Genomic DNA, 72,089 nt, shown 5'->3' with positions numbered 1-72,089 from the left:
GCTCGCAACACCAGTGTTAGAATAACGCACATCCACATTAACGATCATTTCTCCAGTCAATGAGCCTCGTGTCGTCACGAACAACATGAATTACTACTATAGTTAACTCATCTGTAATATCGTTCCTACAGACTCAATGATCATAAAAGCTAGAAACCAGAACAACAGGTTCCATTCAAAGGCGTGTGAATGTCATGGATAAATGTGAATGGGACATGATTTCAATTCCTGTGCTGTAAAAACATCGACAGCCAATCAGAATCAAGCTCGAGCATTTAAAGCGGCAGATGACAAAACTACAGCGCGCTTAGAATAAACAGGACGATACTGTTTGCCAATATAATTATTGTTCTTGGCGTAAAAGGGCTTTAAAGCTGTACATTAAACACCGTCACATGATGTAAACAGTGATCTTTAATCATCTACAGAAGCACACACACCTTTCAGCACTTGATGGGAGTATAAAGACTGAGTAAACTGACTTCATGAAAGAGTGTTTGTAACGCAGATATAACCTCAGTCTCGATGTTTTTAGGAAATGACTTCAGAAGGTGTCAACCGAGCCCTGCCACAGACGACACGTGTGGCTTCATCTGAAAACACAAGAGAAACTAAAACCGTTTCCATCCTCGTTCAAGCTTTCTAAATCACCATGCTGAAGACTTCTACCCGCTCAAAGCCAGAGGTGAGACCTTCTGTGACGCGCGTGTGTCGATTCACACTCATGGTTCAGCTGCTCTGTGATCCAAGGCTCCCGTAGAGCTCGCTGAACCCATCAGATCTACTTACTCTGCTGCACCATTCCGGTAATGTCTTACGTCACCCTAGGAAAGCTCGTCTGACCCGTGATCATGTGATTGAGAAATAATATCTCAATTATGTTTGACAATGCAGGTGGACATGCAAGTGTTTTAACTTGAACGGCTTAAAGGGTTAGTTCACCCAAAAATTAAATAATGTCATTAATTACTCTCCCTCATGTCGTTCCACACCTGTAAGACCTTCGTTCATCTTCAGAACACACATTGAGATATTTTTGATGAAATCTGAGAGGTTTGTGACTCATCCATAGACAGCGATATAATCAACACTTTCAAGGTCCAGAAACGTACTAAAGACATCGTTAAAACAGTCATGTGACTGCAGTGGATCAACCTTAATGTTATGAAGAGACGAGAATACTTTTTTTTGTTAACTATTTTATTTAACAATTTGAACTGTTGTCACACACTTCAGAGCTTCTGTGTTTACGTCAGAACTCCGGCTCAGTATTGGCCAAAGCGGATCATGTGATCAGCACGACGCATGCGTGTGATGCTGATATAGGAGCCGGCCAATAATGAGTCGGCTTTCGGACGTAAACACAGAAGCGCTGAACTGCATTCGCTGCGTGTGACAACAGTTCAAAAAGTTATTTTTGTTTTGTTTTTGCGCACAAAAAGTATTCTCGTCTCTTTGTAACATTAAGGTTGATCCACTGCAGTCACATGACTGTTTTAACGAGGTCTTTAATACGTTTCTGGACCTTGAAAGTGTTGATTATATTGCTGTCTATGGACGAGTCATATACCTCTTGGATTTCATCAAAAATATCTTAATTTGTGTTTTGAAGATGAAGGTCTTACGGGTGTGGAACGACATGAGGGAGAGTAATTTGATTTTTGGGTGAACTAACCCTTCAAACATAAAACAATGATTCTCCCGCATGTAAACACACTAACCTGCAGGATTGAAGCGCATCCAGAGCAAACGTTTGGAAATATACTGTTTAGTTCAGTCAAAATACTGCTTATTTATTTAACAACACATCTCACATAACAAGCGAACACACAAATGATAAGGTTTGGCGTTTGGTGAAGTCTTTTACACGCGGTTTACTTGCATTTCCAGGTTATGGGTTTGTGTGTAAACCAGGACAACGGGTTTGATCAATGAGCCGATCTGTGGGATTTATCAGCGTGTCGGTCTGTATGTAAACATGTCTAGTGATGACTATATATCAGGTTCATCATGTAGACCACAGCTGAACACTTGTTATCTGTGTAAATCTGACCCATCTGACCCTTGGCAATGCCACATGGATTCATTCTTTAGCTCACAGTAGAACGAATTCAAATAAAAGAGTCTGGAGTGTGAGGGATTGTCCTGAACTTCACAAACACATCCTAAGGTCACGGCCAGTCTTCAGACACACAATGAAAATAATAAACTGATGGACATGAGCTTTAAAATTCTGAAAGTCCAAGAAGTGGGAAAACTTACCAATGAAAGAAATGGCTTCTGGGAAAAACTGAGAGAGGTTTTGGCTCCAGTGATCAGAAATGGGAATTTGTTTGTACTTGAATTCCCCGTCGTGTTCAAACATGTTGGGCAGGTTGGGAGTCACGTTCAGGATGTACTTGATGTTGTACTTGCCCAGAACGTCCAGGTTGGTGGAGTCTTTGGCACAGCCCAGGTAAAGATACGGTAAAATCTGGACTGGGAATGCTGGTTGGTTACTGGGTAAGGGGCTGCCCTCGGACTCCGTGGCACTGCCCGGCTCCCTGTCCGACTCTCCGTCGGAACAGTCCGAACTGATCCGCAGTCCACCCAGACCCAGAACGGACGAGGGCGGAGAGCTGCTCGGACAGGAGCAGTCCAAGTTAGTCTCGCAGTGCTCTGGGTATTCAGTCTGAAACTTGTTAAATCCTCCTGGAAAACGCCAGATAACACACACTTCAGGATCATCAATCAACAGATCACGCTACTGTACATTAAAAGAGTGAACAACTGCATGCATTTAAACAAAAAAACTATAGAATATTTGCACATAAATAAACAATAGCCTGATGTAAATACGGTGTTCTAACATTCCTTGAACATTTTAGTATACTAAAATACTAATATATGCAATTAACTAAAATACTAATAAAGTCTCATAATCATTAGTAATCCAAATAATATCCACTAATATCTAACTTGGTACACACTGGTATTTATTTATTACACACTATTGTGTATTCCAATTGGTACTACAAAAGTCACTATGACAAAACACTAATAACTGGTGAGATAAGAAATGTTACCATTAAAACTGTAATGATGTCAGCAACCGCTGGAGTATTGAATAGTTAAAGGGTTAAAATGTTAATTCTATCATCATTTACTCTCTCTCATGCTGTTCGACTTCCTTCAGTGGAAAAACAAAAGATGATATTTTGAAAAATGTTGGTAATCAGTTCTGGTGACCACTGACTTCCACTTTATGGACACACACACACACACACACACACAATTATTAAACCATCTTTTGTTTTCCATTGAAGAATATGTCATTCAGGTTTGGAAAGACATAAAATGTGAATAAATAAACTATTTATAGGTGAACTATCTCTTTAATATCTAAACCACAGATCCTCATAAAACTCAAAATGGGAAAATTACCAATGGAAGAGTTACATAATGGATAAGAGCAAAGAAATAAATACTAATATCTAATTTTTAAGCACTAGTGAAACTGAAAAATATATTATTTCTAGTAAATGAATCCGGAATGAGTGTTAAACGCGTCTCAAGTTGAATCACGATCATGACTGACACTGAGCTGTATTTTGTGAATGGTGGCGAAACCGAGAATTACACAGACAAACTCCATTTTCACGACAAAACGCTCGACATGTGCTTCTATTTTCACGAAATATCGAATAGAACGTGTCGATTTATCGAAAAGAGTCCAACAGCGTCGTGATTCAGTCTTTTGGCCGTTCATTCATGAATTGCTCGTTCTCCCTCTGAAAGACAACATGGCGGAGCCATTTTAGGAAATTAATTGAAAACATCTTTGTTTCTCTTTTTAAAGGATCGCAGTCAAAACACACCACGAGAAAGACAAAAAAATGGCACAAATGAGCTATTTTAAGAGCGGTGTGTTCTTACAGAGGAGCCTGACAGGATCATAATATCGAGCGCGCGACCGAACAGTTCGTCATCTAACGAACTTTTCACGGTTTAAAAGTCAAAGAGCGGGAGCGATTTAATCCACACTCACACACACACACACACACTCACACACACCGATTCGAGCTCTTAAAAGTTTTGAATGGCAAATCAAAGTCCAAATAAATCGATCTTGCCTTCCAGGTAATACGCTTTACAGCCGTCATCGCGGAGCTTCTGCATGAGGAGCCCGAGCACGGATCCCGCGGCGCCGCTCTCCTGCCAGTCCGCCGTCGCCTCGTCGTACAGCAGCACCGTGTCCGTCTTACAGCGCTTGACGAACTTCTCCTTGTCCTCGTTATTGGGGATGATGGAGCGGATGGGCAGGTTGCCCTTCTTCAGCCTCCGCAGCATGAGCCCCGGGATGGCCAGGTTGATGGCGGACTCGATGTGCGAGGACTCGAAGAGCTCGTGCGAGCGGCAGTCGAGCAGCAGCAGCGAGCCTCCGCCGGACTGCAGCTCATCCTGCAGCCATTCCGCGCTTTTGCTCGACATCATCATCACGCCGCTCCAGAGAGTGTTTTTCATGGGGGAGAACGGGCGAGGCTGCTGTGTGCGACAGAACGGGGGGAAACGGCGTCCATAAGAGGCTGCGGCGGCAGGGTGATCCGTCAGACCCGGTGGAGAGCGCGGCTCATGATCGCGATCTGTCCGCTCGCCTGTTTGTCATCTTCTGATGGCTGTTTGACAGCCTGCAATAAGACGATCGCGTCATCACACGAGTGGGAGGAGCCGGTCCTGGAGGATTTAAAGGCGCAGCGCCTCTTATTTTCCCTCGCAAAATAATGAAGCTGTTAACTCTTTCCCCGCCAGCGTTTCATTTTTATTTTCTATATATCCTAATTATTGTTAATATGTAATTCATTTTTCCAGGAGCACATTGCTTCTACCTTCAATTAAATTGCTAACAATGATTGTAAATGAATTGCCTATATTATTAGTTAAATGCATTCTCTAAATTGTAAATTTGACATTCTCTGTAAAGCTGCTTTGAAACGATATACAAATAAATGTGAACTGATTTTTTTTTTTTTTTAAGTTGCCAGCCAGCATTTTTGACCACAAAAAGTTCCGATTTTGTTGTATGAATCTGTAAACAGTCAATATATTTTAAAAGAAAAAAAAAAAAAAAAAATTTATCTTAGCTTCATTCATTCTTTTTTTAATCAACACTTGAATGTGGGTAAGTTTAAAGCTGCTGTCCACAACTTTTTTGTGTTAAAAATTTACAAAAATTATACAATGAGAATGTACAACATGAATCCATTTTCCAATCTGTGTTTTTGTCTTGCCCTGAATCATTATGGTACTTATAATAAGTGTTTATATTCGGACTATTTCAGACCGGACTGGTAGGACCCGCCGCAGAGTATCACAGTAACTGCGTGACTCGCCATAGACATACATGGAGAAAAGTAGCTCCGGCTACAATGTTCTTCCGCAAGACGCGTGCAGTTCTGTTTATTAACTGCTAGAGGACCAAAAATCGCGGACTGCAGCTTTAGTAAAAAAAGCAAAATAAAAAAAAAGCTGAGAAAATGGCATTTTTGTCAAAGACTCCATCCTGATGGGATTCAAAATGATGATAAAAACACAGATGGAGATTAAGTCCATCAAAACTTCACAGTCGTTTCCTCTTCATGTGTTTGACATTTCATTCAGTAACGTTAGGCAGTTTTTATTTATACGCTGCTGAATGTTTGATGATCACATTAGCTTACTTGAGCGTAAACAACTTCTATCCACTCCTTCTGGTTTATGCTGATCTTTTTGGCTTGTTTTTGGATCTGGAATTGTTGTACTATTTCAGAAGATGCGTAACAGCGCCCTCTACCATATAACAGGGAGAACGCGGATTGATGAAAAAACTTGCCAATGGAAAAGAGTTAAGATTCACTATCGGTGCGTTCCAAACGGGATATATCGCCCTCCGAAGGGCACTTCGGAGTTAAATTAATCATGGCCGCCATATTGAAGGGTCGTTCCAAAACGAAGTGCTCAAAACTGATCACTTCAAAGGGCCCTTCAGAATGAAGGATTTCGAAGGGTACAACTGATGGACACTTTGGGCCCCCATGAAAATTTGGACCTTATAGGCTACTTCATCAAAAATACTTTACAGCTCCCTTTAACAGTCCATTCAAATGTTTCAAATACAGACACAATATACAATATTGTGCGATAAACCAAAAAGAAATAAATAAACTAACATTAAACAAAGGGCGCAACTTTGCACAATCTACTCTTCCTCGATTGTCTTGTTAAGATGACGCTGAAGTGCGTTCCAAAAAAAAGAGTTTTTTGACCCCTACACCCTTCATCCCTTCGAAGCTCTCACTCCGTAAACCCTTTAAAGGGATCAGGGCATAGGGATGAGCCCTTCCGAATGAAACACGGGGAAAAAGTCCCTCTGTTGTCAATAAAAATGCCTTCATGCCTAAATAGCGTGAATGTAACTCGACACCCTTGCTTGATTTAGTATACACAGATCTATGAATATGCTAATTAGCCCCGCCTCCACTCACTCGCATGAGCTCAGAGATCCACTCGGTCAACTTGAGGTAAACTATGCACAACAGTATCAACACATAACGATAATTAATATGATTGACTGCATTATCAAACAGCTGCTAATAATGTTCAAAACATTAAAAACATCACATGGACAAATAAACAACATTAAAACTTAAAAAAGTAAAGACTTTAAAAGTAATGGTGCCTCTTCAGGGAAAACAAACCGAAGCTGTGTTTTCAAGCACAGACACATACAGATTGTTGTCCAGTATGTACAAAATGTCAAAACAGCTTTAAGGGATAGATGTGCTGTATGCTCGGTATGTTGTTCGTTCTTAAAGGGACAGTTCACCCAAAAATGAACATTCTGACATCATTTATTCACCCTCAAGTCATTCCAAACCTGTATGAGTTTCTTTCGTCTGCTGAACACAAAGGAAGATATTTTAAAGAATGTTAGTAATCATGCAGTTGACTTCCTCTGTATGTTTTTCCTACTATGGGTGTGCCGTCAACCGTTTGGTTTTGGGGTGAACTATCACTTTAATGCAGATGAGGCACAGACAAGAAGATGGTTCTTCACTGAATCCAAGGTGTTCACCCTCAAAATCATTTTTCACACATCTGCAATAATGATCACTCATGCACAATAAGACCATGAATAAAGTAAATAGGGTCGTTTTCATGTGGAGCCCTAAATAGTGTTCTCTTCAGACCCCACGTGTGTGCGGCTGACGGTACACCGGCCCTTTAAGGTTCACGCTCTGAATCAAACAGTGTTTGTGTGTGTGGATTGTGAATGGATCAGCCTCAGTTTAAAAGTTAATCTCATTAACCATCAACTCCCTTCCATACATCCAGCCACGAAAGGTCTGATTCTTACTTTAACCACGGCTGTGTAACATCTGATGGTTTAAAGATGAGCTCAAAGGATTGAGCAATATGACATGGTGTTAATTCCTAACATATGAGAGGCCTGGAACAGTGCTGCTCTCCAGGAATGAGGCCAGCGTCTCCATCGTGTGAATGAAGCTCAGAATTCCCAACATTCACCATACCTGTAACTCAGTCTGGCACAGATGCATGATGGGAGCCCGGCCGGACACAATGGCCTTTTATGCGTCCAGAAGAGTCGCAGCTCCTCCAAACGGTCAGCTCCTCTCATCCTAAAGGCTCTCAGACAGAATGAAGAGAGAACAGAGCGTCTCTCAGAGAACGCCTGACACTGATTCAGCGCAATCTGATCAAACATGTTCACTAACAGAGATCAGCACAGTAAGAATTACACGCTTTCTCAAATGTTATGTTTAAATATGCAAACGAGGCATTATCTAATCAAGTTAGCACCAATTTGCATGCATTTCCATGAACATTGATTGAGTCAGGTTCATAATTCTTGTTTGACTTTGTTGACAAAGTTTTTTTATTTATCACTGTCAACAGACTGAAACCAATACATTTTCACCATGTTTTTAGGAGTAAAATGTTGTATAAATCAGTGAATGATCTATGAACAATCCTTCAGATTATAGATGTGTGTGAAGCTGCTGAAGTGATGCTCTTCTTCAGCGTTTCTGTCTTGTTTTCCAGCACAAATATCTAAACATTCTAAATGACTGACGATATTAAGTCTTGTTTAATGACAAAATTATCAAAATGAAGTGAGTTTGTGCTTAAAACAAGAACAAATATCTGACGATGGAGTCAGAAAAATAATCTTTGAATTAAGTTTATGTGTTCTTGTTTTAAGCACAAACTCACTTCATTTTGCATTATTTTTTTTACAAATTGTTTGCAGTGCAAGAGACAAAAAAGTTTATATATAATGCATTATAAAAATATTTTTAATGCATTATAATGTACATTATGATGCATAACTATTAATTGTTGCACCTTTAGGAGGCGTAACGCAAGTTATGAAAGCAAAATAGCCCAGAATCAACAACAGTTTTGCCTGTAGCGTCTCGCCCTACATTTTTAAATGACGTTTTCAGTATTAAATTCCTAAATGAAGATGAATTTCATGATGCTGATGTTCTCATGACCGAGTCACATGATCAGCGACACCAGAAGTGATGACAGTGTCCCGTGTGAACGAGTTCATCTCTCATTCTCAGGGTCAGTGATCTGTGATGAAAGTGAGGTTTCATGAAGAACGATCATGTTTTCAGGTTTACTGGAATCCGTCTGTCACTCGTCAGAGCAAAGGATGATGGGCAGGAAACACACTGAGCTTTAATTTCCTGCTGGATCCGAGTCTCTGCCAACGTTTCCGAAGAGTCAACATCCCTGCGCATCCCTACACCGTCACAGACACACGAGTGCTTCAGAGAGCTCTCGGGCCCGTGTTTCTCTGGTCATGTGATCTGTGAAGGTGAGCTGATGCTGGTTCTGTAATCCGGCTACAGTTTCCATGATAATCCACCCTCACAGCGGCGACTCCCACGCCTTGACTGGCATTTCCTTCCATTTCAGCCTGGAAAATCCATCAATGCGAGACTGACGGCAGCGTCACTGACACACTGCCTCTTCATATATACACATATATATCTCACACTGGACTAAAACTGACTGACTTTACTCACACAGGACATAGCAACTTCCCATTTTTTGTACTTTGTTCCACCTTGGAAAATTATATTTTATATTACATTATTAGTTTATTATACTATATTTGTATTAAACTTGTGGTGTTCCTGGTCAAAAATGACCGGCCTTTTAAATGGTCAAATATTTGATTTAATATTTCTGTCAACTTTCTGTCAAAGCTGAAAATTCAGCTTTGATCACAGGAATAAATTACACTTTACTATATATTCACATAGAAAACAGCTGATTTACATTGTAATAATATTTCACAATTTTACTGTATTTTTGATCAAATAAATGCATTGATGAGCAGAAGAGACTCTTTAATAATGAGCAGCAGTGATGTTTTACCTCCATCTGATCTTCAGATCTTCGCCTTAATAATGTCTTTCATTTATTTTCTCACACTGATCTGAGAGCTGACCTGTTGCTCTGTAGTTGTACTGTAGATGTGGGCTGGATCGATACCACAGTTTTGAGCCTCTGAACACAAACAAAATCAATACCGTAGTGAAATTCACTGTAAATACTGTAAAACTAACCTGTAACATCGATGTTGCAGATCAGTGACAGTCGTGAATAATCTGATAACTTGCGTTTGCTATTATCAGCGTCTGCACTCCGACAGCCAATCAGTGCAGGCGATTCAGCTCATCTGCATAACGCTGATCTTTAGTTTATTCACCAGCATTCACTGTCCCAAATCAGACCCACACGTGCGGCATTTTAACTCACATTAACATGATTTTTCTTTTAATATCACAATATTAAAAAATCAGAAGGATTCACCTAAAAATATAAATTCTGTCATGGTTCACTCTTCCTCGTCTTTCAAACCCATATGACTTTCTTTCTTCTGTGAAACAAAAAGAGGCTCTTTGAATCAGGAGTCGCTCGCTCTTTTCCATTCAGTTACAACGACTGAGACTCTCAGCCTTCAGAACGGAAACAAGGAAACATTTCTTATTCCTATCATTTAACTTCATGCACTAACACATCTAAAAATAAACCTGGAATAAAATGATTAAAAACTACACAGACATAAAAAAACCTAAAAAAAATACAAAAAACTTTTATAAATATCAAAATAAAATACAAAATATAAAACTAAAAAAACTATAATATCTCAGTGATACTGAAATAACACTGTTCTTAATTGTGTGAAGAAGTTAACGAATTGATCAATAATCGTGACATTCACTCAAAGCTCATGACAGAAGCAGCGACGCAGACAGAGAATAACAAACTCAAGAGTGTGAATGACAAACTAAACCAGACACAGGTGAGGAACATAATCAGTAACCATGGAAACAAGCGGGAACATACTTAGAAACCATGACAACCGAGGAAACTAAGAACACAGGAAGAACCGCATGGAATGAAGTGAAAATCAAAACAAGAGTCCTTGAAAATAAATAAATATAAGAATATGTGACACATTTGACTTCAGAAATACTGTACCTGACTTCACTGTAACTGTATTCAAAACGTCTCCTTTTGGCTTTCACAGAAAAAAGAACAACAAACTAATCTGCAGGTCTGATTATGACACGAGAGTAAAGAATATTTCCAGTAAAACTGTTGTATGAAGAGCTCAATAAAGAAAATAAATGAAGCAGTGTTTGTGCTGCACTATAAACACATCTGAGTGAGCAGTCAGTTTGTGAAGTGAAACTGCAGTGGGTTAATCCTTCACAAGCCCTTTCTAGTCTGCACAATCATTAGAAGGCTGTTTTTCTTTTTTCGTGGGCGCAGAAGCAGCGAGTGGAAACATCATTGCGTGGGCCGGATCACGGGGAAAGGCAAGGCCTGAATTCCCAGACAAACATAAACCCGATACTCGCCGAGGGAGAGGAAGCAGGAAATGAAGCGCAGCCGAGGCCGAGCAGCAGTAGTGGTCAGGAGGGACGTCGCTCAGTCCTGCTGCTCTCTGATGAACACCTACAGGCTTAAAACACTCACAGAACCTGCCAGAATCACCTCGAGACCTCCTGCTGACGTCAGCTCAGATCCTGTCAATCATTCATTCAGTCGAGCGCTGCTCTGTGAACCTCGTGGGAGGAGCCTGACATAATTAGATTCAGGGTGTGGCTGAACCATTAAGCCCCACCCATTACACCCAGAGATGGGGGGGCCCTAGATGTTAAGGCTCCACCCACAGGCTCTGCAGTGAGCAGCCTCTCCCTTTAGACCCCGCCCCTTTCTCACAATCCACTGCAAGCTCGCAGTAAGATCCGCCTCCATTCAATCAACACTGACGGACTGAACCGAGTTACGCCCTACTTTTGTTTTCTTTTCCGATAATCTGATATACGTCTCAATGAACCCTTTTCACATTTCTGGGCTTCAGAAGCAGAAGTCGTCATAGCTGTGTACACTATAGAGTGAACGATAACTACAACTAGATGAAAAAAGTTTGTCGAGACAAACTTTAAGTTGGCTTGAAAAAGCCGGTCCAGAAAGTTTGAAGCAGTTATAAAAGTTTTCACTTTGAAAGTTTTTAGTTTGAAAGTTTCAGTTTTAGTTTAGTTTTGTTAGTTAGATGAGTTTATGAGTTTGAATGAGTTTATTTAGCATGATTTAGCATGTTGCTAGCATTATTTAACACATTGCTAGCATGTTGTTAGCATTATTTAGCATTTTGCTAGCATTATTTAACACACTGCTAGCATGATTTAGCATTATTTGCTAACATGACTTAACATGTTGCTATCATGATTTATCATGTTGCTAGCATGATTTAGCATGTTGTTAGCATTATTTAGCATTTTGCTAGCATTAGATAACATGTTGCTACCATGCTTTAACATGTTGCTACCATGATTTAACATTTTGCTATCATGATTTAGCATTTTGCTATCATGATTTAGCATGTTGTTACCATGATACCATGATTTAGCATTTTTTGATAGCATTATTTAACATGTTGCTAACATGATTTAACATGTTGCTAGGATGATTTAGCATTTTGCTAGGATGATTTAACATTTAGTAACATGATTTACCATGTTGCTACCATGATTTAACATGTTGCTACCATGAGTTAGCATGTAGCTAACATGATATAGCATGTTGCTAGCATGATTTAGCATTTTGCTAGCATGATTTAACATGTTGCTACCATTATTTAACATGTTGCTACCATGATTTAGCATTGTTGCTAGCATGATTTAACATGTTGCTAGCATGATTTAGCATGTTGCTAGCATGATTTAACATGTTGCTAGCATGATTTAGCATTGTTGCTAGCATTATTTAACATATTGATAGCATGATTTAACATGTTGCTATCATGAATTAACATTTTGCTAACATGATTTAGCATGTTTGCTAGCATTATTTAACAAGTTCCTAGCATGTTGCTAGCATGACTTTAGATAGATAGATAGATATTAGTCTTTTCCAATAATCTGATATACGTCTCAATGAACCCTTTTCACGTTTCTGGGCTTCAGAAGCAGAAGTCGTCATAGCTGTGTACACTATAGAGTGAACGATAACTACAATAAATATAACGTTTGTGTTCATCAGCTTTTCTATTGATATTAATTTTGTTGTTCAGAAGAGAGAAAGTGTTATAACTCACACAGCAGCAGTAACTCGTTTAGATTAAAATGTTAAGAACTGTGGAAACACGTCATCACAGTCTGTGAAAAGAGTCTATTGAATTCAATCAATATTCCATATCCACATTTATTTATTTAGTAAGTGGCATACGTAGAATAACGTACCGTCATTAATGTGAAATAAACTATTTCAGGATGTATGTTTCGCACATTATGCTTTACATAATGTAACTCTGAATTCCACAATGCAGTTTATTAACACCGAAAGGCAATTTTTCTTTAAAGTAAATTTCCAACTTTCGGCTAAAAACTGTGGAAACTTGTTTCTGCAATGAAAAAAAAAGAAAAAAAAAAAAAAAAAAGGCAATTGCGACTTTTTCTCTCACAATAAAAGTAAAAAAGGCCCCGTTTCACAGAATGCCCCTCGTACTGTAACATCCATGTTCTCAAAGTCACCGTTTCAAACACACATGAGAAGCCAGGACAGCAGACAGAAGAACGCGTTTGAACTCTCGCGCTCGTCTGACGGCGGCGAACAGCAGATCAGGGGGAAAATGCCTCCAGATGTTATCGCCATAAAGACCCAAAGAGAGGGGGAGAAATGAGGCCGACTGATTCTTCCCCGCGGGCCACACATGTGCACGAGAGGCAGGCCAACACTCCGCTTTTCTTTCCTCGGTCACAGAACAAACACACGGACTGAACGAGGGGAGAGTAATTAAAAGCCTTCGTAAGCCTGATCACGTTATCTGGAAGTGTGACGCTCGGCCCCGTCCGGCACAGACTCCAGCCCCAGACAGGAAGGAAAACAGCAGGCTGTGTGTGTGTGTGTGAGTCCATGAGTGTTACACACACTCACAAGGGTTAGTGGGTTTGTTCGCAGCTCACCTGAACTACAGAGAGCTCATTATGAGCGGTTCTAATGAGTGAACAAAGCCACTGTACACACTAAAAAAAGATTTGTACAAAATATGTACAATATACATTAAAGAAAAGACTGCATTAAAACAGAATAGTTGCTTCACGGTCATCATGAGCTCCACAGACACCAGCGTCACCAAGAGGAACTGCAAACAGGTTTCCTGAACGCTCTCTATTTTCACTATATAACACATCCAGGGCTCGACATTAACTTTTGCTCATCAGCCACTGCGGCTCGTGGTTTTCCAAAGTTACTAGCCACATTCTGACATCAATACCATGGGGAAAAACTGCCATATAGATATTTTTAATATAATTTGGCAGCAGGTTTATTATGCTGCTGTCACTTTAAGAGCTGACGCACAGATCCATTATACTGATACACATGCGTTTTCTTTCTCACCCGTTTACGTTCACTTAAAACAACTGACTGTTTACCTGAATACTCGCATTTTGCCATTATTTTGTGTGTATTTGACTGTTTAAGAGCAATAAGCAGTGATAAAGAACTCAATGTAGTACTGAGAGGCGGCTTTATGTGGCGCACTTTGAGTTTAAGCACAAAATCTGAGGGAATGATGCATAAAATTATGCGCAATGACATGCAATCACTGAAATTTGAACCCTGTAACACCGACAATATTCATCTGAAGCAAATGAAACGAGGCGGGTTCGTGTGGACTCGCTGTCGGAGAGATGAGAGAGAGAGAGCAGCTGGAATCGTGCATCTATTCTGTGGTAAATGAGTATTAGACGTGTTTCAGATGTTTCAGTATCGATATGTATCAAAAAAAATCTGTATTTTTAACAACACTACCACTTATTACTACTGAAAAATGTATATATTATATATAAAACTCAACCTGCCAGAGTAGGAGTGACTGCGTTCCACTGCTGAATGGATGTTGATGTCGAGCCCTGAACACGACCTCTGAACCTCATCACTTTATCACAGCACAGATTGAATGCAGTATCGGTAATCAGCATTCATAACACAGTTTTAGAAATTACAGTAATATACAGAAAGAACAACACAGTAAGGACCACATCTTAAATAAACACATTTACTGGCATTTTTACAGACAAAAATAAAACGAGTTCAGTTACACAGGGAGATGAGAGAGCAAACGTGAAACAGAAAATGACAGTTTGAAAGTTCAGGACAAACATACCGTTTGTAAGTAGAGAAAGAGGGCTTCGTGTTTTGATTTCTCTTATCAGATTTCAGCCACGGATGAGTTTCAGTTTGTGGTTTTTAGGATGGATTACAGTGGAGCCGATGCAGCACGTCCTCACTCAGCACAAACCTCCATCCACACACTGCTGCTCAAGGCAAAAACCTGCACAAAACATCTGCCACCAAATAATGAGGCTGCTCTGATTTAATTCACTGTTATCACTGTGGATCTTTAACACAAACATGTCTGGACGGTGGTTTGTGAGCAGGTGACACTGAGGTAGGATCAGTTCTCAGACATGGCCTGACGCTGCTTCTCCATACACTCCTTCAGTTTGTCCTCCGTCAGCGTCAGACGCTGCTCCAAAATGGCCACCGTCTACAAAACAAGAACAGGACAGCCATGAGATCGATTCCAACCCCATCTCATGAGTAAAATTGAACTATTTCATTACATTTATAAGCATAAGAGATTGTACAAATTCAAATGAGCCAATATGTAATATAGTTACAAAGCCAAGAGAGTGTATTGGATCTTCACTCTTCCTTTTCACATGTACATCACTTTATCCCAATGATAAATTTGGTACATGCAAAAAGTGACGCCATGTTATCATTACCTCAGAGTCTCAAGTGTCTATTAAATAAGAAGCAGCATCATCAGGATGCCGTCAGGTGCTCATGAAATGCAGAGATCATTCCACCAGTGAGGAACAGTGAACGAGAACGTTCTGGAAGGTGATTTTGTGCCTCTCTGAGATGGTTTCAATGCAATAGTCCAGACTAGAAATGACAAGGGCCTGGATGATGTGCAGCATGCTCAGTTAGGAACGGCCTGATCTTCCTGATGATACGAAATACAAAGCTGCATGACTGTGTTCTCCGCTGGTCATCATAAACAGATGATGGCTGATCTGGTTGGGATTATTGTTGGTGATCCTAGCTGGATGGTGAAATTGTGCTGTACTGTCGGAGTGGCTGGGAAGACACTAGGTTGAGTTGCAGCTGATGGAGGAGAAACCATGTGTCTGTATAATGGGTTGACATAGTGTTTATGGAGAAGAGGAGGGGTCCCAGCACTGACCCCTGAGGAACCCCTGTGACCAGCTGATGTGTTCTGGATACCTCCTAGCGGCGTAACAATACATCGATATGGATCGATACATTGATCTAATGACTAATGATACTATGTATCAGTGCAACGCATACAAATCGATATATATTTTTATATTTTGGCACTCATGTCACTGAGCAATCTCTGCCGTCTGTTCTACACATTTCTGCATGTGTTCTCTTTTAAACTGTACATTGTGATGCAGCAAACTTGTTTGTGTTTCCATTCTGACATTGAAATAAGCTATTTAGGAGATGTTTATTTGTGTGTGTGGGTGTTTTTATATGAATGTATCTCTGAAGGGAAGTGTCTTCAGAAACAATTCAATGGCATTTTCTTTTCATGTTAACTCTGCATGCCTACTAAAGTAGCATTTATTAGCACTACTTTTAGCACTAGCAGTTCTGCTGTTGCACAAGTGCCACCTACTGTCAGAGAGTGAAGTTGCATTTTCATTCAGCCTGTCTGCCGTTTTTCTTCCAGAGCAATGCAAGAATCAGAGCATATTTTTGTGCGGCACACATGCAGTGTTGTAAGTTTTAAACTTTTGCATGTTGACTGTTGTTGTTGCTTTTTTTCTCTCCTCTATTTGTCTATATTATATTTTTTGTTGTGGATGTCCAAATTGAGATATGCAAATCTCATAATATTGTAATATCGATCAATATACCCTCAATATAATCTTACTCCTTACTCTGTTTTGAGGTATCGGCAAATAACTTATTGCCAGCTAAGAGACTTAATACCGGATCGTATCATTTACGCCCGTAATACCAGTGATGTGGAGTCCATGTGATGTCCAGTGATGAGAGGGTGGACAGAAGGATCTGATGGTTAAAGCCCAAAGTATACTCCACTTTTTACAGGTACACTAGGGTCCGTGTACAAATTTTGCCATCAGCGCCGTACACGCATACTGTACGAGCACAGATTTTTATAACCGCGTGTACACAGGTTTCACATGCACTTTGAATTTTTTTGCACTAATTAGTTTGTCCACAAAGTAGTGCCCCTGGGCCGTTGATTCACAGATATGTCAAGGCTATAAAGGCACTATAGGGAAGGAGCGGCGATGTGGACCAGGAGGGGTAGAGGGGTACGCATACATTTCAAATGGAGTATACTATGAAAAGCTACGCGTACAACTGTGTGCTAGTGTAAAAAAATTAAGTACACTTTGGGCTTAACGGTGTTGAAAGCTGCAGATAGATCTAGAAAATGTGATCATTTGGAACCAGCTTTTGCAATTCGCAGAGCTTCGGTGACGCTTTTAAATCCCGATTGGTCATTGCCCAGCTGGTTGTTTTGTGAAAGGACAAGACAATAACTCATTCAAGTGTTTGAGACAGGTCTGTAACTTTTTACAAGTGCAGGTTCCTTTGGCAGTGGGGTTACATGAGTTTGAATGCAGTACTGCGGTTTAAAGGGGCCACAACATATTTTTGTTTCATTTATTGTTATATTAAATGATTTGCATCAAAAACATTATTATGTAGTAATTTTCCACACAGAACATTGAAACTCTGGGCAGCATTTCTTTGCATAAACCATGACATTTCATAAACAATTCATACTGAAGTATGCAGAACAAGCATACTTCAGGCCCTTTGTTAAACTCCATCAATACAGTAAGAGCTTCAGTGTGTACGAACAGTAAGATCAATCCTGCTCTGGCCTGTACTGGGCGCCAGTATGGGAAAAAGTGGAAAGGACAAACATAAGCATTGATGCATTGCTGTGGAGGCGGTCCTGCGCTGACACATTCTGCAGTGTGACATCATACCATGGGGAAGCACAGAGCCAGTCGTTTTTGCAGCTGGTTTCAATAAATGAGGAGGAAGGTTTGAGTTCTGAAACGTATAGCATGTTTTCATAGTACAATAATCTCAAGCAAAAATCAAATGCATTAAAGGGATCAAATTTTCTCATGCCTTGATAATGCAAATCAGATAAAAGTGGCCCTAAAACATGAAAATTATCATCGTTCGAAAAGCTAATGTTTCTCATAGCAGCTTCTTAATACTAAGCTACTCAGATGGATTATGACAGAATGGAAATGAAGAAGCAAAATAAAGGACGGAGAAAGAGTGAGGGAGGAAAAGACATTCAGATTCAAGCGTGGGAGGGAGTCATAATCCGTCGTCACAAGAATGCATGAATGGCATCTATTTTGGCCGGCCCCAAACAGATGTGCTGTTCTCCTCGTAGACAAACCCGCTGATTATGCGAGGCGGAATACGAGCCCCCTCGTTCATGGCATGAGGCAGAAACCAAACACCACATCCTCTATGTGGGGCGGAAGCAGAGACAGACCCCTCAAGAAAGCGTCCTTCTCTGAGCGCGACTGGAGAGGAGAAGAGGAATGGAGGCAGGACGGCTTGTGCCAGGGTCAGCGTGGCGTAGTGGCTCATCGAGAGTGAAGAACACACTGACCTTAATGTAGTGTGGGGGGGGGTGGGCCAAAGTGCCACCGTTCACAACAGCACATGTCCTCAAAACAAGCTCCCCGGGAGAGATGAGCAACTATGGCTCATCTGTTGCTTTACTTAGTCAAAGATAGAAAGCTGGCAGCCCATATTACATTACAGGGAACAATTGTGACTCCTTGTTTTAAAAATATTAGGGGTGCCAATCAATTAAAATCTCTTAAACCTATAATCATTTCACAGTAAATGCATTCAGTTCCAAGAAAAATAAATATTAAGCCAATTGAAAAGATTTATTTAAACCGAGACCAATCAGGAATCTGTCTCAGGGACTGACCCCGAAAAGTTGCACCTCTAAGTTCATCCCCAGCTTCAATAAATCTCAAGAACAAAACACATCTAGAACGACGCTTACTCGAGTAACACATTCCAAATCATTGGGATTACTGTGCCATCTTCTGCTCTCTCCAGCCACAGTAATCGATCAGAATCACAGGGTCAGAGACAGAATGATGGTGTTTGATGGGGTTCAGCTCAGGACTCTGTTCGGCCAAGCGAAGTTCTTACACAGCCATTTCTGTATGAGTTTCCTGTCGTGCCTGGGACTACTGTCGTAATGAGACGGGAAAGGGCCCGTCAACACATTTTCAAAGCACAGAATTGTCTGGAATAGTGTGAAAAACAGTCTCACTCCATTATTATTCTCTGCCAAACATGCTTTTGGGCAGGTAGTGTTCTTCTTGGCACTCAGACTGGCAGATAGTGAAGTATGATTCACTCCAAAGCTTCAGAGAGCGACGGCAGAGAGCTTTACACTACTCGAGCAAACGCTCAACACCGTGCGTGTTGCTCTCAGGCCTGTGTCTGCACGACCATGGACACGATTTCATGAAGCCCCATATGAACTGTGTGTGTTGGAGCAGATTGGATCTTGATATTGAGCGTTGCGACCGAGGACAGCCGGTGTTTTGACCGACTGCTTCACGTCTGCGCAGCTGTTGCTGCGAGACATTTACATTTAGCAACAACCTCAATCTGTTGAGCTCTCTATCAGGACAGACATCTGATGTACTGACTTATTGAAGAAGCCAAATGCCGCTGAGATCTTCGGCCATTTTTGTCTGCAAAGACAGCTCTGAATGAAGACTGAAATGAGAATTACAATCAAAGTGGTGGAACAAAAGAAATCCAAGGGTTTGGGTGTCCCAGTGGGTTTAATCAAGTGGAAGTGGAAGCAACATCAAACCAACCAGACACTGCCTAAAAAAGATCAACCCTTGAAACTCTCTGCACAAACAAAAGAGCACTTGTTAGTGAAACTACAGAGAGGCCAATGATGACTTTGAAGGAGCTGCAGAGAATGAAGTAAAGGTGAATCAGTCAACCACATCAAGAGCTCTGGAGAACACAGAAGCCATTACTCAAACAGACCATCAGCACATCCCACACACTGCATTTGAGATGGTAATGGCAGTGCAACCTTTACGAAACGCTGAAATACAAAACTGCAAATAAAGAACTGCATGGGAATGTTGCAAAAAAGGAACCTCTATAGGAAATCTTACACATGAAGACAAATGTGTGTGTTCTTGGAGAAACCACCACCATAGTGATTCCACTGAGGAATAATATGAAGACACACCAGTGTACAGTACAGTCCAAAAGTTTGGAACCACTAAGATTTTTAATGTTTTTAAAAGAAGTTTCGTCTGCTCACCAAGGCTACATTTATTTAATTAAAAATACAGTAAAAAACAGTAATATTGTGAAATATTATTACAATTTAAAATAACTGTTTTCTATTTGAATATATTTCACAAAGTAATTTATTCCTGTGATGCAAAGCTGAATTTTCAGCATCATTACTCCAGTCTTCAGTGTCACATGATCCTTCAGAAATCATTCTGATATGCTGATCTGTACAATTGTACAAAATATTTGTGTACAATATTTTTTTTCAGGATTATTTGATGAATAGATAGTTCAAAAGAACAGTGTTTATCTGAAATCTAATCTTTTGTAACATTATAAATGTCTTTACTGCCACTTTTGATTGATTTAATGCATCCTTGCTGAATAAAAGTATTCATTTCTTTAATTTCTTTTCAAAAAAATAAAAATAAAAATTCTTACTGACCCCAAACTTTTGAACGGTAGTGTATAATGCTACAGAAGCTTTGTATTTCAGATAAATGCTGTTCTTTTGAACTTTCTATTCATCAAGGAATCCTGAAAAAAAAAGTACACAACTGTTTTCAACATTGAAAATAATCATAAATGTTTCTTGAGCAGCAAATCAGCATATCAGAATGATTTCTAAAGGATCATGTGACACTGAAGACTGGAGTAACGATGCTGAAAATTCAGCTTTGATCACAGGAATAAATTACTTTGTCAAATATATTTAAATAGTACACAGTTATTTTAAATTGTAATAATATTTCACAATATTACTGTTTTTTTACTGTATTTTTAATTAAATAAATGTAGCCTTGGTGAGCAGACGAAACTTCTTTTAAAAACATTAAAAATCTTAGTGTTTCCAAACTTTTGGACTGTACTGTAGGTCACACCAATTCACCCGTTCACACCACTATAAAGATACTATAACAATAACTATATTTGCGTCCAACAAACAATAACGGTCCGTTTATTCTAAGCTCACGCGCTGCGGTATCAAAGTGTTTTCTTGTTGCATTTACATATCTTTAACCAGCAGATGTCCTCGGCATGCTATGTTTTGAGTGAATAGCTAGTGTAATCGATCTAATCTAACATTGAATTTAGCTGATGAAGTCAATATAGTGGAATAAAAACATTGTCTACACTGCAAAAAATGCTGTTCTTACTTAGAATTTTTGTCTTGTTTCCAGTCCAAATATCTAAAAATTCTTAGATCAAGAAGCATTTTCTTGACAAGTAAAAATTATTTTCTTGTTTTTAGGAAAAATAAGTCAATTAAGTGATTTTTTCCTTAAAACAAGCAAAATAATCTGCCAATGGGGTAAGCAAATTTGACTAGAAACAAGACAAAAACTCTAAGTAAGAAAAGTGTAGTCTTTTTCACTGCAACTTCAAAGGAAGCAAGACAATGTTGTTGAAACCAGCGCTGGATACCTGAGGTTATTTTGTGTTACAGTGTTTGCTAGCCTGGCATAATGATCTCATCGTTAATAATTCTCACCGTTTATTCCGAGGTTGTGACCAATTGTTTTCCATATATCAATTTTCTTTAAAGTATCTTTGAAAAGTGGGTTTGGCTTGATTAACTTCTCCGCAATGTCCTCTGCCATTTTAAATGTGCGAGCTCTTAAATTAGAAAGAATTCTGATTGGCTGTCAGTGTTTTATCGCTCAACAGCTGGAAAGTGATCCCAACGATATCGTTTCTCTATATCATTATCGTTATAGCTGTGGTGTGGACTCTTCTATTCTTTCATATTTAGAACGATTTTTAGAACTATATCTTTATCCTTTACTTTATAAATTAATACAATTTATAATATTGTTGCTGTTGGACAGAAGCTTGTATCTCCATATTTCGTAATTTTGATCTTTTTTTCCATCATTACTAGTGGTCACCCTTTACGTCTGTCTGTGACACACACTGTTTGGAGTGTCTCTGCTTGTTTGCAATGCAAGGGTAAATAAAGAACTGGTTCTTTGAATAATTACAGCATTTTCTTTATTAAAAAAACACTGTATAAAGCAGAAGAGTGTCTTAATCTACCATTTGTCATCGAGTCATGGCCAATACTGTCTTACACAGACTGTGCGAAGCACTTTGTCTTTAATAACATGAAAATACACTCAGTGCCCACATATAGCTTTATAACATTTGGGGGGGCCAAAAACATCACAATATGAGGTAAATCCGGGCCTGGATATAACATGCAACTACATAACACACAACAGAAACACAAACCCCAAGAGCAGACGTTCTTGTTTGTTTTAAGCAAATTTGAAGGACAGAATTGTAATTTTGTCTCAGCAGCTGTAAATGCAGCTACACTTCTGAGAATCCGCCATCCAGTAAAAGATCTAACTGCAGATCGGAGCCTTTGGCCTGTTTTTATATAGTTTGAATCAGCACGAGACAAATCCCTGGAATGCCAATTATGGCTGGAGAGTTATTTCTGATCATTCTTCCACAGCCCTTCTGTTCAGAGTCTTCCCTCTATCCGTGTTTGAGCGAAGCACTCCTCCTACAAGGACGTGCTTGATGTGTGGCTCTGGGTTAGCGCAACCCAAGGATGACCCCCCCGAGTGCAGGCGGTTCAGAATGTGGGCGAGACGGGCTGATGCTCAGTAAACAGGCTTCCTGAGCCGCCCCATGAGGCCTGGGAGGCAGAGCTCGATAACATCTGCTGGTATTTCATGCTAGAGGGAATGGGTTTTGCATTTCCTTCCTCTGCAAGTGTGCTTTTCCGATCAATACGAGCAAGAGCCTATCGGCCCATCTGAAAACGCTGGATAGCAGTAAACTCACAGCGCTGAAGGTCACTGGAGTTACCGAAGGTACAGTCGTGATATTAATACACTACACAAGATGCATGTTGTTTACAGAAGCGGTGTTTGATATGCTGCTGCTATTGAGCTTTGAATGTACTCAACATGCTTTTTTTGGCTGGCAGTCTAGTTGAATTGGACAAGTATCTTATTGTGTTTGTCCTAACAGGGCTGACAAACCAATTCTGAAGGCATTCACGGCTGCTTCGGCACAGATCTAGAGATGTAAACGGGCATCTGCGGCTCCTTGTGTAAGCCAGGTTTTGGTTTCAGTCTGGTTCTAAACTGACCTTTTCATTTTTGTTATTTCCATTTTTTAAATGCATGTTTCCATAATTAATAAGGCACTTTGCATGAAGTCCAGAGTGATATAATGCAGATGGAAATAATTTACAAATGAGGTTATCTACAACAGTTTGCCATCCAGAATTCGGTAAAAGAAAATCACTTTGTTTTAATAGAAGCATCTGTACAGAGCCTTTTTTTCATGTGCTCTGTAAAATCCTCATTATAGGTCCATTAAACCCTCTCCAGGATTGATCCAGCTCTATTTTTGTTTCTCAGTTGCCCACATACTCCAGCTGTGGCTTTTCCCTTCTAAAATGAGTCTTGGACATGAAATTGGTGGCTAACGCACCCGTTGAGTGATAGTAATGATGTTTGGGCTCACTGTAATACACTGAGCTATTAAAACTGCTCTCAATGTCCCCATACTAACATCTGTAATCTGCAGTGATACGGGCTGGGAGTGTGTGAAAGTGTGTATCTTAGCACATTCCCCCGTTTCAGGTTCAGATGTGAATTATTCATTGGGTCCTTCCAGCAACTGGATCCAGTGTTTTCTTCAGTGTGCATCAGACGTGCTTCATTAGTCAGTGCACTCCCAAGATATGCATCTTTAGGTTTAACATTATGATCAAATGATGGCTGGGGAGATATTGAATGTCATTTTGTGGAAACATCAGTTGCTGGACTCCAGGCTCAAAATAAAATGTTAAAAATTCTGCATTTAAGTAATAATGCAAGAAGGAAAACTAACACTGGAAACCTTTGCTTGTACAGCAGAGAAACTGAATCTATGCTCCTATCACTGTATAAACTTGTGTATCAAATGAATGGATTTTGAAGGTGTCCTCTCATCCATTTCTATATTTTCCCCCCGAAGTCCACACACTAACCTGAAAAATATAATGTGTCACAGTTTCCACACAAATCTGAAGCAGCACAACATCATTGAAAATGACATTGATAATAATCAGAAATGTTTTTGAGCAGCAAATCAGCATGTAAGAATGATTTCTGACAGCGCTGTCCCCTAATGTTCAACTAATCTTTACTCGACTAGAAGAGGCTTAGTCAACAAAAAATGTTATTAGTCGGCCCGTCATCCATCAATCTCAAATATGGCTTATCGTTTGAAACATGTAAGCAGTAGCATCTTTACATGTCCGCTCGCTCTAGATAAATGTGCACTATTATTAGACGCATATCCAAGTGTTTGTGTGGAAGCTGAAGTAAAGCGCGTTTACTGCAAGACATGGAGGCGCCGGTGCGATCACTTAAAATACTCCATTTTTGGTCATAAAGAGAAGAGTAATATATCATTTGAAACTCTTTATATGTGTAAACTCACAATAACAAGAAAATGTGCTTTGAAATGCTTTCTGCCGTCTCGGTCTCTGTGAACTTGAGCGCGTCACAAATATAAACCAAAACTCAGCATATACTTGCCTCACAGGCAGGAGAAATATATCTATAGAAAGCTTGAAATGTCATTCAAGTGTAAAACAAATATGCTCAGATTATGTAATCCATGTGAAAAGAGCATATAGATGCGGAGCATCCACTGCGGAGTCGGCATCATCTCTACAGTCGAAAACAATCAATAAATTATTAAAACAAAACACAGTCTTCTTGCCGTTTTTTCACGACACACTCTATTATGTTTGCCGGTGATTAGGCTATGTATTATTTATAGCCAATTAAAGGCTAATTTTTATGATTTATAAGGCTTATTAATATACATGTGTCATTAGTCGACTAATCGCTTAAATGAGCGACTAATAGTCGACTAGAAAAATCTTTAGTCGAGGGCAGCTCTAATTCCTGAAGGATCATGTGACACTGAAGACTGGAGTAATGATGCTGAAAATTCAGCTTTGATCACAGGATATAAATTACACTTTACTATATATTCACATAGAAACATGTGCAATAATATTTACTGTATTTTTGATCAAATAAACGCAGCTTTAACGGCAGTGTATATATGCACATACAGTATATATATATATATATATACTCTCTAGCTGAGGTGGCTTGGATCAGATCTAACTTAATTGGATCATGAATCAAGGCCTGGCCAAGTTTCACCACCTTCAGTGGAGCTGCAGGTCAATGCAGACAGGGCTATCTGCATGTAAAGGTTAGCATTCCCTGCACGGAGGACGTGAATCTGGAATATGGATAAATGCTCCCAGATGATGAAAAGCCCCCTTTGAGGCCCGAGCGTTTTCCACATGCCAGAGGAACAGCATTAGGACAGAAGGTGGTGTTCTTCTGCAATGGAAACCAGCTGTTACTGGCTAATAGCTGCAGCATGAAGTCTTTTCCTCTGCACTATCATACAGATACGCCAAACGCAGAGAATCAGGTGAAAAAGCTGACCGAAGCAGCTCAGAAACATTAGCCTTCACTTTCCCATCCGAAGATGAGTCAGAAAACGGCTAATGACATGTAAAATGATCAGACAGTCAACAGACCTCTAGGTCAGGACTTATTCACCTTCCCCATTATGTCATTAAAATGTGTTTAAACGAGTCTCCTCAAAATAAACGACACACCATTCGTACAGTAGCTTCTGGATTACACGGACATAAGATTTGCACGTTTTAAAGGAACGATGAACGATTACTGTAAACATGCTTTCAGCCAGCCAGGTGTTGCTTTTTAATTAAAACTATAAAACTCAAACTACAACAGATTTTATAAAGATGTTTTTCTCTTTCGGTTATATGGAGGTCACATCAGAAACTTTTATCATCCCTCCATCATGTTCTTTTGCTACTTTCCAAATGTTTTACTAATACTAGATGTCTACAGCTGTGATGAAATAAACCACACTTTGATACTTCTTGTGTGAAAATGTGAAAACAGAAAAATCAAGGTAAATATCACTTCAAGTTACAGAATACGGTTGTATAATTTTATGGTGTCATGTCCAATTAAAAGTGTGAAAATATTAAATAACTGTATTTAGGATACATGAAATGGCAGTTATATAATGGGAATAGCAGAAAGTGCAGTAATCAGAGGCTTTTCTTCCTTCTACATCCCTAATTTAACTGTACTGAAGCTCAGATACTAAACTCAACGTGATAAAGCAAACATAACAGAGACGCTCACACACAAATGAAATGTTTAAGTCCACCGGTATGACTGTGACCTCTGAATCACAGGAGAGGCTTTAGTGGTGTTGTGTTGGTCTGCTACAGTAAGCTCTTCTGAGTATGTGAGCGATGCTCTTTCAGCGCTTACAGCCGTATACACTGAAGCACACAGATTATTTAGACAACTGAAGGAAAAGATGCTGCATTAGGAGTGACGGCCTCAACCAGGAACAGAAAAAAGACTTCAGGGTTTCATCTGTAAGTCCACACTAGACTTCCCTTCATTAAAGGGTTAGTTCACACAAACATTCAAAGCACTGCTCCATGAAGATTCAAAGCTTTACGAATCTTTTGTTTCGATTCAGTGGTTCAGAGCGCCTATCAAACTGCCAAAGTCACGTCAACCATTGAAGTTTCGAAACGTTTTGAAACACTTATGACATAATGAAGCCTCGTTTACTGAAATCACGTGACTTTGGCGCTCTGAACTACTGAATCAAAACAAAAGATTCATAAAGCTTTGAAGCTTCATGAAGCAGTGTTTTGAAATCGCCATCACTAGATAATGTTGAATAAAGTGGTTATTTTGTTTTTCTGCCGCACAAAAAGTATTCTCATCTATTTATAATATTACTTTTGAACCACTGTAGTCACATGACTGTTTTAAATATGTTTTTAGTAGCTTTCTGTGCATTGAAAAAGGGAGTGATATTGCTGTGTTGATGCAGGCCTCACTGAGCCATCTGATTTTTTTATTAAAAAAATTTGTGTTCTGAAGATGAACGAAGGTCTTACGGGTGTGGAACGACATGAGGGAGAGTAATTAATGACAGAATTTTCATTTTTGGGTGAACTAACCCTTTAAAAGCTCCTTCATTCATGTATAATTAGAAATCATCAGAGCCAATTACTCTTCATGTGCCGCATGTTCTTAATGACTGAGATTGATTTGATCCGAAAACATAAGAACGTTTGTAAGTGTGAAACAAACATACGCATCAAAGCACAGCGCATGTGTGCCATTTCTTTTTTATTTAGTCTTGTGTCAAATGTACTTTTTAGTTTTAATCATATTTAGTCAACCTATCCTGCTTTTTGGTTGACTAATTGTCAGGGAATTTTAGTCCAGTTTCAGTCAAATAAAAAATTTTCGTCATGCTGCATAAAGGTTCAAATCATTATCATGATTAATTTGCTCAAAATTATAAATCACTTAAAATGTTGTCATTTGAGAAATTTATTTTTGAACTCATACACATGGTTCATTTGACTTAATCTAGTTTCCTGATAAGATATTTATCATATAAATTAATATAAACACTCTCAACATTATGAAAACTGGTAAAATTCAAAAGCTTCCCTCAAAAACTAAAACTGTGAAATTCCTAATAGTAATTCCAATAATTCTACATTACATTAATGCTTTTCTATTAAAACAACAGCAAAGAAGGCTTTGTATCGTCACACAGAGGTTGCGTAAGTGTGTTTATTACCTCGATATCATGTTTGGATTTATTACAGTTCATCACTGAAGGTTTGGTGACACATTTAGTCGCACACGAACACAGACTGACTGAATGACACTTTCATTTGAGCAGAATATCTCAATGGAGATCTCCAGCTTGCATGTGTTCAGATGTGTGCGCATGGCTGTTAGTTTCAGAATAATTAAAAAACACTGGGAAGAAAATGCATCCTTTTAACAGAAAAGCTCTGATTGGGGGATTTAAACTCGTGTCATCTTGCAACCGTAGGCATGAAAGCTCATAGAGGTTTGTTCAGCAGTCTGTCATATTTTGTCTCCTTTTTTTCAAGAAAAATAAAGGAAGATTTTAGTAAAATTTTTATTTTTTAACTACATTTTAATCTCATCTTCTTTCATCAACAGTATTGCACGTTGATATAGTCACATGTATCATGTTTAATGTCTTTGGTTTTGTCTAGTCTTAGTCATGGAAAAATGGTTGTCAAAGAAACTTTGAACAAAATGAACACTAAAGTGCGCAAGGTATTTTTGAGTGCGACTGAGAAAACAGATTCAGTCTGATAGGGCCATCACTCAGATTATGAAGTGAGTATTTGGGTGTTACCTGTGTGAGTACATCCAGCTGTGCGACGATGTGCTGCAGGGTGCTGGTCAGCGCCGCGGGAACACTGTCCACGGCCGTCTGCTGCGCTGGGGAGTCAGACGGTGAGTCCACACGGGCTCCAGATGAAGTCACGGCCGGTGTGACGAGGGCTGTGCTGTCACTCTTGTGTAAGGTACGGCCATTGGACACACCAGCGGCTTCTGACACCTGCAGGAGTGTTGGGAAACTATTACTGACATCCGTCTGAATTTGCATCACATGATCCGTCACTCCATGTCAGCCAGATGTTTTGTCAAAATCCTTTTAAAGTTAAAATGTAACAGAAGTAGTGACAAATCTTTTCTTCTGTTTTGCGACACACATCCAAGTGTAACAAATCAAAGCAGAAAATGTAGGGGCGTAGTTTGTGGGGGGGTGGGGGGGATGTAACCCCCCCAATATTCAAATCCATCAGTTACAACCCCCCCCCAATACAATACAACCATACCAACGTTCAACCCCCTCAAAGTTGAAACCAAATCTACAGGGTTCTTCCTGCATTTTGGAAATATTTTGGTGGCTGCCAAAATTAATCTTTGTCCCATCAAAGATTTACTTGATCATTTAATGTGACGATACCTGCCATTCTGTGGCATTTTGTCATATCTGTATATAATTTAATACCAAAAGCAACCCTTCTCTTGCTTTCTTTTTTTTAAATGACCTTTTTTGTACTTTGTCAAATGATTAAATGATCCGTTATGCCGTCCTCTTTATTGTTGCTTAGTGATTTTTTGGCTTTTATGGCAATTAACGGTTTACTTCCAGTCGCTGTTCCATCAGCAGCTGTTGCTTAAAGTCCTTATTAAAAACTCTGAAGCGGTCACATGTGTTTCTGATGATAGTTTGTGAAATCATGTAATAGTTTAATTAAAGTGCTGAATGCAAAGTCCAGCTGTGTAATTCACTCATGTTGCCTGGATACAGTATTATGGAAACAAATGAGACTAACAGCATATCGTACTGATCGCCACTGGAAGACAAGAGACACGGAAAAGCCATCTACATTACAACTCTGTCAATAAAACATATTACACCAATAAAGACTGATATTAAACCCAAGACAACAATGATTAAAGACACTAATAAGCACTTTTACCACCTCGAGCAGTTTGTGTCAAATGTACATTACACTCCCGTTTCTTTCCCAGAGTTTGTCTTTGAACATCAGCCTCAGTACGTCTGATGAGTAGGAGGTCCATAAGAGTAATGAAACATTTGCACTGCCACAATGAAACTGAAACCAAAGACAGATGTCTGTGTGTTTCCAAGCATATAACTGCATGTAGTGATTGTTCAATGTGATTATTGTTGAGCGGAGCGCAGGAGATCAGATTGTGTGACATGACTTCATGAATGAATATGGCTTAGACTGATGAGGACTGAACAAGGAAGATCAAGAGTAAATAAAGTAAGTTCTCAGACCAACAATCAACTGGCAAAGCACAAAGTTCAGAGATCAGAAGCTTCAGGGAGACTCTGTTCAGAGCAGAGTGTGTTGTGAGAACAACACTTCCAGCGTGGACCATATGGAAACTGTTCTTGAAAGTGTAATGTTTCAATTAGTATCATCTCAAAAACATCAGAGATGGGTTTTCTAAAGACACATTTGGTCAAAGGGTACGGCATCATGTCTAAGTTCTTCTGAGAGAGTCAATAGGGAAAAATAAACAGGCAGTCAGCTCGTTCAGAGAATAAAGTCGGCGCTCCCGCCATAAAGCGCCTCTTGGACACATCTGGCAGACAGGTGCCATTCGAGTGCCTCTTCCTGGTCCAAGCTAGGTAAATATTTGCCTGTGTGACCCTGGTGATTTCAAGACAAATAGGGGTGTCTGTTCAACACAGGCTGATGAGATGGTGGAACAAAGCCACCCCGCTGAACACCAGCAGGTCTGAGTATGGTAAATATTGAGTCCTCTAAACCACAGCACACTTACTGTAGTTAGAGGGCCTCTACTTATCACAGATGCTGCCATGACTGTGACTACAAAATGTTCAAGTACACTAAACAGAGAGACTATCTGTCACGGGTGGCTGCTATTAACAAATGCACGAAGACGAAGATATAATCAAAACAGTCTTTAATCCAAAATCCAACAAATACATGAGAATCACGGGGAACACAGCCACATAACTTAGACAACACCGGACCATGAACTCAGGGAAGACAGGGCTTAAATAACAAGGAGAACTAATGAGATAATGAGCAGAACAGGTGAACAGAATCATTAGTCAGACATACTGGAAAAGTGGGTCAAATGACAGGCACAGGGAAAACAGAACCTAAACACAATGAAAACTAAATCAAAACAGAGCATACGCGTTACAGTAGCCCCCCCTTCCGGAAGGCGCGTCTTCAAACAAACAGAAAACAGGCAACCCAGTCCATGGGGGAGTGGAAGTCAGGAGTTGCCAGGAGCAGGAGTAGCCAGGCAAGGACCCAGGCCACAGCCAACACGATGATCCAAAGGGGAGTCGTAGGAGGGAGGAGCCATGGTGGACACCTGGAAGGAGGGACCAGGGATGTGATCTCCTGCGACATAGCTGGTTGTGATGGAGACCACACAGAGCTGACGAGACACGGAGCCAGGTTGACACCGCAGGTCCGGAGGGCCAAGGTGGAGCTGATGGCTCGTGGGAGCGAGGCGGAGGCGGGGACCTGGAAGACCGCGGTGGACAGAGAACAATGTTGGAACCAGAGAGAAGGTGGAGTCCGGTGGAGCAGTAGAGATGGAGAGCTGAGGTGCAGCTGGAAGCCAGGAATCCTATGGTGGAACCAGGGTAATGCCTGACCAAGGCGTAGACGGGGAATGAGGGAGCCCGGTGAAACCGATGGGATGATGGGCCATAGTGGAGCTGAGAGAGCATTGAGCCAAGTTAAAGCCGATGGGGCGGAGGACCGGGATGGAGTCTGGGGCTCTGTGGCTGGAGGCGGAGATGGGGAATCCTCACACCGAGGCGGAGCTGGGAACTGGAAGACCCGAGGCAAATCCACTGTACTGCAGGGGACCAACTGTGAATGTGGGCTGGTAAACAGGAAGGCTTGCATAGAGGAGGTGGGAGATGGAGGCTGGGTGGGAACTCTGAAAGGAGTTCTAATCTGGGTGGAACCAGCAGGGACACAGGAAGTTCTAGCTGGGCAGGACCAGTGGGGACAAAGTTAACCAAGGCTGGGTGGAACCAATGGGGAAGGGAGATTCAGGCATATTCCCAGAGTCCAGGTTTAGCTCATTCACAGCAGCAGGAAAGTGACCAGGGCTTCAATCACAGTCCTCTAGTTCCACTAGTACTCCTTAGGGGATGGGTGCTGTTGCCGACTCGCGCACCTGGTCAAACGTGTCGCTGGGCTCAGGTTTCGGGGCAGGGTACGGCTCAGTTGGGCTCACTGGCACGTTATCTCCAGCAGGCTCAGGCTCCGTGTCTGCAGTGGAATCAGGCTGTAGCTCCGTCTGGCGGGGTGAAGGCTGACTGGGCTCTGGGTCTGGAGTGGGGACAGATGGTGAACAACGAATTGTTGTCGCTGTTACCGTTGTCTTGAGGACCGCTCCAGGCATAGCAGGCTAATGGCAGGAATGTCCATGATGACATGGTGGAGAAAAAAAAAAAAAAAAAAAAAAAAGGGAAACAAAAATGCAGCAAACCCTAACAACAAAAAAACTGTTTTGGTTTGGTGTTCGGTCACGGGTGGCTGCTATTAACAAGTGCATGAAAACAAAGATACAATCATAATAGTCTTTAATCTAAAATCTAACAAATACAGGAGAATCACGGGGAACACAACCACATAACTAAGATGACAATGAACCATGAACTCAAGAAAGACAGGGCTTAAATAACAAGAACTAATGAGATAATGAACAGAACAGGTGAAAGGAATTATTAATCAGACACACTGGGAAAGTGGGTCAAATTACAGGCACAGGGAAAACAGAACCTAAACACAATGAAATCTAAATCAAAACAGAGCTTATACAGGTTAAACTAACATCCCTCAAGTCATCCCATTTAAATAACTTGTCCTGCCAGCCACAGTTTCATAATGAACCAAGAATATGTTACACTTCTCATACTATAGTAGGCAACATTTGAAGTGGATCAAAAAGTTGTCCTAAGAAGAAGGTTTTAGGACAACTTTTATGAAAGGTTTTGATCCACTTCAGATGTTGACTACTATAATATAAATGTCTCTGACATTGTGTTTTGTGATATTGCAGTGATCTGCAGTGATGTGCTGTGAGTTTAACATGGGAATGCAATGGGCACCAGTTACAAATTATTTTCACATTTGCGTAATCTCTGCCATTTTTGAGAACAGATGATTTCAGCATTTCACTAGATTTGTTAACCTGTTTTCACAGAAACTACCGTATTCTGCCCAAATAAAAGGCCTGTTCACACTAGGGCTGCGCGATGTATCGTTTTAGCGTAGATATTGCGATGTGCGCAACCACGATAGTCACATCGCAGGCAGTGCAATGTCTGGTATAGGGATCGTTAATCCATACAAACCAGGCACCACATTATGAAACGCACACGATTCTCAGATTAATTGCAAAGTTTAACCATTATAAGGCAGGAACACACCAAGCCGACGGTCAGCCGTAGGGCAGTTTTTCCTTTGTCGGCCGACTAAGTTTTCTCAGTGTGTTCCGCACCGTCGGCTGAAGTTGGTCCTCGTCGGCTTTTTTCTGCCGATTCGAAATGTTGAATCGGCGTCGGAGCTCGTCGGTCCGTCTGGACATCTGATCATTCTGATTGGCTGTTCAGATACTGCCACCTGCTGGTTTGGAAAGGCATTTCATCTCACGCAGGCGCAGAACTGATGTGCTACTTGGCCGTCGGCTGTTTAGCGCCAGTTTGGTGTGTCAGGGCAACTTTGGACACAGACGCTGCCGACGTGAGCCAACCCTGCAGTCTGCTTTCGTCGCCACTAGTTCGTCGGCGTCGGCTTGCTGTGTTCTGGCCTATAGAGTGAAAGTTCATCATTTGCACAAGTTTTAGGTCCTGTCAGTTGTGTGCAGTTGACACCAAGAATGATAACTATATTAGTGTCCACACCAGGGCACGATTTTGTTCTGTTTATTATAAGCATGCTACAGATTTGTCGTCTGTCTCTTTAAATGCTCAAGCTCTTTAAAACAGGAGGGATTCTGATTGGCTGTCAATGTTTTATCATTCATCAGCTGGAAAAGATCATTCTGAAAGTGATTCCAGCAATATTGTTCCTCTGTGTGGTTGTTATTATAGTTGTATGGTGGACTCTGCTATTCTTTTACATTTAGAACGATTTTTAGAACTATATCTTTATCGTTGTCATCCTTGGTGTGAACGGACCTTGAGGGTTTCACTCTTGTAAGTAAGAAATTAAGACATAATCATTGAAATTTGATTATAAAACTAAGTATTATTATTTTCAAATGGTTTGGCTTCATAAATACACCAGTGTGAATGTGATGTGGATTCACAAATAAAAATAGGTTTGAGTCCACTGTAAAGGTACAAGTCAATGCAAAGACTTTTTGCTCTGTTTACAACATTTTCAGACCACCAGGCAACATGCAAAAAAGCACTTATAAACCCTCAGCAACCACCTTATCAGCCACAGAGCATCAGCCACGACACCTGAACATTATCTTCACAAATCCAGTCACTGTAGTATTCTAAACAAGATATGCGTGTCTATTTTCCAAGGCCACGAATAGACCCTTTTTACATTTCTGGGGTTCTCAGAAGTGGAAGTCTTCATAGTTGTGTAAACTTCTATAGCGGTGAACGGAAAATACAACAATGTAATTTTTACGTCCCCATTTGCTAAGAGGGAACAAATATGGAGATTGATAAAGATTTGCAAACACTTCCTCAGCCGTTGTATTAGACACACTCACACGGCAGTGTTAACCAGTTTTTTTTAATTAAATGCCAAGGTAATATAACACGACGTGTAATGTTATAACTGTACATTACATTTTTTTAAAGAAAGCACAAAAAAACCCTGCTAGATGTACAATGTTAATAACTGTGAAAACGCGTCATCACGGCCTGTGGTCCATTAATCATCTATTGTGGCCGGATAAGCACAAGGCGGTGAATATTTGAGGTGCAGTGAATGACAGCAGTTGTTGGATTCCTTGATACTGCGGAGTTCAGAGGCAGCTGTCACATTCCCTCAGCTCCACCTGTCAGACGCGGTGGACGTGGAGAAGCGCTCATCCTGGCCAGCACATGAGAGGGAACTCTTTAATCAGCGCCAGCTCGTCTCCAGTGACTCAGCCCTGCGCTTCTCAAGGATATTTATGACAATGGCAAGCGTGGGATCGTCTTAATCTCTCCCTTGATTCGTTCACACGGAACGGAAAAAGGTGCATTTAGTCATCCGTTAGCAGCACTGAATAAATTCAGCTTGGATTTTGGTCTTGGTTCTCCACCGACGGTGCGACACAAGTTGTGTTTCTGCAGTGCCGGGTAAGTGGCACTGCCCGGCCAGTTCAAATATTTACTCACAGTGAAGTTTAGCCTTATATAAACCATGTGCGGCTGCTCCGGCACACTGCCGGCCTATATTTAATCAGGCTGGGCTGGTCTGGATCAGAGTAAAAAACAGTTCAAATACTAGATCCTCATGGCTGGAACAATGGAAAATGTTTGGTCAAGCAGCATTATACTTGGAAACACACGCTCTGAGCTATTAGATGCTTTCTGTTCTTATGCATCAATTACATGTCTATTATTCATCAGTGTGACAAAACCAGGTCATTCATAATAGCGTGTGGTGAGAATGTACAACTTTCAAATCATTGCAAAGAAAATTTCAGTTGAATTAGTTACATGAATGCTGATTATGCAACATTATTGTGGCAGTAAAAGAGTCTAATTGAAGGGAATCAACTGCACATTCACTGAAGCATATAGGCTTGTTTATTCACCAACGTTTCTTGTATCATACCTTGAGAAAGGCTACTAGCCGAAACGTTGGTGAATAAACAAGCCTATATGCTTCAGTGAATGTGCAGTTGATTCCCTTCAATTAGACTGCAGTTTTTTCCTTCAACTTGCACCTCTGCAGGTGTGCATTTGCTATGCCTGAACAAATCGATTTGTATTATCTAACATTAACAAGATGCTGTAAAAATATATATTGCTCATTGTTAGTTCATGCATTAACTGCTAAACATACTGTAAAGTGTTACCCACATTTCTATTGTTGCTTTGATTAATTAGCACTGTATTTTCAGAGTCTTACACCATAAGTGTCACATTTTTTACATGACGTATCAAATTTCATGTGGTTCTGCCCACCTGTCCTCGAACTCATGCATTTATGAAAACACCTGATTAGAGAATGTATGTGGATGTAGGCCATAAATACATGAGCTTGTCTTTTTGTTATCATTAATTGTACTAAACAAACATATTGCGAACATGACAGTCTTTAATTGAACTACATTATGTATAGTTGTGGAAAGGCTTGAGCCGTGCAGAGAGGCAGATCTTGGCGGTGGAACTGCAGCTGAATGTTAAGGAAGAGCCCGACGAAACAAACACAAAAACATGAAAGCTGAAGAGAGCTTATGCTGAGCCAACAGGCTTCCAAAAAGCAGGATTAACTCTTGTTGAGAGGTGGACTTATTCACAGCTCAGCAGTAAAACAGCTGCTCAAACACACACACACACATACACAGTGAGACACACTCACGCACCCTTTAACACCCTCACCATGAATCACCTGGACTGGAAAAACCAACAGTGGAAAATTTCCTGAGGCCCCAGTGAAACTCTGAATTGCACTGGTCTGACGGATCCATCAATAGCAGCTTCCTCCATACAGTCATTCATCAAGAGCCGCCCCATGCAGCAGTGCACACACACACACACACACACACACACACACAAGAATATTGAATAATGAATATAAGAATATATAAGAATGTTTAAACATTTTCAGTGTTTTTTAAGTTTTCAGGCCACCAAAACGCTGTTGTCGTGTAAATGTACGGCCAAAACGCATAAAAAGTTTTCCGTTTTTAGTTGAAAACAGTGTAAGTAAAGGACCCCACAAAGTAATAAATACAAGTTCACACACACACACACACACACACACACACACACACACACACACACACACACACACACACACACACACACACAATGCAAAGGCCAAAGAATGGCAAAGAGTTTGATTTATAAATTAATCACACGTTAAGAGAGTTGTTCTCATCATTTACTGACACTCGGCGCTCCACTGGGGATTTCAGTACACACAAAAATAATTAATTGAATGAATGTTTTTAAGAAATGAATGCTGTTTAACATAATTAATTACACATTAACTTTGACAGCCCTATATGCTTCATCTATTAGGCTTTTTAAAATAGTTAATATATCAATGTCAGTTCTAATTTTAGTAATTTATATGAAGTTTTAATTTATATGAACTTTTGGTTCAGGGTCCAAAATTTATTTTTAATTACTTGAGAAAAGGCTCCAGAAAGCAACTGAACTACACTTTGTTTTGCTGACTTTACACAATTTTGTGTCGTTTCACCTTTATTAAAATCAATAAACCGTGTGCGGAGCATTATTTGCATGGTAAAGCGTCAGTTATGTCTTCAGTTAGGATCCTGTGTAGGCAGCGAGGCAGAACTAGCGTATCATTTGAATCTGAAGTTAGTCTGGTTTGATGAGATTAATGTGAGCTCTAAAAGAAAACAGTTTTCACATTGACAAATGCTCTAATTTTCAAAGACTTTGTGCTGCTCATAAATGAGGACATTTGGGCCAGTTAGGACTTTGTAAATTCATAAAGGAAAAATGGCTGAAGATTCTTTCCCTCTGAGAGTATCTCTATTTATCTTCATGTACGATGAGCTTCAAGCTCAGGATCATGAGGTGGGAGGGAGAGAGATGGAAAGAAAAGACAAAAGCAGCAGAGAGAGAGCAGCACAGGTCTCACACGCTGCTGCTCTTTATCGCTCGCTCTTTGTTTCTTAGAAGTGTTCTTCATGGAAGCTGAAAGATCAGCCATTAGAGAGCGAGAGAAAGAGAGTATCCTCGCATAAGAGCCTCCAACCTGTCAAACGCAATTCTGTGAAGTACGGCCAAGCAACTGCCACAAGGAATTATGGTATTTTAGTTTTTCCTAGTAACCTGACAGAGGGAAATATTGATTTCTCAGAGTTGAACTCTGAATTTCCCTGCATTGCATACATCACATCACATCATACCACAAGAGCTCAACAATAATGATGGCTAGGCCGGAGTTTTTACATTTTCTGTGCTGATTTTGGGGCAAAATCTGCGGAAAGCATTTGAAGCAAGGTCAAACAACGCATTTATTACCAAAAGACAGATAAACAAACACGGAGGGCGAGGAATATGTACTACTGCGTGAATGCCAGCTGCTCTAGTTCTGTGGAGATCAGCACACATGTGACTTGTTTCATGAATTCTGCTAATGTAACTGGGGCAAATTCACTCATCAATGGTACTTCAACTTACTTTTGAAACCACACCAACGTCTATAACAATAACATCCTAAACTGTAAAAAAGATGATTTAAATAACTTTACAGTTCAAATAATACAAGTTTGACAAAACAAATTCTAAGATGATAAACCACCCATTCAGCATAATAAATGATTATGTATGTTATATATAATTGGTCTGAAGTCAGACAGGCAGAATGAAAATGCAAATTCACTTTCTGATGGCACTTTTGGAAAAGCAGAAATACAGCGGTTACCCCGGTTGACCAATACCACACCAGCTACAGGTGGAGAGGAGCGAGAGTGATAGAGACAGTTCAGTGGATGGGATCATTAAGAGCCCATGACTGATAAAGGCCATGGAGGGAATTTGGCCAGGACACCGGGGTTTCACCCAGGGCCTAAAACTTTTTGCACACCTGCCAATGGCCAGTGACTTATTTTTTACTGGCCTTGTAAAAAAAATAAGGCAGTTATGACACCAACATTTTGAAAATTCACAATTCTCTATTCCAATTTTGATACCACAGCTAAAACTACTATCCTAACTAATATACATTTAAAACATTATTTAAGACAAGTAAACAGTCAATAATAAAATATGAACAAATAATCAAATTACAAGCAAAATCACAAATAAATGACAGTAGTTTTCAGGTACAGAAATTCAAGAAAGTAAGCAAATGTAAAATAACACTGCATAGTCTTCACTGTATGAATGAAAAATCCTTATTAATTAATCCTTATTAAAGTTACAAAAGTTTTTCAGTCAAGAGCAGTGAGTGATTTTTTTCTTTGCTCTTTATTAGACTATTAGGCTGCTGTCACTTTAAGAGTGAACGCACAGATCCAATATACAGATACTGTACACGTGTGTACTTTCTCAACTGTTTACGTCCACTTAAAGGATTAGTTCACTTTCTAATTAAAATTTCCTGATAATATACTCGCCTCCATGTCATCCAAGATGTTCATGTCTTTCTTTCTTCAGTGGAAAAGAAATGAAGGTTTTTGATGAAAACAGTCCAGGATTTTTCTCCATATAGTGGACTTCACTGGAGCCCAAACAGTTGAGGGTCAAAATTACAGTTTACAACGATCCCAAGATGTTGTAAACTGAGATCATTTATGGTTAAAACATATATAATTTATTAATTTCTTTTTTTTTAAAGAAAATGTCCGATGGTTTCTCCAGATAAGACTCTTATTCCTCGTCTGGGATCATGTAGAGCTCTTTGAAGCTGCACTGAAACTGACATTTGGACCTTCAGCCCGTTGAACCCCAGTGAAGTCCACTATATGGAGAAAAATCCTGGAATGTTTTCCTCAAAAACCTTCATTTCTTTTCCACTGAAGAAAGAAAGACATGAACATCTTGGACGACATGGAGGTGAGTAAATTATCAGGAAATTTTAATTTGAAAGTGAACTAATCCTTTAAGACAGGGATGTGCAACTGTCTTTAAATACGGACCACTGGACCACTCGGATGATCAATTTTAAAAGATTTGAAAAGTAAGTAATGGAAAGATTGTGTTCAGATTATGATGTTAATACTAAATCAAACCAGGAAATGTCGCTATTTCCAGATGATCCCTGTATTAATTACAGCATACGATGTGCATGCTAATGTGAAAGTTTACTAAAATGAGCAAAAACATGATATTTGAGAAACGAGAACACAAATTAATCATACAGTTAAAAGAAATAACTGATCATCCTCCATAAAGCGGGCGCTATTTACATCGCATATCGTGTGTGAACTCTTGCGTTACCAAGACAACGACTGACTCATTTGTATTACATTACAAAGAGCTCCATTATCAGCCCCACAGTGGAAAACGAAACCATATCCGTACCGGCCGGCTCGGATCCCTTAATAAAAAGTAAATTGAGTAAGACTGTATGAAAGGTGTGAGTGTGGATTAGTAATCTGGCCCCCTGGTTTGGCCCTTGTCAGTATCAAAGTTGCCCATCCCTAAATAACCAACTATGTTTACTGCTATTTTTTGACATAATTTTGTGTGAATTCAAGTTCAAGACGACTATGAAAGAGCTTGCTTTAGTATTCGCGTGCTGTCTGAGACGAGGCTTTCAGGGCGAGCGCACACTGAACTTTCCTCACTGAAAGAGTAATGGAATGAGCGCCCTTTCACGTCTTCTTGCGCTTGAACATTTAAATTGTCAAGGCTTAAACTTTCGTGATCACGCAGCGCTGGCCTGTCAACAGTCCCAAGCGTTGTTCAATTTGTTCAGATTTGTTAGAATTCATAAAAATATTACCGGCCAACTGAGGAGTGACACCGTTTCATACACTTGCCAACGATTGCGTTGATGCTCGCCGAGTGTTAATTTTAGGCCCCTACTCTTTACGAGAAGTGCCATGTGATTTTTATGACCACAGAGATCAGGACCTCGGTTTAACGCCTCATCCGAAGGATTTAAGAGCAGATTGAGGTGATGCTGTGTACGCCAGTCACGCTGCATCCTCACAATATAGAGCTCAGCATCGCTGGAGAAAAATCTCAATTGTGCTGTACAAACTGCTTTCAGCACACATTCTGTAGGCGTATCTGAGTGACTGTGTTACAGTCAGAATACATCTTACAGCATTCAGTCGATATTTTCACTATTTGAGAGTGAATCTCACAAAAGAACGAGTTCAGGCACATTTCATGTCAAAATCAAAGGGGTAATGTTTTGAAGAAATTGAGCGGAAAACAGCTGTTTTCATGGATCATTAATGTTTTTCTTTTGCAAAAACAGACTATTTACATTGTAAACTTGCAGTCTTTAAGTGATGCATTTCAGAGGATAGCGTGTGTATTGTGCTCGTATGTCTGCGCACGTGAGCGCGGCGGAGGGGGTGAGACGCACAGATGTGGAGCAGAGAGATTACACGCTCGCTGTGTGTGAGAATCTGATCCCAGCATGCTTCAGCAGCGTCCCTGTCTGTACAGGACAATCTCATTCACCGCCAGCGTCACACACAGATGTCTGACCAAACACACATGACAACTGCCACATCAGACCAGCCACTGCTGGACATTCAAACACTTTCTATTCAGTAAATCTGCCTGAATCCAGAAGATATAAGGTGGCCTCAAACCGACTCGATCCTGAGATCCTGCGTCTGGATTAAGGGCTGAGAGAACTGAAACGGCCACTGACATCACGTGAAGCTTGTGAAGCAAAACATGAAGCAGGGCCTGAAATTAGTTTGTGAAAATGGAGGGAATTCCCTAATGAATTATACGAATTAGCCACCAATTCAGCAAAATAAAAATAATTACGAATTGCGATGAGATTGTGTTAGTGACTCCTATGAGGGGATTTTCTCATTTGATAGGTGAGGTGGAAGTCATATTATAGACATATTAAAAAAAATTACAATCGGTGAATTACGCTCCTTTATGAAAATGATCAATTTTGAGGTTAAGAAGACTTACAGAAATCTGAAAGCATGCACCAGATGGTGCTTCTGGGTAAATGTGTGTTCAAGTCCTCCTGGGAAGGTCGTATTTACGAGTTGGGAAGTTGTTATTACGAGGTCAGGTGTGTTCAGGTCACTTTGATTGGAGCGAGATGACAATGTAGCGTTTCTACAGAAAATTCTGCAAAAAGTTTTTAGCTCTATTTCTACAAAACTATGAATAATAAAATCATACATCAGGTGTGTTTTTGCTTTTTAATGTATTTATTTAAATGATAATGATGCTGTAGTAAATCATTAGATATTTTATCATAACTGTAAAATAGTGTATTTTGTACATGAAAGTTAGCTAGTTGTATTGTACATAAAAAAATATATGATTTCATTCATTTCAGCAAATTTACTGTCGATACAGACGCACGTCCTGATATTACTGAGTTAGATGCGTTCCTGGGTCAACATATTTTGTTGATCCTGGAACAACATTCCAGTTTGAAAATTTAGTCTTAACCCTATTCCTACCCCTAAACCTAACCCTACCCATAAGTTATCCCAAAAATCAGAGGGAAATGATAGATGAATAACACTGATGTAGAAGCACCAATTCACGATTTTAAGCCTAAACTTGACATAATCTGTAAACTTGTCCCTCAAATCTGATTGGTTGATTTGAATGTTGCTCCAGGATCAACAAAGATGTTGACCCAGAAACATGTTGAACTCAGCAAAACCAGGTTCTGCGATACAGACGCTGCATCATCAGACATGATTTCTCACCTCGTACATCAGCTTAAAGAAAGTTCATAATTACGACACTGTGGAGGCTTTCATGTGTTCAGCTCATAAATACCATCTTTCTGACATGACTCGAATGCACTATAATTTTCATAGCCTACACACACTGCACGGAAGTCTGATTTCAAACGTTGAATTAAATTTATTATATTTAAAGAAAATCAAATAAAGTGTTGTTCAGCAAAGCTCAGCCAACAGATTTTCACTTTTTCATAACTTTGCATCGTTTGCTTCACTGTATTAATATTTTACACACTCAAGGTGTTATCTGCCAAATAAGAGGTAATGTCTTCTGTCAGTGCGTGTCCACACAGAATAAATCACTAGGAACTTCCGTGTTCAGGAAAAGGAGGATTGTGAATAAATGTTTGTGGGAATTTCCTGCATTGTAAGCACAGAACTAGCACGAATGAGTAAAACAGTATCCGCAATCTAGTGGCAAACCTCAGGCCCTGCTGCAGAGAACGAGGATGTGATTGATGGCGTTTCTTTACCCAGTGGTTATGCATTCATCCCTTCAGGGCCGGTTCATGCACAGCTTCAGTGACACTCAATCAACACAGACTCCCTTCACTAGTCCACAATAACCATTATAACTGAAGACAGTCAACACTGAACACTGAGAAGTCAGAGTAGAGCTCTTACTGAGGGGCTTTTAAGTTTATAATGTTCTTTGAGGTCCACTTCTAATGTTATTACAGATTTTTACATCAGAAAACATCCTAATTTTGAAGAAATAAGCCATTTTCTATCCTGTTTTTGAGCCTCTCTTTGAAGGCATGCCACATTCAAAACGCCCACTGCTGTGATTGGGTAACATTTTACATATTAAAATCATTTTCAAGGTACTTCAGTCTGTCACAGCGCGGTAATTAATCACCTTTATTTTAATTTATTTCTTATGTATTTGCGAGTTATTATATTAGTGTTGAAATGAAGACGCTACAGAAAAGTGCTTATCTCGTTACACAGTTGAAACATTATTGCACATTTTCCTGTTTGCGTCTGTCTCGTATTTACTACTACATGACATGCGTGAATCGGTAGGCGGGGCTAAAGAGGTGATGATGTAGAAGTAGGCGTCGATCTTCTTCTGCAGAGGCGTGTCTTTGACTGAGACAAAATCCGAATCGAGTCATTTTGGCAGCTTGGTTTCAATAAAAGCTAACGAGGAAGTTTCTAAAACTTACAGGATATTTTTATAGTGATCTCTTATATGTCAAAAGATCAAGGAAAATTTGTTTTCTCAATTCATGACCTCTTTAACATCCAGCTTCATACATTTAAATGCTGTGCAGGTCGTTTGTTGTTGTTTTTATCTCATTGAACCTGTTAAAAAAGAACCAATCGATCACAAACTCCTTCAGTAACATTAGGGCTTGTGGGTAATATTAGTTGGGAATATGTACAGTAGCCACAAATAAAAATAAATGTATTTGCATTCAAAATATCAAAACGAGGCATTTATTTGAAATATAGCAGTTTTTAATCAAAACATTGCACTCAAATTGGAAGAAATAGAGAGAGTCTTGATTTTGTGTTCATGTTCCTCTGTTACTGTGATGAAGTTCAGTGATTCTGAGAAATTACTTCATATAGCCATGAAAAATCAGCTGGATTATGAAAATAATGTCAAGACTTGCTTAGAAAAGTTAGTTCTGAGGGAAGCTCGAGCGCAGATGCCACTTTATTTGATGTTTTATTTCTAAAGCAATGCATTTCAGACATTTTAAAGTGTCCAACATTGAACAAATACTTATGGAGCCACTGTAACGTCAATATCCAGCAGAAACAGAGCACCATCTTCAACATTTTATGATATGGGATGCACCAATGATGGTTTAACATAGACAAATGTGGGTTCAACCTATGCAAATAATAATTTAACGATCAGAAAGCAAATGGCATTTCATATGATTAGTGAATGACGGACTGCAGCCATAAATCTTGATGCGTTCAGAGCCGCTTCTCTTCCACCGCGATCGCCGTGCGCTGCATAAACCAGCTTCAGACCAGACCCAATATGATCATTAATGAAGAGTCTGAGCTGAGAACGCAATGTACATACACATGACTAACCCAGGGTCATCTGATGAATTCACCGTTTCATTGAAGACTCAGACAACGGCTGAACATTAGCGCCATTTAACATTTCCAGGAAACGGGCTGAACTTGTGAAGACATGTTCAGTTTTCAGGTTCCTCTAATTACATCTGACAAATGTAATGAGTCTATCAAGGCCATTAAGAAGCCCTGGAGAAAGTGCTTCTGTGAATTACTGTGCATTTGAGTTTGACATTTCCAGCATATGCAGTCTGACAGCTTCACAGAACGTCACAGAAATCTCTCAGCCGCCTCTAAATGGACCTATTAGCTAAAAGTGCTCAGTAACACACATCTTCTGCCCGCCGATCACTTATGAAGCGCTCAAGAGTCACATTAAACAAACCTATTCATGTATGGTGAAAATCACATTCAGGCCCGCGTCACTAACAGACAACACAGAATTTATGAAAAATAAAAAAACATTTAATAAATTATTGAATTGTTAAAGATTTACGAATTGATTAGAATATTAAAACTTTAAAGGGGACCTATAATGCCCCTTTCACAGGATGTAATATCAGTCTCTGAGCAAATACACGCCGTTTTTGTGTGTGTCCCTTTAAATGCAAATGAGCTGCTGCTCTTCTGGAAAGGGGGCGGAGCTTTAACAGCTCAACAACAACAAAGCTGGAGAATCTCACGCAGCCAAAATGAGGATTGTCAGTAACGGTGTTCAGCCTTACATTGTTCAAACCGGAGTCGACACTGATGGAGAGACTCAGGAAGAAGTTACAACTTTTAGTCGTTTCTGAATGGTTAGTGGATAAATTGATGTAGTTGCTGTGGAGTTGATTCAACTCATCCACTAGCATGTGCCGTCATGTTCATCTTTTGTGCTAAATCCGTAAGGACGCCCACTATACATAGCGTACCTGTTTGTCAAACAGAGTCATATGCACTGCTATCAGTGATTTATGATTGCTGTCAAATGCTGTGCGTGCTCTAATATTTTTTCCAAAACATCGCTCGGACAGAAACATTCCTCTTTAATCAATCGATCTCGCCAGGGTCAACTTCAGCCTATCTAAGCTAACGAGACTCTAAATAGTGTTCAGCGCTCGTCTGTGCAGCAACGACAGAACAGTTAACATGCTTTTGCCATGACGTTAGAGCTGGTACACCATTGTCGCTTGCGAAAACGAAATGGCGGCGCTGTGGGTGGAAACATGCAGATTAAGGGGCGGTAATATTATAATAAGATCCCCTTCCTACATCACTAGAGGAGCGAAATCTGAGCAGGTCACATGCTTGCAGAGAAAGTCTTGCCAAAACAGTTACTGTCTTTTTTCATGTTTTCCGGATTGGTAGATGCACCGGAGGCTGATTATAGCACTTAAACATGGAAAAAGTCCGATTTTCATGATATGTCCCCTTTAAAATAAATCCAGAAAAACGAAAAACGAAAACTTGGAATTTGAGAAAAATAAAAAGGAATTTGGGAAAAAATAAAATAGATTTTACAGGGCCATAAAAATAATTATTTTTAAAGTTTAATGATTTTAATTAATTAGAAATGCCTTTTGGATACTAACATTTTATTTAACCATTAAAATGGAATTCAGAAAAATTTAATTGGATAAAACTGGAAAAAAATAAAACAATTTGTAAACTGATTTCATGGGGCTTTAAAAATAATATTTTTGTTAAACTTTTAATTTTTGATAATTTATTTTTTATACTTTTTTAAATAATTCATACTTTTGGATTTTTTATCTAATAGAGTAATTAAAGAAATATTAATTGATTATCAAAATAATCATTAGTTGCAGACCTACAAAATATGAAATCAAAATTAATCCAGAAAAATCAATGGAAAAATCTGAATTTTGGAAAAATAAAACAGAATTTGAAAAAATAGGGCTCTAAAAATATCATTTTGGTTAAACTTTTAATAAGCTTTTCTTAAATTGTACAATTTGGGAGGAAAAAAACAAAAACAGCAAAAAACACAGATTTCACTGGACCCAACCATAGACTGTAAAACAAATGGTTTCCATCGTGGAAAAGTGGAGCCGCCAGTGTCCCAATATGGCGCTGACATCTTGTGCCGATCGGGGACCCGAGTCTGTGCGGAGCTGAGCGAAGCGGAGCCGCGGGATCAAGTCAATCGCAAGCTTCCCTTTACAGCACGCGTGGGCCCAACACATGCATGACGTTTTAAAGTCAACATGAAACTACATTCATAGAGATGAGTATTAATGAAGTTCATGCTGTTACTGAGACACACAAAAACACAGGAACACAAGTAGAGCTCTTTCCTTAAAAGCTGCATGCCATCGATCCGTGTGGAAGTGAACTCAGGTGGGCAGGAGACAGCGGTGAGCCGAAACTCTACACGCGTTCACCTACACCTAATGACAGCGTTTAATATTTAACCACCATAATGCTGCGCTCTTCCAGCTCCCAGCCTGGTGAAACGGCACGTTCAGGAGCTGGTAAAAATAGTGAATCAATGTTGGTCTGGAAGCCATTATTTAAACATGAGACTGTGAAGGTCAATCCAGCGACTGCTGAGATCCAGAGCGGCTGAGGCCGAACACTTCCGCTCTGTCGGCAGTCGGCCGAGCGACATGTGCGGGATGATCCGTTAAACGACTCTACTGCCCAACGTGGAGGAGAAGAGCACTCGACGCGAAGCTTAAATCAGTGTGATATGGACAAGCATGGACAAGTTAAAGCTGTCAATAATAAAAGCATAAAAATAACTGTTCATTTCATTAGAAGCAAAATAAAGTAGCGTGACTTTCACTGCATGGAAGAACAGCATGGATTGTGCAGTGGCATGGGAAGACTGACTCATTTCAGAGAATCTTTGTCCAGATGGTTCAGTGAACCGGTTCAAACGGCTGAATCACAGACACACTTGAGTCATCATTCAGTCGAGTTCCCAGAAGCCCCTGCACAGCATTTGCTTCAGGAATGAGAGACATATTTCATTAAATACTGAAGTTTTCACCGGTTTTGATTCAGATATCGGGGTGTTTATTAGATTTATATGTTCGTGTACATCTGACGCTGTCGTCCTCACTGTTATTGATCAATAAATGAGCCGACTCACTAATCTTCAAGACTTGCACTGCAAAAACTGTCTCGTTTTCAGCACAAATATCTAAACATTCTTAAATCAAGATACATTTACTGGAGAAGAGAAATGACTGAAGATATTCAGACTTGTTTAGTGAAAGAAATGATCAAAATGAAGTGGGTTTGTGCTTAAAACAAGAACAAATATCTGCCAGTGGGGTCAGAAAAATAATCTTAAATTAGATTAATTTTCTGACTCCATTGGCAGATATTAATAAAACTATTACTATTGTACAGTAGAATATGCTTCTCAAAATTCCTCTGTGGTAATAAGTAATAATCAATAATAATGAGTAATTATAATTAGTATTTTAAGGAATATCCCACAAATTTTCATCAATGTTTTAATTTTTACAGTAAAACGTTGTTGTGCAGCACTGTTTGCCAAAACGTAAAGATTCACATTGTTCAAATTTAATTTGATTACATTTTAAAAGATGTAATGTAAGAGTTAAAGTTTTATGCATTAATTTGATTACAGCTGTTTTTGATTAATAAATGTGTATTAAATCAAAACACAGAAACTATTGTTGTAAACTGTTAAATGTTTATGAATCTAACTTATTAGACATACATTTTGATTATTAAAATGTACTTACACCATTGAAAGACAAAACAATAAATCAGATTTCATAGAGTCCTATAAAGATCCAAATCAACCGGTCGTGTTCGCAGCATCACAGCGCAGCGATGGTTCAGTGTGAACTAATGACAATATTTCTTTGATACTGAATTAATATTTTTAGGATATAACTTGTCTCTGATATATTTAACCCTTATTGATTTTGTAGGTCATAACTTCCCCATACACTCATTATCAACAAATCAGTCTCAAACATCAAACGTGTGATGAATAACGAGAGCTCTTTACTGAACACAGCGAGATGAGTCACGTGAGATGATTCAGTGAGGAAGTGATTCATGCCTGACTCTTGTGTTCACTTCAGACTGATTAAGCAATCGGCTTCACTGATTCATTAAAAAGAAGCAGTTTTTTGACCACATGTTGCGTTGCATGTTGAAGGTTTGTGAGTGCAGTCAGTCAGGCCTATGCAAAAGACCGTTGTTTAATTTTCAGTCTTTCTCTCGTCACATACTAAAATATCAACAGCAGCAGATTCAGCAGAGGTGCAGGACACACTCAGTTATTACAGTCATATGTTGTGTGCGTTTACCTGTGCGGGCGGCCCGCTGTAGCCGCTGTGAACGGAAGCAGCACATCTCTGCTCCAGCACTGCGCTGTAATCCACACGGTCAAAGTTCGTCCTCCACACCATCACCTGCAACAGGTCACATGATGAGCGCTGCGCACTGCAGACGCCGCACACTCACTTCTGTGTGGATAATTCACCTGTTCATCAGAGCCGGCCGAGGCGAAGTAGTCTCCGGTCCTGGAGAAGCACACACAGGTGGCAGGACCCTACAGACACGCACAGAAAACAACATTAACACAAACGCTCAGCTCTGGAGGAACAGAAATGATGCTTCTCAGAGTAGTTAAAAAATAATTTGATGTTGTATGCTTGATTTATACATAAAACAGCAGCTCCTTCACCCCACAGTGGAAAGTCAGTCAACTATTCCCTTAAAAACTGCTTTATTGTGCACTGTAATAGATGGACGCCAGTCCTTTCCTTCTATACACACAATTATCAACGCCAGAAGAGAACAGAAGAAAGCCCTTGGCCAGTCTGTAGGAGGAAAATTATAGCGTCATGATGCCATATTGACTTTGGCTGAAGAGAGCAGGTTAAATTTAGGCCGTACATGGTGCTGAACACAGACCAGACACGGCTCTGGCAAAGCCAAACCCCACACACACACACACACACACACACACACACACACACACACACACACGCGTGCCGCACAAGCCCTGAAATGTAAAGGCAAAGCATCTCGATCGCCCCCAGGTGGCTGGTCCCAGTATAGGTCATAAACTCCGCCCTCTCCATGTAATCTAATGGGACGTGAGACAAACTAAACAATTAAATTACACTTAAATAATTTTATTCCAAATATGGTTTCTGTCATTTTATGTAGTTCTTATCACACTGTTGTAAGTTCAAGTGTTTGTTTGTTTTGAGTTAGTTATTTGATGCTATAAAAACGGAAGAGTGACATCATGATTGACAGCTGTGATTGACAGCTTCTCTGAGTGAGCCACCAACAGACTTTTTTCTGGAGTTTCAGGAGGAGATTGGAGCTTTAACTTTAATTTTCACATTTACATAACTGTTTACTTCACACAGACATAATGAGTTGTTCTGCAGCAAACTGTAATAAATGATTCTGGAGCCTTGATCACTTCATGCTCATTATACTGAGCAAAATCAGGTCCCCAGTTCACTACTGCACAGACTCGGGTCCCGAATCAGCACAAGATGCCATATCGGGACACTGGCGGCTCCACTTTACTACGATGGAAGAGAGTGGAGGTGCGTATTTTTTTCCAGTCTATGACACACACACACGCCGCAGTGCATGCTGGTCCTCACTTCACCGACATCTGCTTTTGTGCTGAGTCTATTTCTGAATTCCTGTTATATTAATATAATATAATTATATAATACATATTTTTACATTATTCAGCAGCTAGTTTAAGGTTATGTGAGGTTACATAGACTGGTTTTATATTGCAACTGGTCACTGTTTCTTTTATGATTTTCATTCATAAAATAAGGAAATAAAAATAAGGGGGCAATAAAAAAAGGAATAACCTTTTTTCCTTCACTAATTTACTCTAAAATGGTGCTGTGGTCAAATATTCCATGTCTTCAATCCATTAACATGAGCTCATAAAAACTGCATATGTATAATAATTATACTGTAATGTATAAAAAATGTAAAAGAACAGGGGGAAAAAAATGTTTAAAACAGTCTAAGATTAAATATAGCTGGACACTGCTTGAAAATGTGTAGTTTTTGGGGTCCATAAGATGTTTCACAGAAATTAATACTTCATCAAGGACACATTAAACTGATCAAAAGTGACAGTAAAAGATTCAATTTCAAATAAATGCTGTTCTTTTCAACTTTCTATTCATCAAATAATCCTGAAAAATGAAATGCATGACGTTTCCACAAAAATATGAACTGTTTTCAACATTGATAATAATCATAAATGTTTCTTGAGCATCAAATCAGCATATCAGAATGATTTCTGAAGGATCATGTGACACTGAAGACTGGAGTAATGATGCTGAAAATTCAGCTTTGATCACTGGAATAAATTACACTTTACTATATATTCTTTCTTTCTTTCTTTCTTTCTTTCTTTCTTTTTTAACGCCATACCAGCTTCAAAGGCTATATTCATGGCGAGAATAAAGTATAATTAAATCAAAGGAAGATTAAAAAAGATGTTTCAAATTTATTTCCTCTAAAAATCTTAAAACCATGCTTGGGCTCACTTGATTAAAAACCTTTTCAAAACTATCAACAGAGTAAAAACGGTTTCTCACAGGGGTAAATGGAATACAGTCTAAAAGGATATGTTTAATGGACAATGGATTTTGACAAGATGAACATTTTGGATGGTTTTCTCCTGTGAGTAAAAATTGGTGTGTCATTTTTGAATGTCCTATTCTACATCTTGTATATATAACTTGATTCCATCGTTCATCAAAATAGGAATTATGTTTTTTCCTCACATCAGGATTTATTTCACGCAACTTATTATTTAGACATTGATCCCATTCTGATTGCCATTTATTTTTGATGTATTCTTTTATCGTTTGTTTTAAGTCTGTAAAAGGTATAGAACACTTTATTGATTCTGTGGATAGTGCTTCTTTTGCTGCATTGTCCGCTTTCTCATTTCCAGCAATTCCTGAGTGTCCAGGTACCCAGCAAAAGTAGATGTTAAAAGCCTTTGATTTCAGCATTGATAATGTAATGAAGATCTTGACTATTGTTGGATGATCAGTTTTCATATTTTCCAGTGAATCCAGGCATGATTTTGAGTCAGTCACTATTAAGAATTTCTTCTGTGAAGATGTTTCAATAAATTTTAATGCCAACAATAAAGCGTTTGCTTCTGCTGTGAAAATTGAACTTTGATCTGGAATATGTATTCCTTGATGTACTTCACTCGTAGCAAAAGCTGCCGCTACCTGGTTTCCAGATTTGGATCCATCTGTGTATATTGGAGTATACTGGGGATAAATAGCTCTTATTTCTAAAAATTGTAGCTGATAATCATTTGGGTGTGTTTCAGATTTTTGATTCTTTGATAAATCCCACAAAATAAAGGGTTTTTTGATATCCCAAGGAGGAATTTTGCAAAAGTGGGTTTGTTCCAGGATGTTTAAATCTAATTTGAGATTTTCCAGATGAGGTTTTATTCGTAGACCAAATGGACGAATATGATTTGGTTTTCTTTCATACATTATTGAATACTGGGTTGAAAAAATGCTGGATGTGCTGGGTTTCCTTTATTTGTTTTTAATTTATTTGCATATTGTAAGGCCAACTTTAATCGTCTGTTTTCCAAGGAAGGTTCATTTACTATATATTCACATAGAAAACAGCTGATTTACACTGGAATAATATTTCTTTTTTTTTTTTACTGTTTTTGATCACATAAATGCAGCCTTATATATATATATATATATATATATATATATATATATATATATATATATATATATATATATATATATGGATGATCAGGAAGTCTTTGTTCATCCTGTGCTCATGGAGCATAAGGTTTGGAGTGTAACGCTGTGGATGTCAAGCATCCATTCACTGGATTCGTCACTGGTGTGTGTGACTCACATCAGGCCCTCAGCAGAGGTGAATGTGTGTTACTGAAAACCATCACAAACCTCCTGAATGAAAATCTGCCCTAAACCAGCATCTTCACACATGTCATGTTTTCCCTCAGAATCAGCTCTCCATTAACTATAGTAATACCAAGTACACACAAACAGCAGTTTATGCTCACATCTGGACTAGATTTCCCCTAACGTATACTAGACAAAAGACTCAAGTAACTTAAAGACCACAGCCTACATTTCCTAAATGTACAGGCTACTATGAACACAATCTACATGCTGCAAAACATCACCAGAGATGAGAAGGTCACTGTGAAATACATACTAAAAGTGTAACATCACCTGACTACACCGCGTACTTCAGCGCAGTGCTGTTGAACGCTACGACACGCTTAGACCGAACGTGTTCCAGCCTGAGGAGTGTAAAGGCGTCAGAGGAAGAGGATCAGATGACGGCAGATGAACATGAGGAATGTGAAGCGGTGAACACGTCTGTAACACGGACATTCACACACATGTGCGCACATGCTCAGAGACGCACTCAACTACACCACTGCAGCAACATCTGCTCAGTCTTCAGTAAAACACGCCAACTATGTACAACTGACTCAGAATAAGACATGAGGGTCAGATTTACTAACAGCTTCCGTCAGCTCAGACCCTCTTTTGGCATGAAGAATTGCTGCCAGGATTGACTAAAGACACGCAGTGAGAAATGAGCGATGGAAACACGGGAACGGTTATTTCTGCGGCTGATCTTAGCTAACGCATTTGTAGTAGTTTCCCTTTCAGACGAAAGAGAGTACTGAAATAAATCATGCAATGTGATTTACTAAGGTTTCTGCTAAATATTTGCACCATTATTTAACACCCAAAGAAAGCACTGATCTATATAAATGACTGGATTGGACTGAATGAGGGCATCACTGACTGACAGCAATAAGATTAAACTATACTCATCTGATTCAGTGGGACAAGATTAGTGTTTAGAATATATCTATGTAAATAAACTGAAACTTCAGACGTTATCTATAACGTTTATGGCGTTTTCAGGCAGGATAAGCGATAATTAGAAATTGTTATGCACCGACACAGGAACTGAACTAACAAAATATATTTCTGTATGTATGGAATTATGCAAGAAATATTAAGCATGAACATACAGTAAATCTGAGATTACTAGCAGAAACTGATTTAAATATACAATAAATATTACAATACTTTCAATCCTCCGTTACTAAACTGCAGAATACTGTATTAAAATCCAAGATTCAGCATCATCTCAGAGCGACAGTATAAATTATTAGAAATAAATCTTCATGTCTTTAAATTCATACGCAGTCAGCGTCATTTCTCTAAAGCGTGTGTATTATTTCCAGATGTCTTTTTGTTGACCAACATCCACTTCAGACTCTTGGAGATCTTGGAAACTGTTAAAAAGCTACAGATGATATGAATTAAGTGGAGACTTCAGATTTAAAAACAGTTTTCTCATTAAAATCAGATGATTTTCTATTAATTCAGTAGAATGTGAGGGAACACCACTATGGTGTCTTCTAAACACACGCTGTGATAGCTGGAGGAGGAATCGCAGATGACGGAGAGCGTGTGGAAGAAGCAAGAGAGTCTTCTTCACTCGTGTTCAGTGATTTGTAATGCCACTGGAAGACACAGTCCGAACATATCGTTATTTTATTGTGCTGTGCCTGTGTTTAAGTATTACCCGCACCTGATTATCATCGGCTGTGTTTGTTTGTGACCCTACAGTAATCTGCGCTGCTCCTGATAGGCTGGTCATTATGTAAATGAGCTGCTGCGTCTGCGTTCTTTAATTCGCTCATTGTCAGTCGAATAGCCGATTGTGGTCTCACGCTCATTTGCCCTGTTTGGTAAATCTGACCCTAGGGCTGTTACCAATTAAATCAGCATTATCAAAATCCATCTTGGCACTGCAGAGGAAACACAGAAGCTGCATCTGAAGTGGCATTTAGATGCATTTAGACAGACTTTAATGCAGCTCCGAGGGACATGAATGTATTTATACGGAAATTACTGCATAATGTCATGAGATCAATGTTTTTTGCACTTTCTGTTGGCAAAGGAAATTACTGTAAAAGCAACCAGCTGCAGTGCGAAACGAGACTGTTGTGTAGTGTCGATGCCTTTTGGGAGTTGTAGATTTTATTCTGATTGTACTATTCATGAGCTTTAATTGAGTCACTCACATTGGTGTGCTTAAATATTTTTTCAGTCGCACATGGTAAAATTTTCAGTCGTTTTTGAACTAATCTCTTGAATGAATGATTCAATGACTCACGCATAAACACTTCACTGATTTCGTTACTGGATGAATCAGCGTTTTTGAATGAAACTTTTGAATGAATGATTCAATGAATCACTCAAAGACTTCACTTGTTTTATTACTGGATGAATCAGTGCTTTTGAACAAATCTCTTGAATGAATGATTCAATGACTCACACATAAAGACTTGTTTCATTACTGGATGAATCAGTGCTTTTGAAAGAATTTCTTGAATGAATGATTCAATGAATCACTCATAAACACTTGTTTCAGTACTGGACGAATCAGTGTTTTTGAACAAATCTCTTAAAATAATGATTCAATGAATCACTCATAAAGACTTGACTTGTTTCATTACTGGATGAATCAGCGTTTTTGAGCAAATCTCTTGAATGAATGATTCAATGAATCAATCACTCATAAAGACTTCACTTGTTTTATTACTGGACGAATCAGTGTTTTTGAACAAATCTCTTGAATGAATGATTCAACGAATCACTCATAAAGACTTCACTTGTTTTATTACTGGACGAATCAATGTTTTTGAATGAATCTCTTGAATGAATGATTCAATGAATCAATCACTCATAAAGACTTCATTTGTTTTATTACTGGACGAATAAGTGTTTTTGAATGAATCTCTTGAATGAATGATTCAATGACTCACTGAAAGACTTCACTAGTTTTATTACTGGATGAATCAGTGCTTTTGAAAGAATCTCTTGAATGAATGATTCAATGACTCACTCATAAACACTTCACTTGTTTCATTACTGGATGAATCAGTGTTTTTGAACAAATATCTTAAAATAATGATTCAATGACTCACTCATAAAGACTTCACTTATTTTATTACTGGACGAATCAATGTTTTTGAATGAATCTCTTGAATGAATGATTCAATGACTCACGCATAAACACTTCACTTGTTTCATTAATCAGTGTTTTTGACACACTAACATCATGGCAGTGAGTTTTGCATTAATACGTCTCACATGTACTCAGAAAATAAATAAAAACTAATTAAACCCTTTTCTTCAGCTTATTACAGAGGACTTCAATCTAACCATTTCTTAGTAAAATGTTTCATGCATACATATTCAGAGGAAGCTAAATCTGTTTAGGCTCGCTCCTTATGTGTTTTGTTGTGCACCAAACATTGGTAAACAGAGCTACTGGTAAAAGCACAGACATGCGAGAGACAGACTGTGCTGACTAACAGTCTGTGAGCCTCACAGGACGGCTAGCACACGATACTTTAGCATGTAGCACGCTAGCAGCACCTGCTGATCTTCTCAGAGCCAAGACCGACTCAGGGCCAATGGCAGCTTCTAGCGAGACAGACACTTGCTAATGACTACAAGAACCCGGTGAACCCTTATGAGCTGTTTACACTGAGCAGTAAAACTTTTATGAGAATGAGATTCAGCCAAAATGTGGTTCCTCTGATGACCACACTAATGCATCAGTAAAAGCGCATTCACAGGCTGCACTGCTACCAACATCATCCGTCTCCATGAATTCTGATCAAGTATCCTAAACTCGGTCGGATTTGTTTACATGCACATTACATGTATTACCCGATCAAAGCAATGAAAGGCATTGCCAGCATGTCACCAGAAGGAATAAGCGTTCTTACCTTGATGATGCATCAAAAAACATGCCAGAAAAGCTGCTTTATTTTAAGATGTCTTTGTTACAGTGTAATTACACATTTAAGTACTGAGTGATATTAAGTAACTACATGTACTTACTATAGGGAGAGGATTAGGGTTTGGTTTGGTTTGGTTTGGTTTAGGGTTAGTTGCATGTAATTATGCTTAATTTACAATGTAACAATGACACTGTAAAGTAAAGTGTTACCGAAGGTTTTTTTTTAATAAAAAAAAAAAATAAAATCACTGTAAAAAAACTCATAAAGTTAGGATTAGGCCAATTTTCAAGCTTTTATCCCGGTATTTAATTAGTCAGCATGTTGCGGCCGACTTGACTTCAGTATTGTGACATATTCAGAGTGAAAAGGAATATTGAATGAGAAAAATGAAGGCGTGGCTTGTTTTTTCTGCTGGAAATTGATTGGATCTAGAAAAGAAGGTGTTCCATTCAGATCTGAACACAAGATTACAATCAGAAAGCCGTCATCACCGAAGAAACGCCATTCCAGCGGGGAAGAACATTTTCAGATTTTGATCAAAGATGACAAAGACAAAAAATGTTGCACTTGCACGGATGAATTGTTCACAAAAAGACAAGTGCGTGCTAACAAAGTAAACAGGATCAATTTTGATTTCATGATGACTTGAAGGGACAGTTCACCCACAAATGAACATTCTGTCATTATTTACACACCCTCAAGTTGTTCCAAACCTGTACGAGTTTGAACACAAAAGAAGATATTTTGAAGAATGTTGGTAACCAAACAGTTGATGTACCCCACTGACTTCCATATTATTTTGTTTTCATAGTATGGAAGTCAGTGAGGTCCATCAACTGTTTGGTTACCAACCAAACTATCACTTATTGTCCTCAACAGGTTTAATAACTATTTTTCTAACAACAAAAAGAAACAGTATTTGGTGTTGTTGATGAACACCTTAGTGAATGCAAAAATCTGAATGGCTGTTTACAACATTTAGGTCACGTACACACTGCAGTTAAATTCGGTTGAAAAAATAAAGTGACAATTGACAAGTAACGTAATTTACAGTAATTCTATGCGGTGTGTACAGAATCAAGCTGAATGACGTATTTAAACACTCAGAGACGCGTGTCTCTTCTGTATGTGTGCGGTGCAGGAAAACCACAGGGAAAGAGCCTCCACTCATTCGTGTTGCTAAAAAACAAGCACATAATAAACCGTAATAAATCCTTTAAGACCAAAATATTACGATATGGAATGGACTTTATTTCTGGGACTGACGGTTTTGTTCTAAAGCAAGAGGTGCTGAGGAAAAACACCAGTGGTTTTGAGCGAGCAGCTCGAGTGTGGATGAACAAGAGCCTTTCAGTGGGAAGTTACGCAACAGCCGTGTAGGAAGATGAGGTCAGACACAAGCGATTCACAGTCCAGATCAGCAGATGGGATGGAGACCTCAGATCAGTGTGGTGGACCCTCAAACCAGCCCATCTGATTGGTGAAAAGGCCATGAATGTGTCAGACACGAATCCAGCGATGGTCAGCGAGCATCTCGAAGGTCCAAACGTGAGTTCAGCTGCAGTCCCGCAGGTCTCTTCTCCTCTAGCTCGAGTCTGGACTGTCATCTCCGCAAGTACTAGTATTATTCATTTAGATAACCAATGGGATTCAGCACTTGTGTTTGTCCTCCACGAACACTGCTGAAGTGAACAACACCAGCTGCTTTCTGAAGGTCATTTATTTCTAGTCTAGCAGCGATGAGAAAGGCATTACACAATAATAAGTAATTATTGGCCGCCAGTCATTTTTACATATTTAATGCGTAAAATGTACAGGAGAGCAGATGAACTCAGAATATATCAGTACAGTCCAAAAGTTTGGAACCACTAAGATTTTTAATGTTTTTAAAAGAAGTTTCGTCTGCTCACCAAGGCTACATTTATTTAATTAAAAATACAGTAAAAACAGTAATATTGTGAAATATTATTACAATTTAAAATAACTGTTTTCTATTTGAATATATTTGACAAAGTAATTTATTCCTGTGATGCAAAGCTGAATTTTCAGCATCATTACTCCAGTCTTCAGTGTCACATGATCCTTCAGAAATCATTCTAATATGCTGATCTGCTGCTCAAGAAACATTTAATGTGTACAATTGTACAAAATATTTGTGTACAATATTTTTTTTCAGGATTATTTGATGAATAGAAAGTTCAAAAGAACAGTGTTTATCTGAAATCTAATCTTTTGTAACATTATAAATGTCTTTACTGCCACTTTTGATTGATTTAATGCATTCTTGCTGAATAAAAGTATTCATTTCTTTAATTTCTTTTCAAAAAAATAAAAATAAAAATTCTTACTGACCCCAAACTTTTGAACGGTAGTGTATAATGCTACAGAAGCTTTGTATTTCAGATAAATGCTGTTCTTTTGAACTTTCTATTCATCAAGGAATCCTGAAAAAAAAAGTACACAACTGTTTTCAACATTGAAAATAATCATAAATGTTTCTTGAGCAGCAGATCAGCATATTAGAATGATTTCTGAAGGATCATGTGACACTGAAGACTGGAGTAACGATGCTGAAAATTCAGCTTTGATCACAGGAATAAATTACTTTGTGAAATATATTCAAATAGAAAACAGTTATTTTAAATTGTAATAATATTTCACAATATTACTGTTTTTTACTGTATTTTTAATTAAATAAATGTAGCCTTGGTGAGCAGACGAAACTTCTTTTAAAAACATTAAAAATCTTAGTGGTTCCAAACTTTTGGACTGTACTGTAAATACAACACACAGTTTCCCGTTTTTCCATAAAAAAACAAAGAAATCACTTAACCATTGAGCGCATTGTGTTTATGTTCTGGGTTCATCTGCTCGCCTGTATGTAGTATGCTTCATCAATAAGCTGTATATTGAATTTGATCTTTTATTATCACTGTTTTAGTACATTAAGGCACTTTAAGGGCTCTATCAAACACCCGGCACAATGCGACGCCAGGCGAGACACCAGTGTTTTTTGCTCGATTTTGAACAAATCTAAAATAAATCATGTGAATAATTTCACACAAACTCACCCCAAGTGCTTTAATACTGACCAACCAATCACAGCGCTGCATTCCTCATGTTCTGCATGTATTTCCAGCGTCTTTTACCTTTCAGTGCGTTTGTTCTGAAGGCTGACAGAGGTTACTCGCTCATCCCACTCTTACTGACGCTAGCAGGCGTTCGGTACACTGTAACGCTAACCAGGCTTCAGGTTTGTAATACACATGACTCATCTTCAAAAGGTAGGCGGTGCGTTTTAATACTCTCAGGACACGATTGATTTAGCCAACGCTCCACTGAAGTGGCAGATTGAACAGATCACTTCTGTGATGTTATTAATTCATTCATATGCTTTCGCCATCATATTTCCCAAACGCTCCATTAACCCTGGTTCAATGAAGTGCCTTATGAAGATTAAAGCACTATATGCAGATGTTAATGTGAGTGTGATTTAGTGCATGATGAAGGTTGTCCAAAACGACTCAATTTTACTGGTCACCAAAAAAAGTTGGCAGGTCAGTGTTTGCCTTGCATTAAAGACCGTCTTCAGCGCTCTGCAGTTTCACGTCACATGACCCACAGCAAGAAGTTATCGACGGACACATGTTCAGTCACCTGTGAAAGGCCGGACAGCGGTGCGTTACCTGATGGCCGTGTAGCGTGTAGAGCAGCCGGCCCTCCAGCAGGTCCAGGATCTTGAGCGTGGAGTCGCTGGAGGCCGTGATGAGGTAGTTTCCAGACGGATGGAAGGAGAGGCCGTTCACCGCCGCACTATGAACTGAAACATCACACACACAAACAGACCTGTGTCATCTAAACACTACGTTATCATGAACTACACAAGCGTGACATTACTGACAATTACATAAAACATAAAACATAAAAACTGAATCAAATGTAAAACTAGAGTTTGGATGGTTTCCAATAACTTCATTGTGTCGTTTTTGTATGTTTTGTTTGAATTGTATGTTTTCAGTGTAAAACGATATTTTTTTTGCACAAATATGATGAAATATTAATATTTCATAAATATTATTAGATTTTTGAGGAGTCACACCACATTATATTTGACAACCTAACTAACCTTGCCTTGTCTTAACGTCAAATTTGACTTTTTTTTAAATATTATGCAGAAGAAATTTTGTTAAAATATATATTTTTTAAATATATATTAATATGAGTGAATTGAATTCATGTATTTTAAAATAAATTGATGATCCAAACAATATTTTCTGTTTTTTTGTTTTGTTTTGTTTGCAAACTTTGGATCATTTTTGCAAATGTGGTTTCACTGGTTCAGTGTGTTGGAAACACCATCTGACGCTCATGTTGAAAGCACGGCTATGGCGTTACCACTGTCAGCTGAGTTTTAGCGTATATTTCCACTCAGACGCTCAGTTTTCTCTCTCGTTGAGCTGTTGATGTCTTGCACACGCGGCCGTTACTACAGCTCTGAATCGAGTGGGCCTCGCTCTCTCTCTCTCTCTCTGAGGACAAACAGCCTTTGCTCTTCATGACGTCAGCCTCATGAATGGACACCAAACAGCAGCAGGCATCAAACGCCCCCCGCAGACTAATGCAGACACTACAGGTATTATTCAAGCTGTCAATTATAACACAATTTACTACTTCATACTGTATAATCTGACTCAAACATCAGAATGTCCAGAGCCACATTACTTCACAAAACCAAACTTTATCCATACTTATATGTTCTACATGTATTATGCATTACTCGATAATGTTAAATTAACAAATTAATTCTGTAAATGTACACACTGCGTATTGTGTGTGTGTAAGCCTAAAAAAGTATTTTCTCTTTACACAGTTAAATATTACATTTTCGGCTAAAAAAATTAGTTTATGTCAGCATGAAATGGAAGTTGTGACTAAATGTACTAATGTATGTGACTTGGTCGAATAAGAAAATTGGTAACACTTTACAATAAGGTTTTATTTGTTAACAATGAACAACACTTCTACTTCACTTCTTCTGTTTATCATATTAGATACATTTGAGAGTGTTGAAAATGATGTTATAGCGTTACTCTGTGCGTTCGCTCGGCGGCTGCTGTGAGACACTGTTACACACTGCAGTAAGATAGATCGATTTTACAATATCATATTAAATGCTGGATGGCTTGTGTTGATAAATGACATGCAATTAATTTTAAAATGTATTGTATGATGGAGAAAATGCTGTATTACTGTTACTAAAAATAAAGCTGCATCTGATTATGCTATGTTAGCTACTTCACAAAATAGTGTTTTTCTCTGAGGCGTGGTAAAGCATGAGACTCGCAAAAATCAAGAAAATTAGATTTAAACAATAAGACTAAACGTGTTGAGCTACATAACAATAATTAGTTTTTTGTCTATAAATATATCAAAACAGTTGTTCCCTTGTCTATAAAACATGTAAATATTAAAGGTGTTTCCATGGTTTCTACAAAATAAACCGGAAACCGAGGGTAACGCGGGTATGACGCCATTGACAGGCGACTCCTCACACGTCCCGGTTAAAATTGCAATTTTCTCACGATTTACAAATAGTTGCAAACCTTTGAGATATTGTAAGTACTCAAGTGAACAAAATATATAACACTGGCCTAGAGGTTTTTGGATAATTTACTGCAAAAATATTACATATTGTACCTTTAACTTGTATTTTCGTTCTGTTGTATTTATTTCTCAGTTTTGTTTGTAATTAGTTTCTTTGTTCTTATTGTTTTACTGTTTACTTGTCTCATGTAATTTTTTTGAGGACCTTTAGTTAACCTAGTATTAGTTCTTGCTGAAGTATCGATAATTGTGAAATTCATTAATATTGTGAAATAAAACTTGATGTTTGCCATAATCGAGCAGCCCTAGCTGAGCTCATTTGCATATGTTAATGAAGGCTGGCGTGTCTCTCACCTTGGTAGTGCTGCAGGAGTTTGTGCGTGCGAATGTCCCACACCTTCACGGTGTTGTCTGTGCCAGCTGCTGCGATGCAGGTGCCGCTCGGGTGAAAGTCGGCGTAGTTCACGTATCTGAAAATAAGCACAGGTGCCAGTGTGAGCGTGTCAGTTCAGCTCTCTGACCAGCGTGTGGCGCTGTCCTCACTCACCCGCCGTGCTCACAGAACGAATGAATGCACTCTCTGCTGTTCTTGTCCCACAGCTTCACTGTTTTATCATCGCTGGCAGAAACGATCAGCCGCCCATCCGGCGAAAACCTACAGGATTCATACTTCACTAGTTCAGTTCACATCATTAACTACTCCTGTGCTGCTTTACATCATTCACGACACACTCACAGTCAGATGTAATCACTGAAGTATAAATGCCAACACTGTGAGACGTGAATGAGGATCAAACACTGCCCCTGACCTACAGAATCGCTCTCGTTATTATTCCATGTGATATCGTGAAGCGACGTACTTGGCGCAGCGCACCCAGTTGATGTGCTGGTTGAGGGAGAAGAGGAACTTCTGCCGATGGACGGTCCAGACTTTGATGCTCTTGTCATCAGACGCGGTGACGAGGGTCTGTCCGTCGCTGGAGAAGCTGACGCTGCGCACCGTTCCCGTATGAGCTCTGAACACCGTCGACTCGCCTTTCCTGAACACAACAATCACACGTTACACTGATGCGTCTAACATCAAAACATGTTTACGCTTCTTATAGTTTCTGTTTCAAATAAATGCTGTTCTTTTGAACTTTCTGTTCATCAAAGAATCCTGAAAAATAAAATGTATGACGGTTTCCAGAAAAATATGAACATTGATAATAATCATAAATGTTTCTTGAGCAGCAAATCATTATATTAGAATGATTTCTGAAGGATCATGTGACACTGAAGACTGGAGTAATGATGCTGAAAATTCAGGAATAAATTACACTTTACTATATATTCACATAGAAAACATGTGCAATAATATTTCACTGTTTTACTGTATTTTTGATCAAATAAATGCATTGATGAGCAGAAGAGACTTTGTACTATACTGTGTTTGTGTTTAGTGTACACAATATTTCAGAGTGTCTAGGGAACTAATGAAATGAGCTCACGTTACTCACTTTGATAAATGATGAAACATAATTTATTTTTAATAAGAGTTTAGAGCTGAATGATGTTAATGAGGATGAGCTTCAGATCTGGAGTGTTTCACGGAGGCGGTTCTCGGTGTAAAGCATCGGACAGACACGCTCAGGCTTTCAGACAACATGATTATCAGTTATTTCTGTACCAACACCCACATCCAGCATCTCTCCGATTGAGAGAAAAGACTTCTGGGAGCATTAGTCACTGGCAGAACAGAAGGCTTGATTTCTTTGACTATGAAGAGCACATGAGGCTCATGAAGATGATCCGTTTCATCTAGAAACGTTACAGGGACATGAAACCAGAACAGGAAGCTCAAGGTGTTTAGAGGAGAGACACGTGCATGTTTGAGCCACACGACACGCTCACATGAAGCTGCTGATTTAATCCAGTCCCTGCAGAGGAACCACTGACTGACTGTGTTTCTCCACTCATGGCTTTTGCTGCCACCTAGTGTCTCCTTCATTCATGGCTGATTCCCTGAGGAGGGAAACACTGAGTCTCTGTGACATCTGTCTGTCCGGCCACAGACACTTCAGCTTCAGCTTTATAAATAGACATTATTATATATATAGTATTTTTGCCAGTGAACATGAACATATTGCATCATGGGTAGGATGTGATAAATATAATAAAAGAGTTATTCAGTGTAAAATCAGACAAATTTTAGAAACTTCCTCTAGTAAAAGGTTTGATTTAGTTAATATTTACTTCGAAGAAAGTCAAAATATTAAATGTCATAGATTAATATTTACTCAGTAATACAATAAGTATCAGCTGTGCGCAAATGAAAAGTGACCACATTTGGTTTCTGACCACTGACTGAAAATTAGTGAAATTCAGAGTCACATTGAGATCCTCGTATCTCTGGGAATGAACCATATTGAGCCTTAAAAATAAAGATCCAAAAGAAAAGTTTTTTGTTTGTTTGTTTTTTTAGGAACCAGAATCTAAAAGGATATTGAAATATCTTCTTAAATCACAGGAATACACAAAAAGTGCTTCTTCCCATTTTTGAACTGTCACCAACAAGAAAGTTATTAAAATGAAAATGAAGAATCAGATGTTTTAAATCAAAACGGCTGCTCAAATGAGAAATCAAATTCAAATGTGGCATTGATTGACACGCCACATTTTTTCTGTTTGAGCATTTGATTTATCATTTGAGCACTGAAATATAGATTTATTTATAATCAGGGTATCTTCCGTTCATTCATGTTTTGATTTGATATTGAAATCAGAAAAATTAGTAAACCACACTTTTTTTCGTTTTTCGTTTTTAAAATGAAAACGAAAAAAACAAAAAAAAATTACTTGATTTTTCTTTTTTCGTTCTGGGGTTGGAAACAAATAAGCAGTTTGAATATTCGATCTCTACATGTGGGCGGGAATGAAACGCTTCTTTCCGCTGATTGGTCAACCAGACGTCAAACCATGTCGTCATCAGTTGTTCATCGGTTCAGCTCAACAGAATAAAAGTCCCTCGCTCTACAGCTGTACGGATTCTTAACGCGTTTATTCTACATTTAATCTAGTTCTATTGAAATATTAATTTACTTTGCAGCTGCACACAATTACCTCCATTCTACAACTTTAGCACACTGCCTGTTTTATTGAAGTGACCAACTATAAAAATCTAGCGAAGCTGCTCAACGCACTGGGCAGCGAATGTATAGGCACACATTGAATTAAAAAGTGCAAATCAGTAGCCGATGTAAATATGCAGCTGTCATAACTTTTGTTTTAGACAAAACCCTGAGTTTTGGGATCTGGGATGAATTTGAAATGACAGATATGAAAATATATTACATGTTATTAGTTCATCAAAGCGGTGCTATAGAGAGATGGACTTAAAATGTGAATTGGATGATTTGATGACGGAGGTGAACTCGTTTATGCCAATTTGAAATAGGCTATCACACATCTTAAAAAAAGTTAAACAAATAAATAAAGGGAAAATTGTTATAACAGTGTTAAAAATAACCATTATAGTGCTCTCTTAAGAAGATATCAATTATACTTTATCAATATTAGGCTATATATCAAAACTCTGAAATAACACTAACAATAATGAGATAAAGAGTATTTTTATAGCCTATTTATTGTCATCTGTCTGTGTCAGAAATTAACTGTAATTGATTTAATTGATTAATTGATTTTCAGGGGATTTTAGGATTTTTTCCTAATCTTATTAAATATGTATGCTTTCTTTAATGTTAAATTCTTAAATTTAGTCAATTAATAATATGACACTATAGGTTGTTACCAATTAAATCAGTATCAAACAAAGGCTTGCAGAGGTGTCAAAGAAGCACCATCTGAAGTTGCTTTTAGATTTATGAGTTGTTAGATTGCTCAGAGAGGGCAGTATATGTGTACGAATTACAATTGCATAATGTAATGATATTAATGTTTTACACATCATTTTGAATACAGAAAATTTTAAATGACAAAATGAAACGATAATTGGATTATGAAATTAATGATGTCGCCAGTAGGTGTCAGCAAGTCATTGTGTTAATGATTGAGTCATTTATTTAAGCGATTCGTTCAAAATGCTGATTCATTCAAGAATATATCAAGTGGATCTCTATAATCTTTTGGGCCATTGAATCACTCAGTCAGCTGATTTGTTCAAAGACTGATTCATTCAGGAATGAAACACTGCTCTGTGCGCTAGGAGTCAGTCACACAACGGTTCTGATCTGCATTGGAAGTTTAGTCGGCAGAGAAATTAAAACACCGGTTTGTGTGACATTCATTAATACTCAATATTAATTAAATAAACTCAGAATATTGCCTTAAATAAAATTTATAACTTTAAGAAAAGGAAAAAAAATAGCATGTTACCTATTATATACATATATGAAAAAGAAGGATAACTGAATATTTGACACTTGACATGTCCTACACTTCTTTATGAAAAAAAAAAAAAATCAAAATAGAATAGGCCTAATAGATATACTGTGACTGTAAAATACACAAATATATATATTTTCATAGCCTATCTATCATTTTAAATCCATCCCATGTTGTCTAAAACAAAAGACATTTGTACACTCAATGTATCAAAGTAGGCTGGGGGTAGTTGTGTGCAGCTGCAAAGTAAATTAATAATAATAATTATGAGATAAACTAATACTTCACGCGATGAATTAATGTCTACACTGAATTAAGCCCTGAAATCGTTCTGCATCAGAACGATTTGTGTCAAGCCATAGTCTGGCAATTTGATGAGAAAGAGATAAAATGTAGAATAAACGCGTTAAGAATCAGTACAGCGGTAGAACGAGGGACTTTTATTCTGTTGAGCTGAACCGATGAACAACTGATGACGACACGGTTTGACGTCTGGTTGACCAATCAGTGGAAAGAGGCGTTTCATTCCCGCCCACATGTAGAGATCGAATATTCAAACTGCCTATTTGTTTCCAACCCCAGAACAAAAAAAGAAAAATCAAGCCAATTTTTAGTTTTTTCGTTTTCATTTTAAAAATGAAAAATGAAAACAAGAGCAGTTTTCTCATTTTTCTGATTTCAATATCAAATCAAAACATGAATGAACAGAAGATACCCTGATTATTTATGACAGGTTTATACTGGACTGATAATGAAAATGAAATATCAAATACAAATTATTTTTAATTTAATTTTTAGTACATGCTTCTCTGAGTGAGAAAATGAAAATGCATTTGAGAATTTGATTTCTTATATTTTAATATAATTTTAATTTTGTTAAGAAAAAACTTCCATAAAGGACTGCTAAAATCAACAGATTTAATGAATCTCTGTGTTAGAATAACCTAATGATGCTGCCATCTTTTGAAGATAATTTGGCTTCAAAACTTTCAAAAATTCTCATTGTGACCCCCTCTATAAAATATTCATCATGGCATTTAATATTTTGGCTTTCTTCTTCATTTATGTATTTATTTTACTAGAAAAAGAAATCATTTTTAGCCGGGGATCTCTGGTTGAGTTGACCCAGAATAACTCATGGATGATTTTGAACAGTTTCGGGTTGTTTAGGAGTGAATGCAGATCTGTGTAAACAAGAACTTTACGTTCCTAACTTCAAAACCCCCTCAGTAAGATCATGTGACGCATCAGGACTCACACGCTGGGCACCCAGAGCCGCACCGTCTTGTCTCGGGACGCCGAGGCCAGCAGATGACCGGAGGGCGAGAACTGAACGCTCGTCACCGCATCCTTGTGTCCCACAAACCTGTAGGCCCTCATCTGAGGCTTCATGTTCCAGACCATCACACACGCGTCCATGGAGCCCGAGGCTGAAGGAGACAGAGAAGCAGAGTTAAAGGGTTAGTTCACCCCAAAAATAATGTCATTAATTACTCTCCCTCATGTCCTTCCACACCCGTAAGACCTTCATTCATCTTCAGAACACAAATTAAGATATTTTTGATGAAATCCGATGGCTCAGTGAGGCCTGCATAGCCAGCAATGACATTTCCTCTCTCAAGATCCATTAATGTACTAAAAACATATTTAAATCAGTTCATGTGAGTACAGTGGTTCAATATTAATATTATAAAGCCACGAGAATATTTTTGATGCGCCAAAAAAACAAAATAACGACTTATATAGTGATGGACGATTTCAAAACACTGCTTCAGGAAGCTTCAGAGCGTTATGAATCTTTTGTGTCGAATCAGCGGTTCGGAGCGCCAAAGTCACATGATTTCAGCAGTTTGACACACGATCTGAATCATGATTCGACACAAAAGATTCATAACGCTGCGAAGCTTCCTTTTCATCAAAAATATCTTAATTTGTGTTCTGAAGATGAATGAAGGTCTTACGGGTGTGGAACGACATGAGGGGGAGGAATAAATGACATTATTTTCATTTCTGGGTGAACTAACACTTTAAAAGGGAAGTTGTTCTGGTCTTTTCTTCTCTATTGTGTCGTATATCCGAGTGAAACGCTTCTCAAACAAGAACAAATGTAGGGCGGGGCTTAATTTTGATTGGATGGTTGTGATTTGCTATTGGTGGATCTCATGTGAGTGACAGGTTGCCCCACCCTCATCATCAGAGAAGAGAATATTCCATAAAACAACATATTGTGAAAAACGCTGTACTGATCTGTCTGAAGCGCGTTCACGTACCGATCTGCTTCATGTTAGCGCTGAAGTCCAGGCTCGTGACGTCATCCCTGTGACCCTTAAAGTGCCTCTCAAGGGTCGGGTCATCCTGAAACACACACAGAAATCACGTAAACACACACAGAAATCATGTAAACATGCACAGAAATCACTTAAACACACACAGAAATCACGTAAACACACACACAGAAATCACGTAAACACACAGAAATCACGTAAACACACACAGAAATCACGTAAACACAGAAATCACGTGTAAACACGCACAGAAATCACGTAAACACAGAAATCACGTAAACACACACAGAAATCACGTAAACACGCACAGAAATCACGTAACGTTAAACACACACAGAAATCATGTAAATACACACAGAAATCACGTAAACACACACAGAAATCATGTAAACACGCACAAAAATCACGTAAACACACAGAAATCACGTAAACACACACATAAATCACGTAAACGCACAAAAATCACGTAAACACACAGAAATCACGTAAACACACACAGAAATCACGTAAACACGCACAAAAATCACGTAAACACACACAGAAATCACGTAAACACACAGAAATCACGTAACGTTAAACACACACAGAAATCACGTAAACACGCAGAAATCACGTAAACGCAGAAATCATGTAAACACACATAGAAATCACGTGTAAACACACACAGAAATCACGTAAACACACAGAAATCACGTAAACACGCACAGAAATCACGTAACGTTAAACACACACAGAAATCACGTAAACACACACAGAAATCACGTAAACACACACAGAAATCATGTAAACACACAGAAATCACGTAAACGCACAGAAATCATGTAAACACGCACAGAAATCAAGTAATGTTAAACACACACAGAAATCACGTAAACACGCAGAAATCACGTAAACACGCAGAAATCATGTAAACACACACAGAAATCACGTAAACACGCACAGAAATCACGTAACGTTAAACACACACAGAAATCATGTAAACACGCACAGAAATCACGTAACGTTAAACACACACAGAAATCACGTAAACGCACAGAAATCACGTAACGTTAAACACACACAGAAATCATGTAAACACACACAGAAATCACGTAAACACGCACAGAAATCACGTAACGTTAAACACACACAGAAATCACGTAAACGCACAGAAATCACGTGTAAACACGCACAGAAATCACGTAAACACACACAGAAATCACGTAACGTTAAACACACACAGAAATCACGTAAACACGCACAGAAATCACGTAAACACGCACAGAAATCACGTAAACACGCACAGAAATCACGTAACGTTAAACACACACAGAAATCATGTAAATACACACAGAAATCACGTAAACACACACAGAAATCATGTAAACACGCACAAAAATCACGTAAACACACAGAAATCACGTTAACACACACATAAATCACGTAAACGCACAAAAATCACGTAAACACACAGAAATCACGTAAACACACACAGAAATCACGTAAACACACACAGAAATCACGTAAACACACAGAAATCACGTAAACACACAGAAATCACGTAACGTTAAACACACACAGAAATCACGTAAACTCGCAGAAATCACGTAAACGCAGAAATCATGTAAACACACATAGAAATCACGTGTAAACACGCACAGAAATCACGTAAACACACAGAAATCACGTAAACACACAGAAATCACGTAAACACGTACAGAAATCACGTAACGTTAAACACACACAGAAATCACGTAAACACACACAGAAATCACGTAAACACACACAGAAATCATGTAAACACACAGAAATCACGTAAACGCACAGAAATCATGTAAACACGCACAGAAATCACGTAATGTTAAACACACACAGAAATCACGTAAACACGCAGAAATCACGTAAACACACAGAAATCACGTAAACGCACAGAAATCATGTAAACACGCACAGAAATCACGTAACGTTAAACACACACAGAAATCACGTAAACACACACAGAAATCACGTAAACACACACAGAAATCATGTAAACACACAGAAATCACGTAAACGCACAGAAATCATGTAAACACGCACAGAAATCACGTAATGTTAAACACACACAGAAATCACGTAAACACACACAGAAATCATGTAAACACACAGAAATCACGTAAACGCACAGAAATCATGTAAACACGCACAGAAATCACGTAATGTTAAACACACACAGAAATCACGTAAACACGCAGAAATCACGTAAACACGCAGAAATCATGTAAACACACACAGAAATCACGTAAACGCACAGAAATCACGTAACGTTAAACACACACAGAAATCATGTAAACACGCACAGAAATCACGTAAACACGCACAGAAATCACGTAACGTTAAACACACACAGAAATCATGTAAACACGCACAGAAATCACGTAACGTTAAACACACACAGAAATCATGTAAACACACACAGAAATCATGTAAACACGCACAGAAATCACGTAACGTTAAACACACACAGAAATCACGTAAACACGCACAGAAATCACGTGTAAACACGCACAGAAATCACGTAAACACGCACAGAAATCACGTAACGTTAAACACACACAGAAATCACGTAAACACGCACAGAAATCACGTAACGTTAAACACACACAGAAATCACGTAAACACGCACAGAAATCACGTGTAAACACGCACAGAAATCACGTAAACACGCACAGAAATCACGTGTAAACATGCACAGAAATCACATAAACACGCACAGAAATCACGTAACGTTAAACACACACAGAAATCACGTAAACACACACAGAAATCATGTAAACACACAGAAATCACGTAAACACGCACAGAAATCATGTAAACACGCACAGAAATCACGTAATGTTAAACACACACAGAAATCATGTAAACACACACAGAAATCACGTAAACACACACAGAAATCACGTAAACACACACAGAAATCACGTAAACACACAAAAATCACGTAAACACACAGAAATCACGTAAACACACAGAAATCACGTAAACACACACAGAAATCACGTAAACACGCACAAAAATCACGTAAACACGCACAGAAATCACGTAACATTAAACACACACAGAAATCATGTAAACACACACACGTTTCTCTGGTAATCATGTTTTAATAACACTCACCAACACAGAGCTCATTCTCCTCAGTTTGTTCACTCCTGTCAGCTCTCTGTCGCGATATTTCACAGAGTTTCCACAGATATGTCGAGACGAGCAAGTAATGAAGCGTTATTCCTCAGTTTAACACCGAAGCTCAGCGGTTGCTAGGGACTGTCGGTTGGTTGGTTACAGCTTTCATTTTACCCGCCGCGGTTGGCGCGCATGCGCACCAGTCACACAGCCTCTTCTTCTTCTGATTTGATTGGCGGTTGGCATCCAGCTTGAAGGCGCATCACCGCCACCTACCGGACTGACGGAATCTCTGGATATTATATAAATATCTACCTGTTTCATTTGTCTCTTTATAATCGTTTCCCCCTCAGATTTACTTAATGGAATATTCATCTTTACTGTATGCAGTTTGAGTGACAACTCTAAATATTAATTTGTATCTTATATTCTGTATACTTCAATTCTATTGGATGGCATACAATCTCCATTTCTGCTTTAATATTTCATTGTGTTCCCAGGATTCCTGTAAAATGTGTTTTGTTATGCTGAAGCTTCATATTCTGATATAATCTAATGCAGCTCGAGCCCGCGCACGCAACGTCACGCGTCTTAAAGGGGCCGCGCGCTCATTATCATCAGAGAATCAAAACTGCCAGTCATGATGATGAAGATCTGCTGATGAACAACACAGGGTGGCAGTAGAGAGCTATACACTGTCATTTTACTTGATTTAACCCACTAAAGTGAACTTTG

The 72,089-nt window shown here is 38.9% G+C and overlaps 2 protein-coding genes across 2 annotated transcripts in view; both read right to left on the bottom strand.

Moving 5' to 3' along the window:
* The window catches only part of dusp7 (dual specificity phosphatase 7), a 10,382-nt gene extending 5,712 nt beyond the window's left edge, over positions 1–4,670 (bottom strand). The window contains exons 1-2 of the mRNA XM_048172073.1: positions 4,113–4,670; positions 2,263–2,691 (exon numbers count right to left, since the gene is read on the bottom strand). Coding sequence (XP_048028030.1) covers positions 2,263–2,691; positions 4,113–4,503 — 820 coding nt within the window. The 5' untranslated portion in view covers positions 4,504–4,670. The remainder of the gene's footprint in view (positions 1–2,262; positions 2,692–4,112) is intronic.
* Positions 4,671–14,615: 9,945 nt separating this feature from the next.
* Positions 14,616–71,576, bottom strand: poc1a (POC1 centriolar protein A). The gene is made up of 11 exons (XM_048172984.1): positions 71,349–71,576; positions 68,199–68,283; positions 67,187–67,358; positions 62,406–62,585; positions 62,093–62,200; positions 61,900–62,015; positions 59,628–59,761; positions 48,559–48,627; positions 48,383–48,487; positions 28,270–28,476; positions 14,616–15,121 (listed from the first exon to the last, which is right to left on the bottom strand). The coding sequence occupies exons 1-11, from the start codon at positions 71,361–71,363 to the stop codon at positions 15,029–15,031; spliced, it is 1,284 nt and encodes a 427-aa protein (XP_048028941.1). The 5' UTR covers positions 71,364–71,576; the 3' UTR covers positions 14,616–15,028.
* Positions 71,577–72,089: the final 513 nt, after the last annotated feature.

This window comes from Megalobrama amblycephala, linkage group LG21, assembly GCF_018812025.1.
Source record: "Megalobrama amblycephala isolate DHTTF-2021 linkage group LG21, ASM1881202v1, whole genome shotgun sequence".
Classification (NCBI taxonomy): Eukaryota; Metazoa; Chordata; class Actinopteri; order Cypriniformes; family Xenocyprididae; genus Megalobrama; species Megalobrama amblycephala.
The sequence above is the reverse complement of the archived record's forward strand: the minus strand, read 5'-3'. Positions and strand labels throughout refer to the sequence as shown.

Coding starts and splice junctions, on each gene's coding strand:
- poc1a (XM_048172984.1), bottom strand. Junction 67,359..68,198: donor CGCTAACATGAAGCAGATCG/GTACGTGAACGC, acceptor TGTCTCCTTCAG/CCTCGGGCTCCATGGACGCG. Junction 62,016..62,092: donor TCGTTCTGTGAGCACGGCGG/GTGAGTGAGGAC, acceptor GCTTATTTTCAG/ATACGTGAACTACGCCGACT.